Raw genomic sequence first — 71,732 nt, 5'->3', positions numbered from 1 at the left:
GTCTAAAGCATCAGGGGAATCTTGCCTTAATTGCCACCAGAGATGTTCATAAAGCTTTTGATAGCTTATGGCATGATGGCCTTATATACAAACTCATTGACCTACCAGACCATAACTGGACTTTTCTCAGAGTAATATATAATTTCTTAACTCAAAGAAAAATCATTCCCACCTTTCATGGCAGGTCGGCAGAGCCTTTTATACCGACAGCTGGTGTCCCACAAGGTTCTTGTCTCAGTCCACTTCTGTTCAACATTTATGTGAATGACCTTCCTCAACCAGAGTTTAATGATACAATTGTGACACAGTTTGCAGATGATGTTATTCATGTCGTCTCATCAACTCCGGTAACAGGAAAATACAAGTATGAGAGAGTCATAGAAAAAATGAATACTGAACTTCGTCGAACATCTAATTGGGAAAAGAAATGGAGAATTACGACTAATCCTGACAAGGTCCTTGTTAGCACGATAGGATGTTTTGCATCAACAATTGAAGATAAAGGGGGTATCTCCATCAGAGGTACACCTGTAGCCATTAGAAACCCTAACAAGATCTTGGGATATGACATAGACAGGCTGCTCCACTCAACATCTCATGTAACTAAAAAGATCAACATAGCCAAAACCGGTCTTAGCAGTCTTTCGATTCAATCAAGCCCCTCAACATGTCAAAAAACATCTGTATAAAATGATAATAAGACCAATACTCGAATACCCTTGTGTCCCAATGTCATTAACAAAAAAGACCAATATGCTACGGTTACAAAGGGTCCAGAATAGAGCTCTTCGCTTCGTTACCGATACTAGGAGGAGAGACAGAGTTAAAATGGCAGATTTACACATACAACAAGATATTACTGCCATAAATGTACGCCTCGACACTCTAAATAAGAAACAACTCTATTCAATGCAAGAACTATACATGCCAGATAGAGAACATCCTATACAAGGGGTAAATACCACGGATTATATAATCAATACTCCTCCTCACAGGACTCAAAGAATGACTCTCCCACAGAGGGTCCGTCGTTTTATCCATAAAGATGATTACCATCGACCCATGACATTGAGCAACCTCCCTGATGAAGAAGATTGGGTAGCACCAGAACCCTTCTATGTATACTAAGAAAATCATCGCCCCCAATTAGGGAGACATCTTATATAACAATCTAATGAAAAAATTATGCTATTTACCATGGCTGGACACCACCTGTAAGAAGCCATTGTCGCGTAATTCCATAAACTGGCCAGAAAATTATTGCCTTCATTGTCGCATAAATATCCGTTGTGCAATCGCAAAAAAAAAAAAAAAACAAAAAAAAAAAAAAAAAAAAAAAATGCAACTTGTATAATTACTACAGCCAGCAGTAACAGCCTGGTTGATCAGGCGCTGATCCACCAGGAGGCCTGGTCACAGACCGGGCCGCGGGGGCGTTGACCCCCGGAACTCTCTCCAGGTAAACTCCAGGTAAACTACCAATTCAGAGTCATGTACTTATATATGTTATAACTATGTGACTCTGATGGGTTAGTATTATACCTCTTAAAGAATATCTTATCATTTCACATACACTTTTTAAATTACACCAAAGTGGTTGGGCCACTTACCTTTTATATCCTACCTCTCTCCCCCCTCCCACCCTTTTCCAATATTTCCATCCTTACCCATCCTTCTTCCTTACCCATCTTACCAAAGCTCTGGTCATCATCATCAGAAGAAGGTACAGGTGCACATAAATACAATTATCATAAATAGAGAGGTGCATATCTATCAGTATATTTACACTGACACTTTACTTTAATACTTATTTTAGGAATTAATCCTTCGCAAACCAAGGGATTTCTATAAGTATGCCAAAAATGTGAACTATTTCTATATTTTTTTAACTATAGATAAAAAGATTTATTATTATAGTAGCGCTGTATGAACCTACAAGAGTAGGTTCAGTGTTTCTTTTTTTATTATAATAATAAAATTATTATTATAGTAACTGTGGAAAATTACATTTAGCTGAATGTATCATTATATACATAACAGTAAATGAACAAAGATAATTATTATTTATCAGTTAGACAAGTAGGAATTTGGGACATCTAGGTCGCAAAAAATGTCCTCCTTCGATACCTACCACTGTCATATCCACAAGTTGCTCTGGACCTATTAATTATAAATGAAAAATACATCACCAGGAATGCTGGTAAATATATAAATTTGTGGACTGTATATTAAATTAATAAAGAATGATTATATATAAACACATTTACATAACAGAAGGAGAATATCTTAAAAACTCACCAATTTGACTGGAGATTAAGGTGTATCATACTCAGAAAACCCCCTGTCTACATTCATGATAATAATACTGGCTAGAACTATAAACATAATATAGACATGACTTAGCTGGGGTTCCTGGAGCTGTCTTGTCCAGTTGCCTGATATCTCAAGTTATGCAGGAATGCACATCCACCAATTTCGTCTCCTATTTGAGAGGTGTCAACACAATTTTAACCTCTAGAGCATGAAAAATTCTTCCCATTACACCAACGTTTGTATCCAATTCAAAAAACCAAAATGGCGACTGTCCCTTCACCCCAGGCTCAGTTTCCCATTTTCTATGACATAAATGTTATTAAATACAGTATGGCCATCTATATACATATAAATACTGAATTTCTGGAAAATATATACAGTATTTTCCACACTGCGGCCGGGCGGAGTTCGTTGCTAAACGACTCAAATTGCTCATTTGGCAATGGTGGAGGACCTGGGTACATATAGGATCTGGCATCCACACGGCGACATATTACACAAGATTTAATCACCCTTTCTACACACTGCCGTCCTTGTGGAATCCAGAAAGTTTCCCTAATACAATTTAAGGTATCTTGTACCTTACCATGCATTACATTTTTATGGGCATTTAGAACAATTAAATTTGTTAGATGATGAGTTTTGGGCAGTAAGATAGGGTGTTTAGCATAATCATCCAATTCAGCATTTTGTAACCTACCTCTGCACCTAATTACATTGTTCTCTAAATACAACCCCAATTTCTCTATTATAGAACCTTTCACAATTTTTCTTTCCATCATCACTTTAATCTCATTTCCACAGATTTCCTCCTGTACCCTCTTTATCCAATATTCAAGAGGATGTGAAAACTTATATGATATATTCATCTTGTTTAGAAATTTAAACACCAACTTAGTTACATTTATTAGTTTGGGTAAAGAAGAATACCTTGTTATATCAATGGCTAAGGCAGGACAAACTATTGGAGCAGTGGTCACAGTAATTTCAACAGGAGCAATATACGCCTTTTGTACAGGCGAATTAGCTTTATTTACCAACCAACTCGGTCCTTTAAACCATGATACAGCATTTACAAATTTAGCATAAGGTAAACCTCGAGACAAGAAATCAGCTGGATTCTCCTCACCAGGTATATGATTAAATGTTAACATATGCTGACCCAAACTATTATACTTCTCTTGCATCTGACTAATTTCAGCGACTCTGTTTTGTATGTACACAATTTTACTGTTTCCATTACGAATCCATTGTAAGGATACCTCATTATCAGACCAAATTACAGTGTCGCTAATATTTATCTGATGCAACTTATTTCTTATATAATTAGCTAACTTGACACCTACATAAATGGCTGTTAATTCCAACTGAGGCAAGGTACATGATTTAATTGGAGACACTTTAGCCTTAGACATAACAAGAGAAATAACACTATTACATTGAAGGTAAGCAACTGCTCCGTATGCCAATTTTGAAGCATCACAAAAAATGTGGAGTACATTTTTCCCATTTGGATTGGCCACCTGGCGTGGGAACTCCAACATTGGAATTTTCTCATAATCACCAATTAATTCATCCCACCTGTTAATGAATTCCTCAATTAGAATTTCATCCCAAACACATTTAAGTTTCCATGCTTCCTGAATTAATAATTTCCCTCTTATAGTAAGGGGTGACACTAAACCTAGTGGATCAAAACATTTGGAAACTTCAGCAAGCAAAACTCTCTTAGTTAATTTATTGGGCATACTGTAATCATTAGGTTTTAACATTAACAAATCTCTCTCAGTATCCCAAGTTAAACCCAATACATTACTACATTTTGGTACTTCATCTCCAGGGAAATCTTTACTTATTTTGTCCTTTAATTTGGACGAATTGCTATTCCATTCCCTCAGAGGCATATTTGCACTTTGCATTATTTTATTAGCCTCTCCATAAGTCATTAACAGTTCCTCTTCAGTTGACGTCACACCCAGGAAATTGTCCACATAAAATTGTTTGCTCATTACTTTACTCAATGGACTTCCCATAAGTTTAAGGTGTGCATTTATCGTCGCTTGAAGTAGGAACGGACTGGATGAAGCACCAAACAATACGCTCCTAAAGCGAAAGGTTTTCAGAGTGATAAGTGGGCCACTAGGAGTCTCAGGTCATAAGAAGCGGGTACAATCCCGGTCAGCCTCTTGTAAACCCACTCTTAGGAAAGCTTTACTTATATCAGCCGTAAAGGCATAATTCTTTACTCTGAAATTTAATAAGATATCTCCTAATTTTTCCGTCAATGACGGACCTGTCATCAAACAGTCATTTAAACTAGGTACATTTTTGTTACTCCTGGCACTACAATTAAACACAATCCTCAAAGGAGTGGTCTTAGAATCCTTCTTCACTCCGTGATGTGGCAAATAGTGACCATAAATTTTGGTTTGCTCAGGAGGTACGTCTTCTATAAATTTATTAATTAACTGCTCATCAATTATATCATTATAGGCAGTTAACAATTCTGGTGTCTTACTCAGTTCGCAGAGCTGAGCCTTTAACTGTCCATATGCCATTCTGTAATTAGTGGGCAATTCTGGATGGTTCAGTCTCCACGGAAGTCGTACCCAGTATTGTCCAGATTCAAATTTTACATCTCTCAGGTATTGCTCCTGAGTAAAAGAATCGTCTGGACTTTCTTCATTTACATTTATTCCAGTGCTGTCTAATTCCCACAATTTATGCACTGGCTCAACACCATCCTCTATGGAAGAATTATACTGGGGTACGATTTCATGAGTAAGACACACAGTTATGGTATTTGTAGTTTCCTCTAGTCATGAATTATTATTACGAGGAATCCTACCATACATTACATGGCCTCCTGCAGTCTTCAAAAGGGTGACACCACATTTCTTTACCATACCCTTTACAAAGGAGGCATAATAGTCACTACCTATCAAAATATTTATTGGGCCCGCAGAATCATCACTTACACCAGAAGGTGCTAAATTTACATTATGCGAGTCTTTCTGTAGCTTTACTAAGCCCTACTGTAGATATTTTCTCTGGAAGTCTATCTACAATTACTGCATTAACACGTTTTTTCTCATTGCCCAACCTGACAGTTACATAAACAGTGTCATACAATTCAGCCCTTTTATCCGAGAGAAAACCAGATAATTTTAAAGTTGTGGGATCTCCCATCTGTACTTTCATACCATCAAGACATTTACGTTTTATGAAAGTACGCTGGGATCCCTGGTCCAATAATGCATTTACATTTTTTTATTTATGCCTTTTATCATCAATTTTTACCTGCAACACAGGTAAGGCTACTTCAGCAAAACCATCATTATTAACATTAGCAGCAATTTTTACATTAGCTACTGTTGTGTCAGGATTGTCAACATGACACCCGAATCTGCATGACAGTGTCTTCCATTGCAGACACTGCAAGGCTCCAGGCGGACATCAACCAAATCTTTCAGTGGGCTGCAGAAAACAATATGAAGTTCAACGATGAGAAATTTCAATTACTCAGATATGGTAAACATGAGGAAATTAAATCTTCATCAGAGTACAAAACAAATTCTGGCCACAAAATAGAGCGAAACACCAACGTCAAAGACCTGGGAGTGATCATGTCGGAGGATCTCACCTTCAAAGACCATAACATTGTATCAATCGCATCTGCTAGAAAAATGACAGGATGGATAATGAGAACCTTCAAAACTAGGGAGGCTAAGCCCATGATGACACTCTTCAGGTCACTTGTTCTATCTAGGCTGGAATATTGCTGCACACTAACAGCACCTTTCAAGGCAGGTGAAATTGCCGACCTAGAAAATGTACAGAGAACTTTCACGGCACGCATAACGGAGATAAAACACCTCAATTACTGGGAGCGCTTGAGGTTCCTAAACCTGTATTCCCTGGAACGCAGGCGGGAGAGATACATGATTATATACACCTGGAAAATCCTAGAGGGACTAGTACCGAACTTGCACACGAAAATCACTCACTACGAAAGCAAAAGACTTGGCAGACGATGCACCATCCCCCCAATGAAAAGCAGGGGTGTCACTAGCACGTTAAGAGACCATACAATAAGTGTCAGGGGCCCGAGACTGTTCAACTGCCTCCCAGCACACATAAGGGGGATTACCAACAGACCCCTGGCAGTCTTCAAGCTGGCACTGGACAAGCACCTAAAGTCAGTTCCTGATCAGCCGGGCTGTGGCTCGTACGTTGGTTTGCGTGCAGCCAGCAGCAACAGCCTGGTTGATCAGGCTCTGATCCACCAGGAGGCCTGGTCACAGACCGGGCCGCGGGGGCATTGACCCCCGAAACTCTCTCCAGGTAAACTCCAGGTAATATGTGCCGTGAAGGTTTTCTGTATATTCTCAAGGTCTGTAGTTTTGTCTGCCTCGAAAGGGGCCGTTTGTGTACAGCAATATTCTAGACCAGAGGGAACAAGCGATTTCAGGAGAATCATCATGGGCTTGGCGTCTCTAGTTTTGAAGGTTCTCATTATCCATCCTATAATTTTCCTAGCAGATGTGGTTGATACATTGTTGTGATCTTTTAAAGTGAGATTCTCTGACATTATCATTCCCAGGTCCTTCACATTAGTTTTTTGCTCTGTTGTGTGATTGAAATTTGAAGATTGAGACACTTATGCAGCATATGAGAATCTTTATTCAGGAAACTTTTCGCCACACAGTGGCTTCATCAGTCCAATACTGATGAAGCCACTGTGTGGCGAAACGTTTCCTGAATAAAGATTCCCATATGCTGCATAAGTGTCTCAATCTTCAACTTGTCGGTTTTTCAAACCATTCATCACATGATTAAAATTTGTTTTATACTCCGGTTCAGTTTTATTTCCTCGAGTTTTCTTCATTAAACTTTACATGTTTTCTGTGGCCCATTTAAAGATTTGGTTGATGTCTGCTTAAAGGTTTGCGGTGTCTTCGATGGATGACACTGTCATGCAAATTCGGGTAGCATCAGCAAAGGAGGACAAGGTGCTGTGGCTTACATCTGTTGAGAAATGGTATTACCAGCTAAGTTTAAAGAGTTTGTACTTAACTTAGAAAGACAGCTCATCGCCTGCACAGCCGCCCCTGCAGACGAGGTCTTGAGAAGCTGTCAAAGTCATCTCTCAACGGGCTGTAAATGAGTTATAATTTGTAAGATTATAAATTACCCCTAGGGGGTGTTATGTCAGCATATTTCATTCACTGATTGCTGACAAACTTACTTGTGTGGACTCAAAAGTCCGCCCCTTACTGCCGACTATAGGTTGATTACAAACTCCTTGCGACTCAAGAACTGCGCAGTCCCCCGTACTACAAGAAATTCGTAACCTACCTTGCTCTTGTAGCGTGAGCTATGGTGTTCTTCACACCTTTGACAGATATCGGTGACTTGATAGAAGCTGAAGTGTCCTTGGATGTCCACGTCTTCCATAGTCTAGGAATACGCACACTGGTACACTATGTTCCACAAGATTTGTCTTTATTGTTCACAATCTTATCACTAAAGAAGCTGATCACACTTCTCTTAAGTGTTTATTGTGTTTTATGAGACACTTTGTTCACACTAACGCACAGATCGTTCTTTGTTGGTTATCCTGGCGTCAGTGTCACTCTCAGTAGAGTCAAAAGTAATCTGAAGACGCCACAGCACCCCACGCCGTTACTCCCCTATCACAAAGGAAAAGCTGACCTAGTACTTTTGCTTCCTTGCCACTTCCTCGATGAAGCAAAGCAGAATGTTTAAATCTTGCTGTCTTAAGAATAGACAACAATGTCCACTATCTTTACTATGGTAATAAAGTGGGAGCAGGATTTTCCTTAATTGTCCTGCTAAGGTAAGAGATGAACTGTCTTTTATTGAGCTACACTTTGCAACACAGGACCGCACGGAGCGTCGAGCCACGTCACATACTGGTACTGCATCTGGGGTCAATTACTCGCTGTAGCAGTAAACAAGATATTTGCCCCTTCTGAGAGGGCTGGGCCCCTCAGGGCTGAAAGGGGCTGAAGGGGGCTGATACCCCCCTCCTGGAGAAAATTTCTCCACAACATCTATGTTTTGTCAGGTATGAGGACGAGGAAAATGATGGCTGCGGGTACTGTACCTTATTAGAAGATAAGATAAGATTTCGTTCGGATTTTTAACTCCGGAGGGTTAGCCATCCAGGATAACCTAAGAAAGTCGCTGCGTCATCGAGGACTGTCTTAACTTATTTCCATTGGGGTCCTCAATCTTGTCCCCCAGGATGCGACCCACACCAGTCGACTAACACCAGGTACCTATTTGGTGCTAGGTAAACAGGAAACGCGTCGAAATGTTTCTACCCCGCCGGGAATCGAACTATGGAAAATTTTTTAGGGTGCTTACCTGTATGTACCTCAACATTATATACATACCAGTAATCTCATTGGGAGACAATCATATTGTTTACCGTAGTCACCCCGTGTAGACATGTGAGAAAACTTAACCACCCCTGGTCGCACCAAGTGGTCCCCTCGACCTCACAATCTTATCCATATCTATCCGAGACCAGTATGGATTGGGTAGCACCCACAAGTACGGTGCTACTAATTAATTGTGGACTGTATAGATTATATTAGTTTAACTGAATGAAGGGGGGGGGGGGGGTAGGACACACATGGATACATCCGTCAAGGAAAACATTTGTACATAATCCCACTACTTACCAGATGTTCTCTGGTGGTCACTTGATGTAGCTGGATCACTCGTAACCTATCTAATTATAACATACCACTACTGGCCAGTCTAAGGTTGCTATAACTAGAAGGGTTACTTAACTGTGGGTGATTGATATTCCTCATTTCTTGATTCACCATCTCATTTTCGATGTCCTGCTACACCGACACGATTCTCATTCCAGCAGGACGAGGTATCCGCTGGTTTGTCCTGCTTTAGACGTCGTGACTCAAGGAGTTTCCCTTTCCTCGTCTCGTTAACAACGAGGTCTAGCGTGTTCACTCGGAGCAAACGACTTATTTCACTTCACATATTCTCTTAACTTAGCGTTATTATCATTAATTACATTACAATTCACAAGCCGATTTAACGTCTCATAACTATTATACAAATTAGAGGTCACTCCATTAAGATCTGAGACCGATGAGTGATGATTAATCCAAGGGTAATTTTCCCCAGGACACAGTCCATTGTGGCGCGTCAGTCACCCGCTCCTTCTCTTATCACACTTTTACCACTCTATTACTGTGGTCCCGTAAATCCCGTTCCCTCACTCTCCACCAGGAACAATTACGACACTTCTTATTATGAAATGAGGCCTATATTAATCCTTAGGCCACCGTGAACGTCAATTTCGTGGTTCCATGTTTTCTCAGCTTCCTCACCACCATTCAAAACAATACGCGCCCTCCCCCCCGCACATCCGCGCATGCGCAAAGGGAACTCTTGGTTCTACTCTTATTTTCAAATACATTTTTGACCCATATAGACACATTAAACACCTATTAGGCACTATAGTTTCGGAAAATCAAAAAATTTTCCACACTGCGGCCGGGCGGAGGTCGTTGCTAGACGACTTACATAATGTGGAGTACAATTTTTCCCATCTTCACTGGCCACCCATATTTATTGAACTCTCAAAATGGACTAATTGGTGTTCCATTCTCTCAGGGGCATAAGCCTATGCTCCCTGGATTAAGTTATTGGGCATACTGGAATTTTGAGACTTTACCAATAACAAGTCTCTCAGTATCCCAAGTCAGCCCCAGCACATTACTGCATATAGGCACCAACTCCATGGCCATCCATATTTATTGAACCCTCAAAATGGACTAATTGGTGTTCCATTCTCTCAGGGGCATAAGCCTATGCTCCCTGGATTAAGTTATTGGGCATACTGGAATTTTGAGACTTTACCAATAACAAGTCTCTCAGTATCCCAAGTCAGCCCCAGCACATTACTGCATATAGGCACCAACTCCATGGCCATCCATATTTATTGAACCCTCAAAATGGACTAATTAGTGTTCCATTCTCTCAGGGGCATAAGCCTATGCTCCCTGGATTAATTTATTGGGCATACTGGAATTTTGAGACTTTAACAATAACAAGTCTCTCAGTATCCCAAGTCAGCCCCAGCACATTACTGCATATAGGCACCAACTCCATGGCCATCCATATTTATTGAACCCTCAAAATGGACTAATTAGTGTTCCATTCTCTCAGGGGCATAAGCCTATGCTCCCTGGATTAATTTATTGGGCATACTGGAATTTTGAGACTTTAACAATAACAAGTCTCTCAGTATCCCAAGTCAGCCCCAGCACATTACTGCATATAGGCACCAACTCCATGGCCATCTATATTTATTGATCCCTCAAAATGGACTAATTAGTGTTCCATTCTCTCAGGGGCATAAGCCTATGCTCCCTGGATTAATTTATTGGGCATACTGGAATTTTGAGACTTTAACAATAACAAGTCTCTCAGTATCCCAAGTCAGTCCCAGCACATTTCTTCATTATTTCATTAACCCCTTCACATATCCTCATTAGTTCCTCTTCAGTTGACGTCACACCCGGAAATTGTCCACATAAGATTATTTACCCAATTACTTCGCTCAGTGGACCGCCTGTGCATTTAAGGTGTGCATTTATCGTCGCCTGAAGTAAGAACAATTTATTATTTAACTGCTTATTAATTATATCATTATAAGCAGTCAACAATTTTGGTGTCTTGCTCAGTTCGCAGAGCTGGGCCCTTTAACTGTCCATACGCCATCCTATAATTAGTAGGTAATTCTGGACGGTCAAGCTTCCACGGAAGTCGCACCCAGTAATGTCCAGATTCACATTTAACATCCTTCAGGTATTGTTCCTGAGTAAAGGAATCATTTGGACTTTCCTCATTTACATTAATCCCTATGCTGTCCAGCTCCCACAAATTAGACTGGTTCAACATCATTCTCGATAGAAGAATACTTGTACTGGGTTGACCTTTCATGAGTAAGACACCGTGACCGTATTCACTACTTCCTCTAGTCATTATTACTAGGCGGTAGTCTGCCATATATTACATGGCCCGTACCAGTGTTGAGGAGAGTGACGCCGTATGGTTTTGGATTTATGCCCTTTATCCTGAATTTTTACATCCAACACCGTCAAGGCTACCTCAGCTAGGCCATCATTATTGCCATTAGCTGCAACCTTTACATCAGTCACTGTAGTGTCAGGGTTATTAACATTATCATTATTGTCACCATTATTATAAGAATCACATACAACCCTGCACATAACTGTATGGTGCTTTCCCTTGTTGCATTGATAGCAACTGTTCAATTTGGTATGACAATCCTTTACATTATGATTGTCTAGACATCTGATAAATCTGTCAAGTTCTTTCATTCTTTCCACTTTAATATCCCATGAATTACAGGCATTACAATTTTTAGTGAAATGAGTACCCTGGCAGAAGAGGCAGTCTCTCTTTTCCTTGCCTGACCTCTTATTAACTGGGTTACACTTACTGAGGTACTTATTCCTCTTACCTTGATGTGAGGAACCACTATTACTGATTCCTGACTTGATATGTGCCTATTTAACTCTTAACTATGATTATTACCACTGGGATTATTTTTCCCTTTTGAGGCTTGACAGATACTTCAGAGTCATTATGTGTTATATCCTTAGAACTGTTTGGCTGACTGGTCTGCAATTGAACAATTAATTCCTGCCGACCTAGTCTGATTTCCTCCAGACCGTACTATGGAGGTTTTGGCAAACACACCCTTTGCATTAATAGGTTGATCAACTGCCTGGCTTACACCCTTTAATTTATTCAAAGCCTTACTTTTACAAGACAGTTTTTCTTCCAATTCGTAATGTTGATTAATTAAAACATTCATTTCCATTCCATCTGCACAATTCTCTAGCAGATCTCTTTCACAGTCTTTAAACCACAATTTGTACCAATCAAATCTACTCTCTAAAGCATCTAAATATAACTTTAATTCATTAGGGTTCACGGTTCTTTGATTCACTAAATCAAATGCCTTCGTCACATGGCTTTTAATAGCCTGTAATGATGCTTTCATTACTCTAAAATTCACGGACTTGTCAGCCACATTAACTCCATTAGATCCAGTCATGGTTAGAGAATTATTAATCACTGATTATACAACTTAAGTAGGCGCCTTATAAGAGTAATTCTTGCACTTTACTCTTGTATAAATCCTAGCCACACATGTGCTAGCAATTAATTGGGCTAATTGTCATCCATCACACGATCGATTAAACTTGTGCACCCTACACCCACTTCCTTCAATCAGTCACTTAATTATTAAGTAATTAATTCAATTAATTTTTTCACTGATTGCATCCGTTTTCGAAGGACCAACGGGCAGATATGGAAAATTTTCTAGGGTGCTTACCTGTATGTACCTCAACATTATATACATACCAGTAATCTCATTGGGAGACAATCATATTGTTTACCGTAGTCACCCCGTGTAGACATGTGAGAAAACTTAACCACCCCTGGTCGCACCAAGTGGTCCCCTCGACCTCACAATCTTATCCATATCTATCCGAGACCAGTATGGATTGGGTAGCACCCACAAGTACGGTGCTACTAATTAATTGTGGACTGTATAGATTATATTAGTTTAACTGAATGAAGGGGGGGGGGGGGTAGGACACACATGGATACATCCGTCAAGGAAAACATTTGTACATAATCCCACTACTTACCAGATGTTCTCTGGTGGTCACTTGATGTAGCTGGATCACTCGTAACCTATCTAATTATAACATACCACTACTGGCCAGTCTAAGGTTGCTATAACTAGAAGGGTTACTTAACTGTGGGTGATTGATATTCCTCATTTCTTGATTCACCATCTCATTTTCGATGTCCTGCTACACCGACACGATTCTCATTCCAGCAGGACGAGGTATCCGCTGGTTTGTCCTGCTTTAGACGTCGTGACTCAAGGAGTTTCCCTTTCCTCGTCTCGTTAACAACGAGGTCTAGCGTGTTCACTCGGAGCAAACGACTTATTTCACTTCACATATTCTCTTAACTTAGCGTTATTATCATTAATTACATTACAATTCACAAGCCGATTTAACGTCTCATAACTATTATACAAATTAGAGGTCACTCCATTAAGATCTGAGACCGATGAGTGATGATTAATCCAAGGGTAATTTTCCCCAGGACACAGTCCATTGTGGCGCGTCAGTCACCCGCTCCTTCTCTTATCACACTTTTACCACTCTATTACTGTGGTCCCGTAAATCCCGTTCCCTCACTCTCCACCAGGAACAATTACGACACTTCTTATTATGAAATGAGGCCTATATTAATCCTTAGGCCACCGTGAACGTCAATTTCGTGGTTCCATGTTTTCTCAGCTTCCTCACCACCATTCAAACCAATACGCGCCCTTCCCTCCCGCACATCCGCGCATGCGCAAAGGGAACTCTTGGTTCTACTCTTATTTTCAAATACATTTTTGACCCATATAGACACATTAAACACCTATTAGGCACTATAGTTTCGGAAAATCAAAAAATTTTCCACACAGGAGCCTTGCGCATACGGAATATACACAACAGACATGTCTGTACTTCTATTGTGTTGTGATCTGGGTGTGTCTTTGATAATGTTATATTTCGTACCAGGTCATCATTATTAGTGAAGATGAGGTTAAGTGTATTTTCCAGTCTTGTTGGCGTCACATTTCAAAATTGACTCAGCTGAAACTTGCATAGTTAAGATATTTTCAACTAAAATATTATCTAGAAAAAATTTCCTAACTGATTATTATTATTATATTCATGAGTAAGCGAAATTCATGGCAGTTATACAGCGCCTGGGGAATTCGAGGTAATCAGCTTTGATCCAGGGAAGGGAAGGGTAGCCTCAGTGCCTTGGATCAAAGATGATTACCTCTCGTTCCCCAGGCGTTGTATGACTGCTATGAATTTCGCTTACTCGTGAATATAATAATAATAATAATAATAATAATAATAATAATAATAATAATAATAATAATAATAATAATAATAATAATAATAATAATAATAATAATAATAACTCAGAAGCCTTCAACAGCATTATGCATCTACCGAAGGATTCCGATTGCTGTGTCCTCTGATAATACGTCCCTGACGACATCTTAAATGTGTCAAACAGCTGCTGGGTGCTGGGGTGTGATTGGCTCTAGTGGAAAGCCTTTGTGACAATATTATACTTGAGTTTCATATTATAACTCAAAGATAAATAAAGCTGTTAACATTCCACAATGTATACTTTAACAACATGGGGAAAGATCAGCAAGTTATATAACAGATTGCAGAAGTCCACAATACGACGAACTTCATTATGTAAGTACTCAACAAGCTCCAGTACAGAGTACAGAGCATCATAGTTTGAGAATCCTGGTGGGCTGGGCTTTGAAAAGAGCCAAGGTACGATAAGAACTCTTAGCCTGTGAAAATGACTTGTCTAAAAAAAAATCCTGCACGATGTAAAACTCCTCGGCGACAGTGACCCCAGCACTTGCAGGGTGGTACACCACACCACCATAACATTCCCAGCGCTACGTAACGTAGGGCCTTGTGGGTGCGTGAGGTGGGACTCTCCCAGGGTATTTTTGGCGACGGTGTGAGTGAGGGGCACCGTCTCTACATTCAGTGCCAAGGCGACTCTGCGCAGTGCCAGCCTGGACTTACCTGTGATGGGAGCCACATTCTCACCCCTACCCCAAGCGTCCTACTCAGGTGTTTATCCTGCCGTACCCAGCCACTGGGACCAGGTGAGTGTGGTACTGACCTCCGCAGGTATGATAAGTGACTCTTGTTGTACCAGGTAGTCTGCAAGTGCCATCTGCAGGTGTTGCTGCAACTACATGTTCTCAACCCATTAACACAATAATGCTGTGAATGATCCTAGACCTTCCTAGCGTCAACAACCAGGATCAGTCTGAGGTACCGCCAGAGAAGGTGACTTTAGCGTTTCCATATTAGGAGCGCTGGGAAGATGGGGCGAGGAGGGTGTTGTTGGGTGGTGTCGCCACGGCCACAACCACCCTCCGCCCTCTCAAACTTTTCATTATTTTTAACGCAACAATTGCAGGGAGTCAAGAGGTGGAATGTACACAAGCTATATACATTATACACATACAGAGTATATCACTTTGTTATTTATAATACGATACCAGAAATATTGAAGTTGTATTCCCATGTTGCATCAACTAGATAAGCCAACTTTGAGATTATGCTTTTTATAAAAGGACTTTATTGAGTAACATGGAAATACATCACTTATCAGCTGCGGTTGGATGGCTTATTGTATTTTTTAAACTTATAGAAAGGATTAAAATGTGTTCTGATAGAGACCCATTAATTAAATACCAACGCTATCTCTATTATTTTCGTGCTATCACTGCTAGGATGAACTAGCGGGATAAGCCAGGACGGTACATTGGACCTGCGCTTGTTGGTATCGGCATTCAAATGAAAAAAAGCCCCTGGGGATCGACGACCCAAATGATTTCTTCATGAATGAGCCTCAAAACTCCATAAATGTATGCCAGATTTCCGACATTACCCTAACTCTGATAAATTTTGAAAAAGCCATTGACAACATGCCCATGCACTCAGCCCCGGGCCCAGACTCGTGGAACTCTGTTTTCATTAAGAACTGCAAGAAACCCCTCTCGCGTGCCCTAAGTACACTATGGAGGAGGAGCTTGGACATGGGTGAAATTCCACAGTTTACCTGGAGTTTACCTAGAGAGAGTTCCGGGGGTCAACGCCCCCGCGGCCCGGTCTGTGACCAGGCCTCCTGGTGGATCAGAGCCTGATCAACCAGGCTGTTACTGCTGGCTGCACGCAAACCAACGTACGAGCCACAGCCCGGCTGGTCAGGTACCAACTTTAGGTGCTTGTCCAGTGCCAGCTTGAAGACTGCCAGGGGTCTGTTGGTAATCCCCCTTATGTATGCTGGGAGGCAGTTGAACAGTCTCGGTCCCCTGACACTTATTGTATGGTCTCTTAACGTGCTAGTGACACCCCTGCTTTTCATTGGGGGATGTTGCATCGTCTGCCAAGTCTTTTGCTTTCGTAGTGAGTGATTTTCGTGTGCAAGTTCGGTACTAGTCCCTCTAGGATTTTCCAGGTGTATATAATCATGTATCTCTCCCGCCTGCGTTCCAGGGAATACAGGTTTAGGAACCTCAAGCGCTCCCACTCCATAAAGGTGGCAGCAAAGCATTAGCCAAGAACTGTAGACCAATAGCTCTGACGTCCCACATCATAAAAATCTTTGAAAGAGTGCTAAGAAGCAGGATTGCAAATCACCTGGACTCCCAAAATCTGCACAATCCAGGGCAACATGGGTTCAGGGCAGGTCGCTCCTGCCTCTCACAACTACTGGATCACTATGATATGGCCTTGGATGCACTGGAAGAAAATCAGAATGCAGATGTAATATACACAGACTTTGCAAAAGCATTTGACAAATGCGATCATGGCGTAATAGTCCACAAAATACGTGCTAAAGGAATAACTGGGAAAGTGGGGAGATGGATCTTCAACTTCCTAACAAATCGAACACAAAGAGTAGTGGTCAACAGAGTTAAATCGGAGGCTGCCATAGTGAAGAGCTCTGTTCCACAAGGCACAGTACTCGCCCCCATCTTATTCCTCATCCTCATAACAGACATAGACAGAGATATACATGACAGCACCGTATCATCCTTTTCGGATGATACTAGGATCTGCATGAGGCTGTCATCTGCTGAGGACGCGGTTAACCTCCAAGAAGATATAAACAAAGTTTTCCAGTGGGCAACGGTAAACAATATGATGTTCAATGAGGACAAATTCCAACTACTCCGTTATGGAAAACTGGAGGAGATAATAACTAGAACAGAGTATACTACAGACTCTGGCCATACAATAGAGTGGAAAAATAACGTAAGGGACCTGGGAGTAGTAATGTCTGAGGATCTCATTTTCAAGGATCACAACAGTGCCACGTTCGCACGTGCAAAGAAAATGATAGGATGGATAATGAGAACGTTCAAAACGAGAGATGCCAAGCCAATGATGATCCTTTTCAAATCACTTGTTCTCTCTAGGCTGGAATACTGCTGTACATTAACATCTCCATTCAAAGCAGGTGAAATCGCAGATCTAGAGAGAGTACAGAGATCCTTTACTGCACGTATAAGTTCTGTCAAGCACCTTAACTACTGGGAACGCTTGGAAGCACTTGACTTGTACTCTTTGGAACGCAGGAGGGAGAGATATATCATAATCTACACTTGGAAAATCCTGGAAGGAATGGTCCCAAATCTGCACACAGAAATCACTCCCTACGAAAGTAAAAGACTGGGCAGGCGATGCAAAATGCCCCCAATAAAAAGTAGGGGCGCCATTGGTACACTAAAGGAAAACACCATAAGTGTCCGGGGCCCAAGACTGTTCAACAGCCTCCCATCAAGCATTAGGGGAATTACCAATAAACCCCTGGCTGCCTTGAAGAGAGAGCTGGACAGATACCTAAAGTCAGTGCCGGATCAGCCGGGTTGTGGCTCGTACGTTGGACTGCGTGCGGCCAGCAGTAACAGCCTAGTTGATCAGGCCCTGATCCATCGGGAGGCCTGGTCATGGACCGGGCCGCGGGGGCGTTGATCCTCGGAATAACCTCCAGGTAACCAGGTGGGGAATGGGAGGCAACCAGGTTCCATCTAAGGAAGAGGAGGACAAGCCCAATTCCATTGATCAAGAGCCTCTCACCAGCACCAAGAAACGTCCCCTGTAAAGGGGACGTTTCTGCTGACTTTCACCTGATAGTTCATTCAACAAATTGATAGTTCGCTCAGCAAATTGTCCAGAACCTCTAAAACCTATATGCCTAAAAGCTATAGGCCTATCTCTCCTAAGAGACAGGTAGTTAGCCTTTTCGAGAAACTATAAAAACTTGACGACAATGCATAATTCTCACTGCTTTTGAATAAAATAGCTACTATTGTTTCTGAATTAAGAAAATACTAATATATAATTATATCAGGTTGAGGGAATGTCTAAGACACTTATATTATTTTTTCATATTTTTTTTAATTTAATTTTGCGAATTTTTAATAAAGGCGCTTGACAAAATTCTATTCCCGAAAGACTCATTCTGTTTTGAATAAAAAAATAATAAAATAATATTGAAAACTAGTTTACCTGGAGAGAGTTTGGGGGTCAACGCCCCCGCGGCCCGGTCTGTGACCAGGCCTCCTGATGGATCAGAGCCTGATCCACCAGGCTTTTGCTGCACGCAAACCAACGTACGAGCCACAGCCCGGCTGATCAGGAACTGACTTTAGGTGCTTGTCCAGTGCCAGCTTGAAGACTGCCAGGGGTCTGTTGGTAATCCCCCTTATGTGTGCTGGGAGGCAGTTGAACAGTCTAGGGCCCCTGTCACTTATTGTATGGTCTCTTAACGTGCTAGTGACACCCCTGCTTTTCATTGGGGGGTGGGAAAGTGCATCGTCTGCCAAGTCTTTTGCTTTCGTAGTGAGTAATTTTCGTTTGTAAGTTCGGTACTAGTCCCTCTAGGATTTTCCAGGTGTACATAATCATGTATCTCCCTCCTGCGTTCCAGGGTATACAGGTTTAGGAACCTCAAGCGCTCCCAGTAATTGAGGTTTTTATCTCCGTTATGCGCGCCGTGAAAGTTCTCTATACATTTTCTAGTGTACATTTTCTAGGTCGGCAATTTCACCTGCCTTGAAAGGTGCTGTATTGCCCTGGTTTGTGTAATTGATGGGTTTCTAGATGGGTGGCGATCTTGCTTCTTAGTGACAATGAATTTTGTATAAAAACTAAAACATTGAAAACCGTGATAAGTTGCGTATTTTTTTACCCAAGCTAATTATTTTCACTACCAGTTCTAGTTCAGTTAGAATAATAGCCTTTACATTACATACATACATACGCTAAACACTTCGCAAACTATCGAATTAATTACAAACATTATCTCTCAGTCCAGCAGGATTCAAACCTGCACGCTGTGCATCATAGTTCACAATAATTTCTCTGGGGTCTGGCTGTGTGGCGAAAATACTGTGTACTTGGATGCTGAGTGTGCAGGCTCGAAACCTGTTCCAGACTGTGAGATAATGTTTATATATACATATATAAATGCTTAAAATCATTCGTTTGTGAAGTGGTCAAGCTGAAACAGGGAAGCGGTCAAGCTGGAACAGGGAAGTGATCAAGCTGGAACAGGGAAGTGATCAAGCTGGAACAGTGAAGTGATCAAGCTGGAACAAAAATAACAAAATGGCACGTGACTGGAACAATACATAAATAACCCGCACATAGGAGAGAGACGCTTATGATGACGTTCTGGTTCGACTTAGACCATTTACAAAATCTGCAAATGGTCACTTAGTAAATGGTCCAAGTCGGACCGAAACGTCGTCGTAAACTTCTCTCTCTCTCTCTCCTATGTGCGGGTTATTTGTGTACCGGAACCGGTCTGTGACCAGGCCTCATGGTGGATCAGAGCCTGATCAACCAGGCTGTTACTGTTGGCCTCACGCAATGTAGGGTAGTGTTAAACGTTTAGTTAAAATTTATGAGAAATTTTGAGTTTTTGATTTTGACTGAAGGCTCCCAGCTCCGGCTGACACCACTGAAGTCTTCCAGCTCTGGCTGACACCACTGAAGTCTTCCAGCTCCGGCTGACACCACTGAAGTCTTCCAGCTCTGGCTGACACCACTGAAGTCTTCCAGCTCCGGCTGACACCACTGAAGTCTTCCAGCTCCGGCTGACACCACTGAAGCCTTCCAGCTCAGGTTGATAGTACTAAAGTCTCCCAGCTCAGGCTAACACTACTAAAGCACAGATTGCCTCGAAGGCCAAGATGTTACAACGCCAGGATTAGATTGCAATAAACAAATGTTTACTAGCAAAGGCATTACGAACATAGGTATCTAAATGGAGTAAGGGATTGTTAGTGGGTCGGCCCTTACGAAAGCCAAATTGACGAGTAGAAAGGCAATAATGCTCCTCCAAATAACCACACCAGACGTTTATTTACCAGACGTTCTAACAACTTGCAAACTGAACTTGTAAGAACAATGGGTCGATGGTGAGAGGCATCATGGCCCAATGTACCTGGCTTATGAAAGGACAGAACAATGGCAGTTTTCCATAAACGAGGAAGAACCCCTTGCTACCAAACAAGATTAAGCAGACGTGGGATGTAAATGTTGATGCATACAAATATGAATGCCATCAGGTCCAGCTGCCGATGGTCGGTAACCGGAAAGTGTTGACTCAAGTTCGTTACTTTTAATTCTTCTTATCCTGCTCCATATTATTTATTATTATTGTTATTACAGTCATGGAGGGAACGCTAAACCCGTAGGGGTTACACAGCTTCTGCTCCAAAAACACAGCTATGTTAAAAATAATATCACATGATTATGGATGTTTGCATGCCTAATAATAAGATAGGTTTATGTGTTGTAAGTGTACGTGTGCTTTTACACATGAATTGATATGCAAAACAACCACTGTGAAAGAGTAGTGAAATTCCAAGCGCTTTCGTGACTACTCACATTGTCAAGGAACTATGAAAGTAATACATCAAAGGAAGGCAATTAAAGGGCTTAGACCACACCTCACAGTCAACTCCCACAACAAAGAAACACCTGACGCGCGACAATACCCGACTCATAAGAAAAGAGGAACACTGCAGTAGGTCCGCTGGTCCAACTAGACAGGTCCTCACGACATCCCACTAACAAAATATTCTACCCAAGAAATAAGATTTATTATTTGTCCAATGTATTATTAAACTCTTCCCAAATTTTACTAATTATAAATGAATCTAATTTATATAAACCAAAGGAAATATTCATATTATTTTCAAAATGCTTTTTATGAAACAAAATTCAATTATATTTCTGTCAACAATGGAGTTGTGCAAGAAAGGTATAAAATACCGACAATATGAAAGTTAAGTCACATGTGCAACATCTGGATATCTTTATTGTAGACGTTTCGCCATCCAGTGGCTTTATCAATACAGATTCTAGGACATAATTGGAAGACAGCAGAACTATATACAAAAGATGAGGTAATCAGTCCCTCGGCCTTGGAGTTAGTGTTCACAGCATCGTGGTGGAGGAGAATCTGGAGCAAAGGCAAGAAGACTGGCGGTTATATAGGCGTCAGTGGATAAGGACGTGTAGCAGACGAGGACATAGTCACTCGAAGGCGGGATTTCCCAGTGGAAGTAGGTCCTTCCCAAAGAGATGGGTTAGTTGTAGCAGCCGTGAAGAATTTCTTGTTTTAATCTAAGTTCGAGACTTTTACCAGTTTGACCGTAATAAACTTTATCGCAAATTTTACAAGGAATCTTATAGACACATCCGTCAGCATTTTGGGGGGAATTCTTTATCAAAAGTTTTTTTTTACTGTATCAAAATTTTTAAATACAACTTTAATATTAAAAGTCTGAAGAAGAGAAGGCAAATCATCCAGGTTTTCATGATAAGGGAGAACCAACATATTTTTAGTTGAATAAGGCTGGTTGTCCCTTTTTGGGTTGTAAAATGTATTTCTAGCAATTTTAAATGATTTATCAATTACATTTCTCGGGTATTTCAAATCATTGGCTATTTCATAAATTTTGGATATTTCTTCATCTATGAACTCTGGACCACAAATACGTAAAGCTCTCAAAAACATTGATGAGAAAACAGACATTTTAACTCTATCTTGATGTGAAGAATAATAGTGGACATAGGAACAGTTATTTGTAGGTTTTCTGTAAATTTTAAATTTGAATTCATTATTACTCTTAATAATTAAAACATCTAGAAAAGGCAATGAGTTATTTTCCTCAAACTCAACAGTAAAGTTCATAGAATGGGCTAAGCTATTTAATTTTCCAAGGAAATGGTGTATATCTACATTCTGTTGAGTTTGAGGAAAATAACTCATTGCTTTTTCTAGATGTTTTAATTATTAAGAGTAATAATGAATTCAAATTTAAAATTTACAGAAAACCTACAAATACTGTTCCTATGTCCACTATTATTCTTCACATCATGTCTGTTTTCTCATCAGAGAGCATAAGAATGTAGGATACAATGATCTGCATGTAAGATAAATCATTTAAAATTGCTAGAAATACTACTGGACATAAGAACATAAGAACATAAGAATACGAGGCCTAGGCCCATACGAGGCAGGCCCTTATCAAAACGACATCTACCTAAAGCTACTCAAGAAACAACTCCCGCACCCCCCAACACCAATCAAACCCAGCCCCTCCCGCTCATATATTTGTCCAGTCTCTTCTTAAAGCTACCCAAGGTCCTAGCCTCTATCACCCCACTGGGAAGACTGTTCCACGCATCTACAACTCTGTTAGAAAACCAGTACTTACCTATGTCCTTTCTAAATCTAAATTTATCCAACTTAAATCCATTATTCCTGGTTCTTACCTGGTTCGACACCCTCAGTACTTTATTAATGTCTCCCTTGTTTATGCCCGTCATCCACTTATACACTTCAATGATATCTCCCCTCATTCTACGCCTCTCCAGTGAGTGGAGATTTAAGGCTTTAAGTCTATCTTCATACGGGAGGTTCCTTACACAGTAAATCATTTTAGTCATTCTTCTCTGTATGTTCTCTAATGAGTCTATGTCCATCCTGTAGTAAGGGGACCAAAACTGAGCAGCATAATCTAAATGAGGCCTCACTAGTGATGTATAGAGCTGTAAAATAACTTTTGGACTTCTGTTACTTATACTTCTTGAGATAAATCCAAGTAATCTGTTGGCCTTGTTGCGCACACTGAGGCACTGCTGTCTTGGCTTTAGATTTCTGCTTACCATGACTCCCAAGTCTTTTTCACATTCTGTATGACCAAGCTCTACTTCACCTAGATTATAGCTTCGAGGGTTATTTTCATTACCAAGGGCAAGTACCTTACACTTATCCACATTAAACTTCATCTGCCATTTCTCAGACCAAGACATTAATTTGTTCAAATCGTCCTGGAGTTCATTGATATCCTCCTCAGAGTGAATTATACGGCCTATCTTTGTATCATCAGCAAACTTACTCATGTCACTAGTAATCCCTTCATCAAGGTCATTAATGTAAATTATGAACAAGAGAGGGCCTAAAACTGATCCTTGTGGAACGCCACTAGTGACTAATCCCCATTCAGATTTCACTCCATTAATGGTAACTCTCTGCTTTCTATTGGTAAGCCATGCCTCAATCCATGCTAGAACTTTACCTCCTATACCATGAGCTGCCACTTTTCTTAAGAGTCTCTTGTGAGGTACTCTGTCGAAGGCTTTACTAAAATCCAAATAAACAATATCATATTCCTTATCACTGTCAACTGCCTCAAATGTTCTATTGAAGAACGTCAGTAAGTTTGTCAGGCAGGAACGACCTCTCGTGAATCCATGCTGAGATTCATTTATCAAGTTATGCTCTTCAAGGTGACTTCTGATAATGTCAGCTATAATTGATTCTAATAACTTGCCCACTATAGATGTCAGGCTTATTGGACGGTAATTTGAAGGAGTGGACTTATCCCCTGATTTGAATATAGGAACCACATTAGCCATCTTCCACATCTCTGGCACAACACTGGTAAGGATGGACGCATTGAATACACTCGTTAATGGCTGACTAAGCTCCATCTTGCATTCCTTAAGTACCCTTGAAAACAACTCATCGGGTCCCGGGGACTTATTTTGTTTCAGTTTGTCTATCTGTTTAATAATCATGTCCCTCGTGACAGTAATATTAGTTAACTTAAATTCATCAGGAACTAAATAATTGTTAATTACTGGAATCTCATTTACATCTTCCTGTGTAAAAACTGACAAAAAATAGTCATTAAATAAGGAACACATTTCCAGTTCATTATCCGTCAGCTGTCCATTCCCAGATTTCAGAGGTCCTACTTTTTCCTTCACCTTCGTCCTATACACTTGAAAGAACCCCTTTGGATTAGTCTTTGATTCATTAGCAACTCTAATTTCATAGTCACGTTTAGCCTTTCTAATCGCCTTTTTTACTTCTCTTTTAAGCTGAACATATTGGTCAGTAAGGTTAACCTCTCCTCTTCTGATGCGCCTATAAATTCCCCTTTTCTCCCCTAATAGATGCTTTAGCCTTCTGTTAACCCATTTGGGATCGTTATTATTAGACCTAATTTCTCTCTTGGGAATGTATATACTCTGGGCACTGTGTACATTATTGAGAAAACAATCATAAAAGCAGATCCCTTCATATTCATAAGTATGATTATCGTCAATAAAATCATTAGCTAGATAACCCCAATCAAGATTAGACAGATGTTCCCTAAGTCCATTATAATCGGCAGAACGAAAATCGGGGATTTTTACTGTATTATCATTATTCTTGCATTCCCAATTAATGCTAAAGGTGATGGATTTGTGATCACTTGCGCCAAGCTCTTCAGTGATCTCCAGATTATTCACGAGTGTTTCCTTATTTGACAAGACTAGGTCTAGCAAATTATTACCCCTGGTAGGTTCAGTTACACTCTGTTTCAGAAAACAGCCCAGAACTGTTTCCATGAAGTCACTGGACTCTAGATTACCTGTCAAAGAATTCCAGTCAATTTGGCTAAAGTTAAAGTCCCCTACTATGACTACGTTACTGTGTCCAGAAGCCCTAACAATTTCGTCCCAAAGAAGTCTCCCTCTATCGTGATCCAAGCCTGGAGGTCGGTATATTACACCTAGAATTAGTTTTTCTTGACCCTCCACGAACTCTACCCAAACAGACTCTGTTACTGCTCCATCTATTTTTATACCTGTTTTTATGCAACAATTAATATTTTCTCGAACATACAATGCAACTCCTCCCCCCTTCCCATTACATCTATCCACATTGAATAACTTAAATCCCTGAATATTACACTCAGCAGTCATATCCCGACTCTTTAAATCATACCACGTTTCAGTTAATGCAATGATATCAAAGTTCCCAGCACATGCTACCAAACGTAGTTCATTAATTTTATTTCTTGCACTTCGACTGTTAGCATAAAATACCATCATATGTTTTTTCTTCTGCACATTTTTCCTATTCATCTTTGTTTTTACACAATTTCTGAAATTATCATTACCCAGAGTTACTCCATGACAGTTACTATTAAGATTCTTAATATCAGAGCATAAGTCAATATATCCATATTCATTATTAATCATTTCAAAACCCATACCTCTAACTAATCCTAGTTTAAAGTCCTAACAACCCCCTCAACTGAGTTAGCAAGAAAACCCACACCTGCCCTGGATAAATGAACCCCATCCCTGGCATACATGTCATTTCGGCCATAGAAGTTGTCCCAGTTGTCAATGAATGGTACTGCATTATCCTTACAGTGTTTATCCAGCCAACAATTAATACCAATTGCTCTGGACAACCATTCATTACCAACACCTCTTCTTGGCAAAATGCCACATATAACAGGGTGCCCCCCCTTCTTCCTAATCATGTCTATAGCTGTCCTGAACTTTCTAACTAAATCCTCACTTCTACGCTTGCCTACATCATTGCCTCCAGCACTGAGGCAAATAATAGGATTGATCCCATTACCGTTCATGATGTTGTCAAGCCGGCTAACAATGTCCTCCATCCCAGCCCCAGGAAAGCATACCCTTTGTCTCCTACTCCTGTCCTTCAAGCAGAATGCTCTATCCATGTATCTAACCTGGCTATCCCCAACAACAACAATATTCTTACCTTCCTTGTTGTCGTTCGTCGTGACGATCCCAGTAGTAGACTCACATTCGTCGGGTAGCACCGAGAATGCGTTGGAGGTTTCCACGGGAGTTTCCACAGCAATCTCTTTCTTCTTCATCGTTTCTGGCTTTCCATTCGTCTTCTTGATCGTCAACTTCGTCGTCCCCTGCTGTCCAACCACTGACCACGATCCCTTCTTGACCTGAGGACTCGAAACGGGAGGACTACTACGAATCCTCTTGTTTTCCTCGGTCAGTCGCCGTATCTCCATCTTCGCTGCCCTCAATTCTTCCTTAAGTTGCTGGTAAAGTTGCTCGATGGAGGGCATCTTGGTTCAGTCCATGGGAGCAAACAAGACACTTCTTCACAGAGTTAAGTACAGGTCAGCACTCAAAGTACAGGTCACCACTCAAGAGCACACAAACAGGCCTTATTCAACTAAAAATATGTTGGTTCTCCCTTACCATGAAAACCTGGATGATTTGCCTTCTCTTCTTAAGACTTTTAATATTAAAGTTGTATTTAAAAATTTTGATACAGTAAAAAAAAAACTTTTGATAAAGAATTTCCCCCAAAATGCTGATGGATGTGTCTATAAGATTCCTTGTAAAATTTGCGATAAAGTTTATTACGGTCAAACTGGTAAAAATCTCGAACTAAGATTAAAACAACATAAATATAGCATTAGAACTGGACAAGACTCCAATGCTCTATTTATTCATGTGAGAGATTTTAACCATCCAATTGATTTTCAAAAAGTTGAGAAAGTTGTATCAAGCAAGTCCATGGTTGACAGAAATATAATTGAATCTTGTTTCATAAAAAGCAGTTTTGAAAATAATATGAATATTTCCTTTGGTTTATATAAATTAGATTCATTTATAATTAATAAAATTTGGGAAGAGTTTGATAATACATTGGACAAATAATAAACCTTATTTCTTGGGTAGAATATTTTGTTAGTGGGATGTCGTGAGGACCTGTCTAGTTGGACCAGCGGACCTACTGCAGTGTTCCTCTTTTCTTATGAGTCGGGTATTGTCGCGCGTCAGGTGTTTCTTTGTTGTGGGGGTTGACTGTGAGGTGTGGTCTGAGCCCTTTAATTGCCTTCCTTTGATGTATTACTTTCATAGTTCCTTGACAATGTGAGTAGTCACGAAAGCGCTTGGAATTTCACTACTCTGTCACAGTGGTTGTTTTGCATATTTTAAAATCACCTGTTTACTGTGATCTTATTGCATGAATTGATATGTGTACTTACAGTGCTAGTCAAGGAATTATGCCGCCCCTCCCCCACACACATACCAAAAAACAAACACATACCATGAAAGATTGTAGATGAATGGTTCAGAGAACCGACACGTTGATAAATTAGACACATGTGTAACTCTTGGGTATGTGATGAATGGTTTGAAAAACCGACAAGTTGAAGATTGAGACACTTATGCAACATATGGGAATCTTTATTCAGGAAACGTTTCGCCACACAGTGGCTTCATCAGTCCGATACAAAGTAGAAAGGCGTAAGGAGTCGATGTGTTCAGTCCATCAATCTACAAGATTAATGGACTGAACACATCGACTCCAGGCTGAGGGACTGATTACCTCAAACTCCTCCTCTCCTTACGCCTTTCTACTTTGAATCGGACTGATGAAGCCACTGTGTGGCGAAACGTTTCCTGAATAAAGATTCCCATATATTGCATAAGTGTCTCAATCTTCAACTCTTGGGTATCTTTATTGAGGAAACGTTTCGCCACACAGTGGCTTCATCAGTCCATACAAAGGAGAATCTTGTATGGACTGATGAAGCCACTGTGTGGCGAAACGTTTCCTCAATAAAGATACCCAAGAGTTGCACATGTGTCTAATTTATCACCATGAAAGATTATAATATATATATTTGCACACACTGAGGTTTTAATACTTGGTGCTGCGTCCTTTACGCTTATCACGTCCCTCAGCCGTGTAGGAAGACACAAATTCTTGAGGATTTAGGGAGGTATATTATTCCATGATTCATGTAGAGCAGCCTCCAGCCGCAGGATGGAACTGATATCCTTGCCCAGTAAACTTCATTTCACTATTGACCAGAGGCTCTCAATAAGGTTTAGGTCTGGGGAATTACTTGGCCAGTCATTAAAGAACCTTACTTCACAGTCCTTAAGCCACTGAACTACAGATTTGGCGGTATGACATGGTGCACTATACTGCATAAAAACCGTAGCCCCACACTTGTCAAATGCCTCAGGTAAATTGTCACACAATAACTCCAGGTAATTATACTGGTTCATATACTGGTTTTTGGGAAGCACAGTGAGTTCACCAACACTGAGCACTGAAACACCACCAAATACCCCTGAGTGTTTGGTGGTCCCACAGGTGTAGAGTGGGTCTAGCGGGTCACTACCTCTGGGCTGGTACACATCCCCCCTCCACAGTTACAGGTGATGGTGAAGGTTGCTTCATCACTCCAAAGTACATCAGGCCACTGTTGAGGATTCCGGTGAAGATATTTCTTTGCATAATCCAGCCTACGTTTCTTCTATGGCTTGGAGAGGATCGATTTCATAACCTGGCAGTGACTACTGTAGCCCAGTTCTGATACACGTCTGTTAACAGTTCTTACAGACACCTCTGAGAGAAGATGTGGGTTCTTTTCCTTCAGTTATCTAGCAGTTATCTTAGGTGTACTCTCTAACTGCTTCTTTAACACAGTTAAGGTACAAACAGATGTCTTCTTCGAGGGGCCAGGCCGAGGTTTGGCAGACGGTAACTCAACACTGCCACCAGCCTTGAAACGCTGTACCCAGTTCCTCACTGAACGCTCACACACACACCAACATTCTCCACTATTTCTTTCGTCTGGTGCCCAGCTTTGTGAAGACCTATGATTTGAGCTATAGTTTCAGGTGTTAAAGACTTCCTTTTACCCATAATCAAACATGTATAACCCCAAAACCAAAGGGAACACCGGACAAAAGATGGGGCGAATGAGAGACAAAAGTGCAACACTTCCTCTCACCACGGAAGCCACGTGAGTACTGAGGAGTCAATGTGGAGTGCGCGGCAGGCTGTGACATCGTGCTAACGGCTGCTACCCGGCATAATGTACTGACGAAAAAAGACCCCCTTGTATGGTAGGCCTTTGATTTTCGCCGTGACTAGCACTGTATATTTGTTCATACTGTATGAGAGCACATTTTGAGTTCAAAATTAACGTGTATATAAACAGAGGCTGAATGATCGTGTTTTCCCAGCAGGATGGGGTACCTGGCGTGTCCAGTGTGTGAACGGGAGTCACTGATCAATGTTGGCGACCTACAGCAACGTGTGGCCACTGCCCTCACCAGGCCTCTGGCCTGCCCTATCTGCAGCGCCTCCGTCAATGGCTTACAGGCTTTCCACCATCACTTGGCGGCCCACCTGCCCTCCCAGCACAATCACTGTTCTGACCCTGGCACGCCCACGTCTGCCCTCAGCACTCCCGGTTACCCGCCTATCAGCTCCCCCGAGGTCATTCCTACCCTCGAGCATTTAGAGATAAATGATGGCAGAGTTTCCCCGCACAGCCCAACCGCCGTGGCCAGGACGCTGCCGGAGACTCGGGAGTCAACTAGTGTGAGTTCAACGAGTGGTGGAAGAGTTCAATCTGTGGCCAGCCCTGCCTCTGCCTCTGACCACACCTCTGTCCAACCTCACAACTGCGACCTATGTGGCCTTGTCTTCTCATCTGAACACTTCTTAAAAATTCACAAAGACATAATTCACGCTAAAAGTAATTTTTTTGATGTCACTTGTAAGCTATGTAAAAAAAAGTTCAAGGACTTCGAAGCCTACCGTAACCATGTTCGGGAAGACCACAGTGACCGTCGTTACATGTGCGACCAGTGCCCCAAGACCTTCAAGATGAAGGGCAGTCTGCTGGTACATACTCGCATGTTTCACGACCCGTCCTCGCCAGCCACCTGCCATATCTGCAAGAAGACCTTTACCACGAAGGCCAGGAAGGAACTGCACGAGAAGCGGTACCATGGCACAGGCACTGACCGTCTACAGCCGGGCAAGACGTCCTCACCTTCCCCCTCCTCCAGACAGAGGGTCAAAAGCTCTAGTCTGGGGGACGCCAAAAACTGGTTGGAGACACTGATGAACGAGAACAAATCTACTGGTGAAGACTGTAGTACATCATGTGAAGTCCCTGGCCAGCAGTACCAACTGTCACAGTCGCTGCATCACCATTCACACTCACCGTTGCAGTACTCACCTCCACAAACAATCAAGCAATCTTCTGAACAAAGTGTCACCGTAGAGCACCTAGCAGCGAACCAGTTTATGAATCATCATTCTCAAAGCCAAAACGCTGAACAGCAACAGGTAAAGGAACACGTGCAGCAGCAACAACAAAGACCTTTTCAACAATCACAACTGGATATTCACCGGCAAAATAAGTTACAAACCAAAGAATTACAGGACCAACCTTCCTGGGGACATGACACTCAAACCTACATCAACCTTCATTCTAAGGCAACACCTCAGCCACAGAAGTCGCCCTCAGATGTGTACTTTCCTCCATATAAAAATAATATTGTCTTTCCATGTCATATGCTGCAGCAAAACTTTAGCGCTGGTCGTCCACGCATAGAATACACCGACTTTAAAGAGGAGAAGAAAGCGGGAGTTTCTCAGCATCAAGCACTAACGGAGGCAGCTGCAGGTCGCATAGTGGGAAGTGGGCACTCACAAAACAGCCCCGTGGCTGTGGTATCTCCCCAGCCCCACAAAGCGGAGTCCCCACCTAGCAGTGTTCATGCTCAGGACGATGGCCACACATACACAGAAACAAGAAGAAACAGTTTTCCCCTCGTGAATTTCAACAAGTTGGGGTTCCCACAGGGCGATCCAGCACGCCTACATCCAACCACTTACATCAGCGAACTCTCTCTGGCAGGTCCCGAGGGTACTCCTCTGTCGGGTGGACAGACAATAGACATTCCCGGCCTGGGAGAAAAAATTCACAGCACGCTGGCCATGTCTCAGCACCTGGTCTACCAACAATGCCACAGCATAGTGCCAAGTCTCAGTTCCAACATGACACTCCTTGGTACCGACACTAAGACGGGGCTACGTGTGCCGCCCTTGATTATACCCACCAATCTGTACCCGGTGGAAAAACTGAAGGAGTCTCCAGACAGTCCTGTCCAGATGATAGATGTGCAGAAGGAGGCGGCAACGTGTGAAGTGTGCCCAACGATGGAGGGTGAGGTACCAGAGGGGGTAACAGACCCCCGGAGGGAACAGCAAGGTGAATCAATCCTCCAACACAGGTCTCCAGGATCTGCTGCTGCCACTAACTTCACCAAGAAGGTCAGTGTCTGCAAATGTAGTGTTATGTTTCTTCACTGACAGCCACAGCAATGTGTAGCATTAAGTCTGCTTCTGAATACTACACTCGGAGTAGACTATAGCCAACTGGATATCCTGTGTAGTTCTCGAACTTCCATTAGGGTGTCACTGGCAAATACCCAGAGTAAATTGTGGATAGTTGAATCCTATGTTTACAAAGTGTTTGTCCAAGTTATTCTTGAAAGATAGGGAGAGAGAGAGAGAGAGAGAGAGAGAGAGCTGATCATTGTCTTCCACAGGAGAACGGGGGCGGAAAGACTGACAACAAGCAGTGGGAGTGCGAGGTGTGCAGGAAGTCCTTCACTACTAAATACTTCCTCAAGAAGCACAAACGTCTCCACACAGGTTAGTAGGCGTCACTTTCGGACTATTAAGCCATTTTATCAGCCAATATTGCTACTATTTTCTATTCCTAACCTTGGTATCACTTTCAGCTGATGGAAGCATTTTCCCTGGTCTGTAACCTTCTGTAGCACTCCATCACTCGACTTTCGTATCAGCATTACTTAACTATTTCGCCATTACCTTTCACTTCAGTATTTGCATAACTACAAGATGACTGACCTCAATAACAACTTTAATGCCTAACTTTGCATCAGCTTCTAGCACTCTCTCAATGCCAGTTATCCTTTGTTTTGGCAAAAAGAAAGAGGAAGAGGACTATCAAACACTGTGTCCATACATGCGTAGATTTCACTCTTTCATTGTCTTTTCCAGATTTGTCACATTTCATTTCTCTTGCAGGCGAGACACCATACGCATGCGCTGAGTGTGGGAAAACCTTCACCTTCCAACAGAGCTACCACAAGCACATCCTTTACCATTCAGACGACAAGCCGCACCAGTGCTCGTACTGCGGGCGGGCCTTCAAAGAGATGTCAACGCTCCACAACCACGTCAGGATCCACACCGGGGAGAAGCCCTTCGTCTGTGAGACATGTGGTAAGTCCACTCCCTCTATTCCCTGCGAAACCAAACAGAAAATGACACCGGAAAGTAGTAGGGATGAGGACATACCTAACTTTCTGCTCACCAACTCTAAATTGACACTCTGCAAGGCTATTTGTGTGTTGCTATTCCAGTGTAATCTTGTTGGATGGTGACACGTCAGTAAACTTGCTCTAATAATCCAATAAACAATCAGACTATTTGATTTCACTGGATATTCTTCTCACGTTTTAAGTTAGCTTTTTTGTTGCTATATTTTGCAAAATCAGTGCTACTAAATTAATCTACATTTGGGTGACTGAAGCTGGGGTATTGCTTACTGTCTGCAGCTTTGGGTGAATATATTCTTATTGCAGAATAATACCATAATATACTCTTAGCGAATTCTTCTACTAAGAAAGATGAGAAAGAGAGCAGAGAATAGTTAGGTGTTCAGGACTACTACTGTCTAGTCTCGCCACTAAGCCCTGACCAGCCTGCCGGAGGGGCAGGTGTTGGTGGGGCAGGTGTAACTGAGGTGTGTGTTGGCAGGTAAGGCGTTCCGGCAGCGCGTGTCATACCTGGTCCACCAGAGGATCCACACCGGTGTGATGCCCTACACCTGTGACATCTGCGGCAGGTCTTTCAGGTACAAGGTAGGTTCTTCCTCCACCCGAGCTACCTACAGAGGCGAGAGATGCAGTAAGTGGTGCAATCTGGATTAAGGAGCACCGGAGGTCACTCCCCCCTTTAAGGTCCTGTGAAGCATAGATTTCATTGATGTCTGATCGATCTCATCTGAAGTCTCTTAGCTAATGATGCTTACATATTTTTTAGTTTTGCTTAATTTTTTATTATTTTATAATAACTTTTCAGTTCTTATAATTGTCAATAAACTTACGAAACTAATGATTAAATGCTTAGGACACTTGAATTAAATAGCATTTAAATTAACACTTTAACCGAGTACTGAGGAACCACAAAATTTTAAGAACATTAAACCAAATAAACTGTATTTCTACCAATCAGTTACTACTGATATTTGTTCGGTTAATATGTTCAAATAATTTATTCGTAATTTTTGATGATATTGATACATATGTTAATAAAACAAAGGGTCTTACGATATTACAGAAAATTAACATGTATCCTGCAGGTGAGTCTACGTTCACACAAATGTGAGACGACTATAGCGTCCACGTCAGGGGGAAACGGTATCGCCTCACGCAAAGATGGAGAAACCCGCTCTGACGCCAGCAAGAACACCTACTCTAGTTCAAGCAACAGTCCTTCGCCCACACCCACCACTGAAGCCCCAACCCCAGACCTTATCCACACGTCTACAACCATCACACGAACTGTGGTAATCACTATTATAAGCCAATTATAATTTTTAAATTTTCTTGGGTTTGAGAAAAACCTGCCTAGGGCAGCATGAGAAACCTACATTACTTTTGTGAAGGACCTGCTTTGGGTTTAAAAAGAACGTGCCTTTGCTGTAAGGACCTGCTTTGGATTTGAGAAGGACTTCCCTAGAGTTTGAAAAAGGATGTGCACACGGTTTCAAAAGGACCTGCCTTGGTTGTAAATGGCGTGGTTATACAAGCAAACTATGGAAAAAGACACGCTTCCATTTCAGGGCATTTATTAAAGGAAACGTTTCGCCGTCAGTGGCTTCATCAATTAATCCGGGGCGAATGTTTCCTTTAATAAATATTCTGAACTGTATATAGGTATCCTTTTCCGCACAGACCTCTTTGAGTTCGACAAAGACCTACTTTAGGTTTGACAAAGGCCTTTCTTGGGCTTGACAGAGACGTGCCTTGTTTTTGAGAAAGACCTGTCTAGCATGGACCCGTTTTTATGTTATGTCAAGGATCATACAGGATCTTAGTAAATGTTGTGAGGTGACATTAATAATTCTCTTTTAACACTATTGGAAGTGCTACATACCAGCAGGTTATATTACATACCATATATCTCATTAATAATTATAATAATATCATACTGTACATATGCAACAATTAGGTACCTTTAATTCTGAAATGTTTCGCTTGCACAGTATGCTTCATCACTCATATACAAAGGTGACTAAAAATGGAGACAGCAGAAGAGGCGATAAGATTTCTTCGGATTTTTAACCCGGAGGATTATCCACACAGGATAGCCGAGTGAAGTCAGTGTGAACATTAAAATGGTATAAAATACCGACAGGTTGTTAGGTAAGACACATATGCAACATTTAGGTATCTTTATTTCGAAACGTTTCGCCTACACAGTAGGCTTCTTCAGTCGAGTACAGAAAAGTTGATAGAAGCAGAAGATACTTGAAGACGATGTAATCAGTCCATCACCCTTGAAGTTTTGAGGTGGTCAGTCCCTCACTCTGGAGAAGAGCATTGTTCCATAGTCAGTGGTGATTTGTACTGAACTCAGTGGTGACCTGTACTTAACCCAGTGGTGACCTGTACTTAACTCAGTGGAGACCTGTACTTAACTCAGTGGTGACCTGTACTTAACTCAGTGGTGACCTGTACTTAACTCAGTGGTGACCTGTACTTAACTCTGTGAAGAAGTGTCTTGTGTGCTCCCCGTGGACTGAACCAAGATGCCCTCCATCGAGCAACTTTACCAGCAGCTTAAGGAAGAATTGAGGGTAGCAAAGATGGAGATACGGCGATTGACCGAGGAAAACAAGAGGATTCGTAGTAGTCCTCCTGTTTCGAGTCCTCAGGTCAAGAAGGGATCGTGGTCAGTGGCTGGACAGCAGGGAACGAAGTTGACGATCAAGAAGACGAATGGAAAGCCAGAAACGATGAAGAAGAAAGAGACTGGTGTGGAAACTCTTGTGGAAACCTCCAACTCATTCTCGGTGCTACCCGACGAATGTGAGTCAACTACTGGGATCGTCACGACGAAAGACAACAAGGAAGGTAAGAATATTGTTGTTGTTGGGGATAGCCAGGTAAGATACATGGATAGGGCATTCTGCTTGAAGGACAGGAGTAGGAGAGAGAGGGTTTGCTTTCCTGGGGCTGGGATGGAGGACATTGTTAGCCGGCTTGACAACATCATGAACGGTAATGGGATCAATCATATTATTTGCCTCAGTGCTGGAGGCAATGATGTAGGCAAGTGTAGAAGTGAGGATTTAATTAGAAAGTTCAGGACAGCTATAGACATAATTAGGAAGAAGGGGGGGTGCCCTGTTATATGTGGCATTTTGCCAAGAAGAGGTCGCTCCTGTCTGTCTCAACTATTGGACCACTACGACAAGGTCCTAAATGCACTAGAAGACAAAAAGAATGCAGATGTAATATATACAGACTTTGCAAAAGCCTTCGACAAGTGTGACCATGGCGTAATAGCGCACAAAATGCGTGCTAAAGGAATAACAGGAAAAGTCGGTCGATGGATCTATAATTTCCTCACTAACAGAACACAGAGAGTAGTCGTCAACAGAGTAAAGTCCGAGGCAGCTACGGTGAAAAGCTCTGTTCCACAAGGCACAGTACTCGCTCCCATCTTGTTCCTCATCCTTATATCCGACATAGACAAGGATGTCAGCCACAGCACCGTGTCTTCCTTTGCAGATGACACCCGAATCTGCATGACAGTGTCTTCCATTGCAGACACTGCAAAGCTCCAGGCAGACATCAACCAAATCTTTCAGTGGGCTGCAGAAAACAATATGAAGTTCAACGATGAGAAATTTCAATTACTCAGATATGGTAAACATGAGGAAATTAAATCTTCATCAGAGTACAAAACAAATTCTGGCCACAAAATAGAGCGAAACACCAACGTCAAAGACCTGGGAGTGATCATGTCGGAGGATCTCACCTTCAAGGACCATAACATTGTATCAATCGCATCTGCTAGAAAAATGACAGGATGGATAATGAGAACCTTCAAAACTAGGGAGGCCAAGCCCATGATGACACTCTTCAGGTCACTTGTTCTATCTAGGCTGGAATATTGCTGCACACTAACAGCACCTTTCAAGGCAGGTGAAATTGCCGACCTAGAAAATGTACAGAGAACTTTCACGGCGCGCATAACGGAGATAAAACACCTCAATTATTGGGAGCGCTTGAGGTTCCTAAACCTGTATTCCCTGGAACGCAGGAGGGAGAGATACATGATTATATACACCTGGAAAATCCTAGAGGGACTAGTACCGAACTTGCACACGAAAATCACCCACTACGAAAGCAAAAGACTTGGCAGACGATGCACCATCCCCCCAATGAAAAGCAGGGGTGTCACTAGCACGTTAAGAGACCATACAATAAGTGTCAGGGGCCCGAGACTGTTCAACTGCCTCCCAGCACACATAAGGGGGATTACCAACAGACCCCTGGCAGTCTTCAAGCTGGCACTGGACAAGCACCTAAAGTCAGTTCCGGATCAGCCGGGCTGTGGCTCGTATGTTGGTTTGCGTGCAGCCAGCAGCAACAGCCTGGTTGATCAGGCTCTGATCCACCAGGAGGCCTGGTCTCAGACCGGGCCGCGGGGGCGTTGACCCCCGGAACTCTCTCCAGGTAAACTCCAGGATAAACACTGTAAGGATAATGCAGTACCATTCATTGACAACTGGGACAACTTCTATGGCCGAAATGACATGTATGCCAGGGATGGGGTTCACTTATCCAGGGCAGGTGTGGGTTTTCTTGCTAACTCAGTTGAGGGGGTTGTTAGGACTTTAAACTAGGATTAGTTTGAGGTATGGGTTTATAAATGATAAATAATGAGTATGGATATATTGACTTATGCTCTAATATTAAGAATCTTAGTAGTAACTGTCATGGAGTAACTCTGGGTAATGATAATTTCAGAAATTGTGTAAAAACGAAGATCAATAGGAAAAATGTGCAGAAGAAAAAAACATATGATGGTATTTTATGCTAACAGTCGAAGTGCAAGAAATAAAATTAATGAACTATGTTTGGTAGCATGTGCTGGGAACTTTGATATCATTGCATTAACTGAAACGTGGTATGATTTAAAGAGTCGGGATATGACTGCTGAGTGTAATATTCAGGGATTTAAGTTGTTCAATGTGGATAGATGTAATGGGAAGGGGGAGGAGTTGCATTATATGTTCGAGAAAATATTAATTTTTGCATAAAAACAGGTATAAAAATAGATGGAGCAGTAACAGAATCTGTTTGGGTAGAGTTTGTAGAGGGTCAAGAAAAACTAATTTTAGTGTAATATACCGACCTCCAGGCTTGGATCACGATAGAGGGAGACTTCTTTGGGACGAGATTGTTAGGGCTTCTAGACACAATGACATAGTCATAGTAGGGGACTTTAACTTTAGTCAAATTGACTGGAATTCTTTGACAGGTAATCTAGAGTCCAGTGACTTTATGGAAACAGTTCAGGACTGTTTTCTGAAGCAGAGCGTAACAGAGCCTACCAGGGGTAATAATTTGCTAGACCTAGTCTTGTCGTGAATAATCTGGAGATCACTGAAGAGCTTGGCGCAAGTGATCACAAATCCATCACTTTTAGCATTAACTGGGAATGCAAGAATAATGACAATACAGTAAAAATCCCTGATTTCCGTTCTGCCGACTATAATGGACTTAGGGAACATCTGTCTAATCTTGATTGGGGTTTCTAGCTAATGATTTTATTGGCGATGATCATACTTATGATTATGAAGGGATCTGTTTTTATGATTTTTTTCTTAATAATGTACACCGTGCCCAGAGTATATACATTCCCCGGAGAGATATTAGGTCTAATAATAACGATCCCAAATGGGTTAACAGTAGGTTAAAGCATCTATTAGGGGAGAAAAGGGGAATTCATAGGCGCATCAGAAGAGGAGAGGTTAACCTTACTGACCAATATGTTTAGCTTAAAAGAGAAGTAAAAAAGGGGATTAGAAAGGCTAAACGTGACTATGAATTAGAGTTGCTAGTGAATCAAAGACTAATCCAAAGGGGTTCTTTCAAGTGTATAGGACGAAGGTGAAGGAAAAAGTAGGACCTCTGAAAATTGGGAATGGACAGCTGACGGATAACGAACTGGAAATGTGTTCCTTATTTAATGACTATTTTTTGTCAGTTTTTACACAGGAAGATGTAAATGAGATTCCAGTAATTAACAATTATTTAGTTCCTAATGAATTTAAATTAACTAATATTACTGTCACGAGGGACATGGTTATTAAACAGATAGACAAACTGAAGCAAAATAAGTCCCTGGGACCCAATGAGCTGTTTTCCAGGGTACTTAAGGAATGCAAGATGGAGCTTAGTCAGCCATTAACGAGTGTATTCAATGCGTCCATCCTTACCGGTGTTGTGCCAGAGTTGTGGAAGATGGCTAATGTGGTTCCTATATTCAAATCAGGGGATAAGTCCGTTCCTTCAAATTACCGTCCAATAAGCCTGACATCTATAGTGGACAAGTTATTAGAATCAATTATAGCTGACATTATTAGAAGTCACCTTGAAGAGCATAACTTGATAAATGAATCTCAGCATGGATTCACGAGAGGTCGTTCCTGCCTGACAAACTTGCTGACATTCTTCAATAGAACATTTGAGGCAGTTGACAATGATAAGGAATATGATATTGTTTATTTGGATTTTAGTAAAGCCTTCGATAGAGTACCTCACAGGAGACTCTTGAAAAAAGTGGCAGCTCATGGTATAGGAGGTAGAGTTCCAGCATGGATAGAGGCATGGCTTACCAATAGAAAGCAGAGAGTTACCATTAATGGAGTGAAATCTGAATGGGGATTAGTCACTAGTGGCGTTCCACAAGGATCAGTTTTAGGCCCTCTCTTCTCTGGTCAGAGAAATAGCAAGCATCGAACTTAAGCTAAAAGAATCCTTTAGGAGTCAGGAATCGCGGGAAGAACTAAAAGCCATAAATGAAATCGAAAGAAACCCAAAGTATTTCTTCTCCTATGCCAAATCAAAATCGAGAACAACGTCCAGTATTGGGCCCCTACTTAAACAAGATGGGTCCTACACAGATGACAGCAAGGAAATGAGTGAGCTACTCAAGTCCCAATATGACTCAGTTTTTAGCAAGCCGCTAACCAGACTGAGAGTCGAAGATCAAAATGAATTTTTTTATGAGACAGCCACAAAATTTGATTAACACAAGCCTATCCGATGTTATCCTGACGCCAAATGACTTCAAACAGGCGATAAATGACATGCCCATGCACTCTGCCCCAGGGCCAGACTCATGGAACTCTGTGTTCATCAAGAACTGCAAGAAGCCCCTATCACGAGCCTTTTCCATCCTATGGAGAGGGAGCATGGACACGGGGGTCGTCCCACAGTTACTAAAAACAACAGACATAGCCCCACTCCACAAAGGGGGCAGTAAAGCAACAGCAAAGAACTACAGACCAATAGCACTAACATCCCATATCATAAAAATCTTTGAAAGGGTCCTAAGAAGCAAGATCACCACCCATCTAGAAACCCATCAGTTACACAACCCAGGGCAACATGGGTTTAGAACAGGTCGCTCCTGTCTGTCTCAACTATTGGATCACTACGACAAGGTCCTAAATGCACTAGAAGACAAAAAGAATGCAGATGTAATATATACAGACTTTGCAAAAGCCTTCGACAAGTGTGACCATGGCGTAATAGTGCACAAAATGCGTGCTAAAGGAATAACAGGAAAAGTCGGTCGATGGATCTATAATTTCCTCACTAACAGAACACAGAGAGTAGTCGTCAACAGAGTAAAGTCCGAGGCAGCTACGGTGAAAAGCTCTGTTCCACAAGGCACAGTACTCGCTCCCATCTTGTTCCTCATCCTCATATCCGACATAGACAAGGATGTCAGCCACAGCACCGTGTCTTCCTTTGCAGATGACACCCGAATCTGCATGACAGTGTCTTCCATTGCAGATACTGCAAGGCTCCAGGCGGACATCAACCAAATCTTTCAGTGGGCTGCAGAAAACAATATGAAGTTCAACGATGAGAAATTTCAATTACTCAGATATGGTAAACATGAGGAAATTAAATCTTCATCAGAGTACAAAACAAATTCTGGCCACAAAATAGAGCGAAAAACCAACGTCAAAGACCTGGGAGTGATCATGTCGGAGGATCTCACCTTCAAGGACCATAACATTGTATCAATCGCATCTGCTAGAAAAATGACAGGATGGATAATGAGAACCTTCAAAACTAGGGAGGCCAAGCCCATGATGACACTCTTCAGGTCACTTGTTCTATCTAGGCTGGAATATTGCTGCACACTAACAGCACCTTTCAAGGCAGGTGAAATTGCCGACCTAGAAAATGTACAGAGAACTTTCACGGCGCGCATAACGGAGATAAAACACCTCAATTACTGGGAGCGCTTGAGGTTCCTAAACCTGTATTCCCTGGAATGCAGGAGGGAGAGATATATGATTATATACACCTGGAAAATCCTAGAGGGACTAGTACCGAACTTGCACACGAAAATCACTCACTACGAAAGCAAAAGACTTGGCAGACGATGCACCATCCCCCCAATGAAAAGCAGGGGTGTCACTACATAAGAACATAAGAACATAAGAAAGGAGGAACACTGCAGCAGGCCTGTTGGCCCATACTAGGCAGGTCCTTTACAATTCATCCCACTAACAAACATTTGACCTACCCAATTTTCAATGCTACCCAAGAAATAAGCTCTGATGTGCAAGTCCCACTCAAATCCAACCCATCCCACTCATGTATTTATCCAACCTAAATTTGAAACTACCCAAAGTCCTAGCCTCAATAACCCAACTAGGTAGACTGTTCCACTCATCTACTACCCTATTTCCAAACCAATACTTTCCTATGTCCTTTCTAAATCTAAACTTATCTAATTTAAATCCATTACTGCGGGTTCTCTCTTGGAGAGATATCCTCAAGACCTTGTTAATATCCCCTTTATTAATACCTATCTTCCACTTATACACTTCGATCAGGTCTCCCCTCATTCTTCGTCTAACAAGTGAATGTAACTTAAGAGTCTTCAATCTTTCTTCATAAGGAAGATTTCTAATGCTATGTATTAATTTAGTCATCCTACGCTGAATGTTTTCTAACGAATTTATGTCCATTCTGTAATATGGCGACCAGAATTGAGCTGCATAATCTAGGTGAGGCCTTACTAATGATGTATAAAGCTGCAGTATGACCTCTGGACTTCTGTTGCTTACACTTCTTGATATAAATCCCAGTAATCTATTTGCCTTATTACGTACGCTTAGGCATTGCTGTCTTGGTTTAAGGTTGCTGAGTGGTGATGTGTACTTAGCTCAGTGGTGACGTGTACTTAGCTCAGTGGTGACGTGTACTTAGCTCAGTGGTGACGTGTACTTAGCTCAGTGGTGACGTGTACTTAGCTCAGTGGTGACGTGTACTTAGTTTAGTGGTGATGTGTACTTAGCTCTGTGAAGACCTGTTTGTGTGCTCTTGAGTGGTGACCTGTACTTTGAGTGCTGACCTATACTTAACTCTGTGAAGAAGTGTCTTGTTTGCTCCCGTGGACTGAACCAAGATGCCCTCCATCGAGCAACTTTACCAGCAACTTAAGGAAGAATTGAGGGCAGCGAAGATGGAGATACGGCGACTGACCGAGGAAAACAAGAGGATTCGTAGTAGTCCTCCTGTTTCGAGTCCTCAGGTCAAGAAAGGATCGTGGTCAGTGGTTGGACAGCAGGGGACGACGAAGTTGACGATCAAGAAGACGAATAGAAAGCCAGAAACGATGAAGAAGAAAGAGACTGCTGTGGAAACTCCCGTGGAAACCTCCAACGCATTCTCGGTGCTACCCGACGAATGTGAGTCTACTACTGGGATCGTCAGGACGAACGACAACAAGGAAGGTAAGAATATTGTTGTTGTTGGGGATAGCCAGGTTAGACACATGGATAGGGCATTCTGCTTGAAGGACAGGAGTAGGAGACAAAGGGTATGCTTTCCTGGGGCTGGGATGGAGGACATTGTTAGCCGGCTTGACAACATCATGAACGGTAATGGGATCAATCCTATTATTTGCCTCAGTGCTGGAGGCAATGATGTAGGCAAGCGTAGAAGTGAGGATTTAGTTAGAAAGTTCAGGACAGCTATAGACATGATTAGGAAGAAGGGGGGGCGCCCTGTTATATGTGGCATTTTGCCAAGAAGAGGTGTTGGTAATGAATGGTTGTCCAGAGCAATTGGTATTAATTGTTGGCTGGATAAACACTGTAAGGATAATGCAGTACCATTCATTGACAACTGGGACAACTTCTATGGCCGAAATGACATGTATGCCAGGGATGGGGTTCACTTATCCAGGGCAGGTGTGGGTTTTCTTGCTAACTCAGTTGAGGGGGTTGTTAGGACTTTAAACTAGGATTAGTTAGAGGTATGGGTTTAGAAATGATTAATAATGAGTATGGATATATTGACTTATGCTCTGATATTAAGAATCTTAATTAATGGTAACTGTCATGGAGTAACTCTGGGTAATGATAATTTCAGAAATTGTGTAAAAACAAAGATGAATAGGAAAAATGTGCAGAAGAAAAAACATATGATGGTATTTTATGCTAACAGTCGAAGTGCAAGAAATAAAATTAATGAACTACGTTTGGTAGCATGTGCTGGGAACTTTGATATCATTGCATTAACTGAAACGTGGTATGATTTAAAGAGTCGGGATATGACTGCTGAGTGTAATATTCAGGGATTTAAGTTGTTCAATGTGGATAGATGTAATGGGAAGGGGGGAGGAGTTGCATTGTATGTTCGAGAAAATATTAATTTTTGCATAAAAACAGGTATAAAAATAGATGGAGCAGTAACAGAGTCTGTTTGGGTAGAGTTCGTGGAGGGTCAAGAAAAACTAATTCTAGGTGTAATATACCGACCTCCAGGCTTGGATCACGATAGAGGGAGACTTCTTTGGGACGAAATTGTTAGGGCTTCTGGACACAGTAACGTAGTCATAGTAGGGGACTTTAACTTTAGCCAAATTGACTGGAATTCTTTGACAGGTAATCTAGAGTCCAGTGACTTCATGGAAACAGTTCAGGACTGTTTTCTGAAACAGAGTGTAACTGAGCCTACCAGGGGTAATAATTTGCTAGACCTAGTCTTGTCAAATAAGGAAACACTCGTGAATAATCTGGAGATCACTGAAGAGCTTGGCGCAAGTGATCACAAATCCATCACCTTTAGCATTAATTGGGAATGCAAGAATAATGATAATACAGTAAAAATCCCTGATTTTCGTTCTGCCGATTATAATGGACTTAGGGAACATCTGTCTAATCTTGATTGGGGTTATCTAGCTAATGATTTTATTGGTGATAATCATACTTATGAATATGAAGGGATCTGCTTTTATGATTGTTTTCTTAATAATGTACACAGTGCCCAGAGTATATACATTCCCAAGAGAGAAATTAGATCTAATAATAACGATCCCAAATGGGTTAACAGGAGGCTAAAGCATCTATTAGGGGAGAAAAGGGGAATTTATAGGCGCATCAGAAGAGGAGAGGTTAACCTTACTGACCAATATGTTCAGCTTAAAAGAGAAGTAAAAAAGGCGATTAGAAAGGCTAAACGTGACTATGAAATTAGAGTTGCTAATGAATCAAAGACTAATCCAAAGGGGTTCTTTCAAGTGTATAGGACGAAGGTGAAGGAAAAAGTAGGACCTCTGAAATCTGGGAATGGACAGCTGACGGATAATGAACTGGAAATGTGTTCCTTATTTAATGACTATTTTTTGTCAGTTTTTACACAGGAAGATGTAAATGAGATTCCAGTAATTAACAATTATTTGGTTCCTGATGAATTTAAGTTAACTAATATTACTGTCACGAGGGACATGGTTATTAAACAGATAGACAAACTGAAACAAAATAAGTCCCCGGGACCCGATGAGTTGTTTTCAAGGGTACTTAAGGAATGCAAGATGGAGCTTAGTCAGCCATTAACGAGTGTATTCAATGCGTCCATCCTTACCAGTGTTGTGCCAGAGTTGTGGAAGATGGCTAATGTGGTTCCTATATTCAAATCAGGGGATAAGTCCACTCCTTCAAATTACCGTCCAATAAGCCTGACATCTATAGTGGGCAAGTTATTAGAATCAATTATAGCTGACATTATCAGAAGTCACCTTGAAGAGCATAACTTGATAAATGAATCTCAGCATGGATTCACGAGAGGTCGTTCCTGCCTGACAAACTTACTGACGTTCTTCAATAGAACATTTGAGGCAGTTGACAGTAATAAGGAATATGATATTGTTTATTTGGATTTTAGTAAAGCCTTCGACAGAGTACCTCACAAGAGACTCTTAAGAAAAGTGGCAGCTCATGGTATATTAGGTAAAGTTCTAGCATGGATTGAGGCATGGCTTACCAATAGAAAGCAGAGAGTTACCATTAATGGAGTGAAATCTGAATGGGGATTAGTCACTAGTGGCGTTCCACAAGGATCAGTTTTAGGCCCTCTCTTGTTCATAATTTACATTAATGACCTTGATGAAGGGATTACTAGTGACATGAGTAAGTTTGCTGATGATACAAAGATAGGCCGTATAATTCACTCTGAGGAGGATATCAATGAACTCCAGGACGATTTGAACAAATTAATGTCTTGGTCTGAGAAATGGCAGATGAAGTTTAATGTGGATAAGTGTAAGGTACTTGCCCTTGGTAATGAAAATAACCCTCGAAGCTATAATCTAGGTGAAGTAGAGCTTGGTCATACAGAATGTGAAAAAGACTTGGGAGTCATGGTAAGCAGAAATCTAAAGCCAAGACAGCAGTGCCTCAGTGTGCGCAACAAGGCCAACAGATTACTTGGATTTATCTCAAGAAGTATAAGTAACAGAAGTCCAAAAGTTATTTTACAGCTCTATACATCACTAGTGAGGCCTCATTTAGATTATGCTGCTCAGTTTTGGTCCCCTTACTACAGGATGGACATAGACTCATTAGAGAACATACAGAGAAGAATGACTAAAATGATTTACTGTGTAAGGAACCTCCCGTATGAAGATAGACTTAAAGCCTTAAATCTCCACTCTCTGGAGAGCCGTAGAATGAGGGGAGATATCATTGAAGTGTATAAGTGGATGACAGGCATAAACAAGGGAGACATTAATAAAGTACTGAGGGTGTCGAACCAGGTAAGAACCAGGAATAATGGATTTAAGTTGGATAAATTTAGATTTAGAAAGGACATAGGTAAGTACTGGTTTTCTAACAGAGTTGTAGATGCGTGGAACAGTCTTCCCAGTGGGGTGATAGAGGCTAGGACCTTGGGTAGCTTTAAGAAGAGACTGGACAAATATATGAGTGGGAGGGGCTGGGTTTGATTGGTGTTGGGGGGTGCTGGAGTTGTTTCTTGAGTAGCTCTAGGTAGTTGTCGTTTTGATAAGGACCTGCCTCGTATGGGCCAGTAGGCCTTCTGCAGTGTTCCTACATTCTTATGTTCTTATGTTCTTATAACCCCCAAGTCCTTTTCGCAATCTGTATGGTTAAGTTCTACATTATTTAACTTATAAGTGCTAGGGTTATGGACACTCCCGAGCTTCAGAACCTTGCATTTATCTACATTGAACTGCATCTGCCACTTTTCTGACCAAGAGTAGAGTTTGTCTAAATCCTCCTGAAGTTCCCTAATATCTACGTTTGAATCAATTATCCTACCTATCTTCGTGTCATCGGCGAATTTGCTCATATCACTAGTAATTCCTTCATCAAGATCATTGATATATATTATAAACAACAACGGGCCCAAGACTGATCCCTGTGGAACGCCACTTGTTACTGATCCCCACTCGGATTTAACCCCATTTATGGACACTCTTTGCTTCCTGTCTGTGAGCCATGATTCGATCCACGAGAGCACCCTTCCCCCAATGCCATGAGCTGCTACTTTCTTCAACAGTCTTTGGTGCGGAACTCTATCAAATGCCTTACTAAAATCTAAGTAAATAATATCAAATTCTTTATCGTGGTCAACAGCCTCAAAAGCTTTACTGAAGAAAGTTAATAAATTAGTTAGACAAGACCGGCCTCTTGTGAATCCATGCTGAGTATCATTAATCAAGCTATGCTTATCGAGATGGCTTCTTATAATCTCAGCTATAATTGACTCTAGTAATTTGCCTACAATTGAGGTCAGGCTTATTGGGCGGTAATTTGACGGTAACGACTTGTCCCCTGTTTTAAAAATAGGAATTACATTAGCCATCTTCCACATATCAGACACTGCACCTGTTTGAAGAGATAAATTAAAAATATTAGTTAATGGTTCACAGACTTCCATTTTGCATTCCTTTAGAACCCTTGAAAAAACCTCATCAGGACCCGGTGACTTATTTTGCTTCAGTCTGTCTATCTGCTTCACAACCATTTCACTAGTGACTGTGATGTTACATAATTTATCTTCTTCTGATCCACTATAAAAATTAATTACCGGAATATTATTAGTGTCTTCCTGTGTAAAAACCGAGAGAAAATAATTATTTAAAATCGAGCACATTTCATTCTCTTTGTCAGTAAGATGCCCATAGTTATTTTTAAGGGGACCTATCTTATCTCTGACTTTTGTTCTATAGACCTGGAAAAAACTTTTTGGGTTAGTTTTAGAATCCCTAGCAACTTTAATTTCGTAGTCCCTTTTAGCTTTTCTTATCCCCTTTTTAATGTCCCTCTTAATGTCAATATACTGATTCATAAGATGACCCTCGCCTCTTTTGATACGCCTATAAATTCCTTTCTTATGCCCTAGTAGATATTTCAGCCTATTATTCATCCATTTTGGGTCATTTCTATTTGATCTAATTTCCTTATAAGGGATAAACGTTGTTTGAGCAGCATGTATTGTGTTCAGAAAACTGTCATATTGATAGCTCTCTTCGCTACCCCAGTCAACAGATGATAAGTGTTCTCTAAGCCCATCGTAATCTGCTAAGCGAAAATCTGGGACTGTTACTGAGTTATCCCTACTATCATACTTCCATTCAATTCTACATGTAATTGATTTGTGGTCGCTAGCACCCAGTTCCTCTGAAACTTCTAAATTATTAACAAGGGATTCATTGTTTGCCAGAAATAAGTCAAGCAGGTTATTACCCCTTGTAGGTTCTGTCACAAACTGCTTCAAAAAACAATCCTGAACTACTTCTAAGAAATCGTATGATTCTAAATTCCCAGTCAAGAAATTCCAATCAATATGACTAAAGTTAAAGTCTCCTAGAATTACTACATTATCGTGCCTTGTGGCCCTAACAATTTCCTCCCATAGTAGTCTCCCCTGGTCCCTATCTAAATTTGGGGGACGGTATATCACACCTAAAATTAATTTTTCATGTCCCTCTGAAAATTCTATCCAAACAGACTCTGTATGTGTTACTTCAGACTTAATACCCGTTTTTATGCAACAGTTCAATCGATCTCGGACATACAATGCCACCCCACCCCCCTTCCCGATACTTCTATCTACTTGGAACAATTTAAAACCCTGAATGTGACATTCTGCAGGCATGTCCCGACTTTTTGAATTAAACCACGTCTCAGTAATGGCAAATACATCTATGTTACCTGCACTAGCAACTAGTCTCAACTCGTCCATCTTATTCCTAGCACTGCGACTATTTGTGTAATAAATATTTAATGACCCTCCTATCTCTTTACCCTTTCTGCTCCTTTCTGTTATTCCACTAAACCTATTACTGTCATTGTCAATTAGTGCCACTGGCTTTCCAATATCCTCCTCATTTTGCCTATTACTAGTTCTCCTAGTACTCATGTTACTACCCTGCGACTTCACAGTTTTCCCGCCAAAACCCATACCACTAACTATTCCTAGTTTAAAGACCTAACAGCTCCCTCCACTGCGTTGGCCAGTGCTCCCACCCCACACCTAGACAAGTGAACCCCATCCCTGGCATACATGTCATTTCTGCCATAGAAGAGGTCCCAGTTGTCAATGAATGTTACCGCATTTTCCTTGCAGTATTTGTCCAGCCAGCAATTGACACCCATTGCTCTGGACAACCATTCATTTCCAACTCCTCTCCTTGGCAAAATGCCACATATGACAGGTTTCCCACCCTTCTTCCTAATTATCTCTATTGCTGACCTATACCTGCTAATCAGGTCCTCACTCCTACGTCTGCCAACATCGTTGCCTCCAGCACTGAGACAGATAATAGGATTGTTCCCATTACCTCTCATGATGTCATCCAGACGGCTAACAATATCCTTCATCCCAGCCCCAGGAAAACATACTCTCTGCCTCCTACTCCTATCCTTCAAACAGAATGCCCTATCCATGTACCTAATCTGGCTATCCCCAACAACAACAATGTTTTTACCTTCCTTGGCGTCGTCCGTAGTGATGCTCCGAGTAGTCGACTCACATTCGCCAGGTAGCATTACACCACTTGTAGAATTCGTCATGACGTTCTCGATGATCTTCATTGGGGTTTCTAGGGATGTCTCACTCACGTCTGCCAATGCTTCCTTGGTGCTCGTTGTGGCATTCCCAGTAGAACACTCACATTCGTCAGGTAGCACCGAGAATGAGTTGGAAGTTTCCACGGCAGTCTTCTGGTTTCTCGTTGTTTCTGCCTCTCCAACCATTTTCTTAATCTTCAGCTTGGTTCCATGTTGCCCGGCCACTGACCAAGCTCCCCTCTTAACCTGGGGACTCACAACAGGTGGATTACTACGAATCCTCTTGTTCTCCTCCGTTAATCGCCGTATCTCCAGTTTAGCAACTCTGAGTTCTTCTCTCAGCTGCTGGTAAAGCTGCTCAAGAGAGGGCATCCTGGTTAAGATTCACAGAGAGCACACAAACAGGTCTTCACAGAGCTAAGTACACGTCACCACTAGCACGTTAAGAGACCATACAATAAGTGTCAGGGGCCCGAGACTGTTCAACTGCCTCCCAGCACACATAAGGGGGATTACCAACAGACCCCTGGCAGTCTTCAAGCTGGCACTGGACAAGCACCTAAAGTGAGCTCCTGATCAGCCGGGCTGTGGCTCGTACGTTGGTTTGCGTGCAGCCAGCAGCAACAGCCTGGTTGATCAGGCTCTGATCCACCAGGAGGCCTGGTCACAGACCGGGCCGCGGGGGCGTTGACCCCCGGAACTCTCTCCAGGTAAACTCCAGGTAATTTACATTAATGACCTTGATGAAGGGATTACTAGTGACATGAGTAAGTTTGCTGATGATACAAAGATAGGCCGTATAATTCACTCTGAGGAGGATATCAATGAACTCCAGGACGATCTGGACAAATTAATGTCTTCGTCTGAAAAATGGCAGATGAAGTTCAATGTGGATAAGTGTAAGGTACTTGCCCTTGGTAATGAAAATAACCCTCGAAGTTATAATCTAGGTGAAGTAGAGCTTGATCATACAGAATGTGAAAAAGACTTGGGAGTCATGGTAAGCAGAAATCTAAAGCCAAGACAGCAGTGAGGAAATGGTATGGTGATACCGACAAGATGTGGAAAAAGACACTTATGTACAGTTCAGGGGAAAGCAAACTTTCTTTTAAAGTCTACCGGAAGCCTACCTACAAGAATGATCTTCTACATTTCTTCTCTCACCATGACACAAGAACTAAAAGAGGGGTAGTTATTGGCTTCTTTCTGAGAGCCTACAGAATTTCCAGTCCGCAGTTCCTCGAAGAAGAATGTACATACATCACCAACTCTTTTAGTTCACTACACTTTCCCCTACACTTCATACGTGACTGCAGGAAACGGGCAACACGTATCCTCAGCAAGACCAACACCTATCAAATTGAAGAAAAGCCTCCAAGTTACATCGTTTTACCGGTCAGCAACGTTGCCACAAATGTTTCAAAAATGTTTGACAGAAAACTGGCTAAAATATCTACCAGCTGTTCAACTACTATTAGGAACCTGATACAAAAACCCAAGCATGATTCTGGCACAAGTGCAGGAATCTACACTATACCATGTGGGGGGTGTGACAAAGTATATGTAGGGGAAACAGCCAGAACTCTGGACATTAGGATAGCAGAACACAAAAATGCTTGCAGAAATGATGACCGCAAAAACGCATGTGTTCAACATAGAGACGATGTTGGACACCTCATGAAATTCAATGAAGCTAAACTAGTTATTAAAGAAGACGACTTAAGACGGAGAAAATGCATTGAAGCTGCACTAATTTCTGTCAGTAACACTATAAAGCAAAAGTCCGGTAGTTACAGTATTTCAAAATTATTAAGCAAGAGGATATTACCCATCCTGGGAACTGGTGTTACTTGATGCCAGCAGGTCCCTCTCTAACCTCACCTCCTTAGTTCCATTACTACTACTACTACTACTACTACTACCACCTCTACCCACGCTTCACCTCACCTGACTCCCACCACTATATATATGTGTGTTTTCTTAGTTTTCTCTGTATTAGGACTGAAGAAGCCACTCGTGGCGAAACGTTTCCTTTAATAAATGTCCTGAACTGTACATAAGTGTCTTTTTCCACAAGACAGCAGTGCCTTAGTGTGCGCAACAAGGCCAACAGATTACTTGGATTTATCTCAAGATGTGTAAGTAACAGAAGTCCAAAAGTTATTTTACAGCTCTATACATCACTAGTGAGGCCTCATTTAGATTATGCTGCTCAGTTTTGGTCTCCTACATAAGAACATAAGAACATAAGAAAGGAGGAACACTGCAGGAGGCCTGTTGGCCCATACTAGGCAGGTCCTTTACAATTCATCCCACTAACAAAACATTTGCCCAACCCAATTTTCAATGCCACCCAAGAAATAAGCTCTGATGTGAAAGTCCCACTCAAATCCAACCCCTCCCACTCATGTACTTATCCAACCTAAATTTGAAACTACCCAAAGTCCCAGCCTCAATAACCCAACTAGGTAGACTGTTCCACTCATCTACTACCCTATTTCCAAACCAATACTTTCCTATGTCCTTTCTAAATCTAAACTTATCTAATTTAAATCCATTACTGCGGGTTCTCTCTTGAAGAGACATCCTCAAGACCTTATTAATATCCCCTTTATTAATACCTATCTTCCACTTATACACTTCGATCAGGTCTCCCCTCATTCTTCGTCTAACAAGTGAATGTAACTTAAGAGTCTTCAATCTTTCTTCATAAGGAAGATTTCTAATGCTATGTATTAATTTAGTCATCCTATGCTGAATGTTTGCTAACGAATTTATGTCCATTCTGTAATATGGAGACCAGAACTGAGCTGCATAATCTAGGTGAGGCCTTACTAATGATGTATAAAGCTGCAGTATGACCTCTGGACTTCTGTTGCTTACACTTCTTGATATAAATCCCAGTAATCTATTTGCCTTATTACGTACGCTTAGGCATTGCTGTCTTGGTTTAAGGTTGCTGCTCACCATAACCCCCAAGTCCTTTTTGCAATCTGTATGGCTAAGTTCTACATCATTTAACTTATAAGTACTAGGGTTATGGGCACTCCCAAGCTTACTACAGGATGGATATAAACTCATTAGAGAACATACAGAGGAGAATGACTAAAATGATTTACTGTGTAAGGAACCTCCCATATGAAGATAGACTTAAAGCATTAAATCTCCACTCTCTGGAGAGGCATAGAATGAGGGGAGATATTTGTAGATGAATGGTTCAGAGAACCGACATGTTGATAAATTAGACACATGTGCAACTCTTGGGTATCTTTATTGAGGAAACGTTTCGCCACACAGTGGCTTCATCAGTCCATACAAAGGAGAATCTTGAAGAACAGGAGGAGAATGAGGTAATCAGTCCCTCAACCTTGAGTTGATGTGGTCAGTTCATCAATCTTGAATAGAATACGGCATACGTGCTGAGAAGGAGCTTATAAACCGTTGGCAGGAGAGGTTCAGAAGTCATAGGACGTGTAACATTTGTTCAATGTTGAAGTAGGTCGTGCCCAAGAATTAGGCAAGCGAAGAATTCCCAAGTATTAAGATCCCAAGAAGTTGCAGTGTCTGACAGGTTTGTAGATGAATGGTTCAGAGAACCGACATGTTGATAAATTAGACACATGTGCAACTCTTGGGTGTCTTTATTGAGGAAACGTTTCGCCACACAGTGGCTTCATCAGTCCATACAAAGGAGAATCTTGAAGAACAGGAGGAGAATGAGGTAATCAGTCCCTCAACCTTGAGTTGATGTGGTCAGTCCATCAATCTTGAATATTCTATTCAAGATTGATGGACTGACCACATCAATTTATCAACATGTCGGTTCTCTGAACCATTCATCTACAAACCTGTCAGACACTGCAACTTCTTGGGATCTTAATACTTGGGAATTCTTCGCTTGCCTAATTCTTGGGCACGACCTACTTCAACATTGAACAAATGTTACACGACCTATGACTTCTGAACCTCTCCTGCCAACGGTTTATAAGCTCCTTCTCAGCACGTATGCCGTATTCTATTCAAGATTGATGAACTGACCACATCAACTCAAGGTTGAGGGACTGATTACCTCATTCTCCTCCTGTTCTTCAAGATTCTCCTTTGTATGGACTGATGAAGCCACTGTGTGGCGAAACGTTTCCTCAATAAAGATACCCAAGAGTTGCACATGTGTCTAATTTATCAGGGGAGATATTATTGAAGTGTATAAGTGGATGACGGGCATAAACAAGGGAGATATTAATAAAGTACTGAGGATGTCGAACCAGGTAAGAACCAGAAATAATGGATTTAAGTTGGATAAATTTAGATTTAGAAAGGACATAGGTAAGTACTGGTTTTCTAACAGAGTTGTAGATGTGTGGAACAGTCTTCCCAGTGGGGTGGTAGAGGCTAGGACCTTGGGTAGCTTTAAGAAGAGGCTGGACAAATATATGAGTGGGAGGGGCTGGGTTTGATTGGTGCCATTGGGTACGGGAGTTATTTCTTGGGTAGCTTTAGGTAGAGGTCGTTTTGATAAGGACCTGCCTCGCATGGGCCAGTAGGCCTTCTGCAGTGTTTGTTCATTCTTATGTTCTTATGTTCTTAACAATATGGAGTTGAAGTGACAGGATGGAGCCTTATATAACGCCAGGAGGTGAGATGTAGGCCACTAGTAGAGGTAAGAATGTTGTCGTTGGAAGGTCAGGTCCCTCTCAAATCCGGCCTGAGGGACTGACCACCTCAAAACTTCAAGGGTGATGGACTGATTACATCGTCTTCAAGTATCTTCTGCTTCTATCAACTTTTCTGTACTCGACTGACTGTGTAGGCGAAACGTTTCGAAATAAAGATACCTAAATGTTGCATATGTGAAGTCAGTGTGTTGGAAATAAATGGTATAAAATACCGACACGATGGAAATATAAACACATATGCAGTATAATGTGATCCTTTATTGACTACGTTTCGCCCACACAGTGGGCTTTTTCAAGTCACAAACAGATCTGTTTGTGACTTGAAAAAGCCCACTGTGTGGGCGAAACGTAGTTAATAAAGGATCACATTATACTGCATATGTGTTTATATTTCCAAGTCAGTGTGTTATCGGGGACTATTGGTCTTATTTTCATTGGATCCTTTAATCTTCAGCATGAGACCAACAACAGTCGACTAACACCCCGAGTACCTACGTATTACTAGGTGAACAGGTGCAGCAGATGTAAGGAAACATGCCCAACGTTTCAATGTTGTTGGGATCGATCCCCGGTCCCTCAGTCCCCGGTTCCTCAGTGTTGAATACATTTTTGAATACTTCCAAGACTAAAGGGTTAACCACCTGTCAGGCCAGGAGTACGTCTCCCAGTCCGACAAGGGCCTGTTTCAGTGAATGTAACAAAGGACCCCCTTGAGTCAACACAATAATCATTTCATAATATTAATGGTAATAACAGACAAGTGAGAATAGAAAACAATAGACAAAACTTAAGTGAAACCTTGCAGCGAGTAATTTATGATGTTGATAATATAAATAATATATCTTATGTGAAAATTTGTGTGGACTGCCTCCAAGTGCATCGCCTACCCTGGCAAACTCTGTTGACACCGAGCTCTGAGGTGGGTACCTCAGCCTCACAAGTGGCTTATAGGACAGATTTTCACAAATGATTGGTGTTGCAAGAAACTTGCCTGCATGCACGTATAAAGGACTAACTTACTTGGTGTTGCAGCATATATCCTGATCTTCAACTTCCCTAAGCTTAGCCTTAGCCCCTTTGGACTTCCCCTCAGAAACCACGTGCAACCGTGAGCCTTAATTCCTGCAATATTCAATCGTTATTAGTGACCTGCCTGCACCTCAGAAATTCCTATATCCAAGAGGGTGTGTATCCCCTAGTACAACTATGCAGACACGGACACTAGCTTCTACATAGGCGAGAGACACTGGTACTTACTGGGGATGCACTCCCAGCTGCAACATAGGCCCACAGATCAACTCACTTACAATCTCCCCAGACACTGGCCAGAAATCTACGAGATAAAGTGGAGGTCTTGTCTTACTGTATGGGCCTGACGGAGGAGGTCATCTACGGTACATTGAGGTGCCTCTACCAGATTTCCCCAGGTCTCAAATGTAAAGACATGTGGGGGGCGCCGTCTGCTGATCACGGCACGTCTTGTCCAGTTGGTGTCTGTCTTAAGAAGAACGAGCTGGTCTCTCTTCCAGACCCTCGTCTCTTCGTTCAAACTAGGGCTGCCAGTTCTCCCTAGCTAACTTATCCTAGTGTTTGCCTACATTATCGGCCTATTACTACCTATGTTAAGGTCTTAGGTCTACAGTATTATTATCTACAGTTGCCTTAGTAAACCTAATATTAGTATACTAACAGTAAAACTACCTACTCCTTCCCTGAAGGGTAAATCTATAAATAAATAAGTGCCTACCATCAATCGCCAACCCGGGGAGAGAAATGTGTTTATTTGGGAGGGTTTAAGGGCCACCCAGCTCAGCCATTCCATTATGGCCATGCTGGATCTGTCCTGTGGAACTTTAGGTACCAAATAAGTTTCCACATCCTCCCGCCGGTGAAGGTAGGCGCTAAGTCTAGATCAAGTCTGCCTCCCGCAGGCCCTCCCAGTGGGCCCTGGACTTGAGCGCCATTTGACGGGTCGTCCGGCCGCTCAGCTCGGTCAGCCTCTGGTCTAAATTCTCATGTCCCGGTCCCACCGTGTGGACCTCAAGAGGTAAAAGCCTGTTGATGGGTCTTATAGTCTCGACACCATTCATTCTCACCTTCACCATTCTCAACCGCCCAGCCTTGTCTGGGTGGGTCGACACTACCAGGCCAAGAGGCCAGTATGCCCTGGGCACCTCGGATTCTACTAGCACCAGGTCCCCTTCACTTAGCATCATCTTATTTGCCTCGGGGTCGGCACCATAGAAATGTTCCCGCAGGGTTGTCAAGTAATCCCTGCACCACACCTGGTTCCATTTGTCCAGGATGTTCACCAGTCTGTTGTGACTCCTGTGCAGTTCTTCATTGATGGGGGGACCATCTGGCCCATAATAATCCAGCTCCTTGGAAGACTGACTCAAAATTGCAGGGAAGGGCTCAATCCTCCTTCCAAACAGCATGTGATTGGGGTTGAGAGCTTCCTGCTCGTCAATCCCATTTTGCACGTAGGTCAGAGGCCTGTTATTGACTCTTGCCTCTATCTCAGCTAACACTGTCCTCAGTTCATCAAAGCTCACTCTCCTGCCGTGCAAGACCTTCCGAATGCACCCTTTGACTGTGCCCACCATACGTTCATAGAATCCCCCTTGCCAAGGCGCCCTGGGAGCTATGAACCTCCACTCGCACTCTATTCTCTTCAGGTGTTCTCATACTTCTCCGTTGTCCCTAAGATTCCTGAAAACTTTATCGGGCACCCTAAAGCTTGTGCCATTGTCCGAGATAATCAATCGCGGGCACGAGAATCTGGCTGTAAACCTCCTGAACAACTTCACGAAAGTCTCTGTTGACATATCTTCTGCCAACTCCAAATGCACAGCTCGAGTAGTGGCACAAGTAAACAGGCAGACATATACTTTCTGAGGGCCCACCCTATCGTCTCCTGGGTTCTTCAATGTGATAGCCCCAGTATAGTCTATTCCCACAGTCTCAAAGGGCCTGTCACTATGTACCCGCTCCTGAGGCAGCGGTGGTGGACCTGGGTATGGCAGGGTCCTCCCATCGTACCACCAGCAGACCGTGCAACTCTTTAGCACCCTTTTGACGGCAGCTCGACCCTTCAGTACCCAGTAATTCTGACGCAGGCAGGTGAGGGTATCTCCAAACCCCACATGTAATGTCCTCTGATGGGCATCTTGTATCAATAGCTCTGACGCCCATCCCTCCTTTCCCAGCAGCACGCGATGTTTGGCCCCATAGCTGAGCTCAGAGTTTTGTATTTGTCCCCTGCATCTTATTAGCCCCGCATGATCTAGGAACAATCCCAAAGAGTGAAGCAATTTACTGTTCCCTGAGTCGTCGTTGGACACATGTCCCGATGCCATAACCTGCTGCCTGGTCGCCAGTACTTACAGCACTCCTGGAACCCTCTCCCTTTGGTACTGCCTTATCCAATATTCTCTGGGACCCACGAGAGGTAACTGTCGACCTTGGCTTACCTTGTCATGCAGCTTCCTCACAAATCGAAATACCATTTCCGTGACTCCTATAAGTTTCCTCCAAGAGGAGTAGCGCCTGGGGTCAAATAGTTCAGTGTTGGGTTCCCCCGCAAAGTGTACTATGCTGGTGGTTGTCTCCCCGAATTTCTGCTCCGGCCAGCAATCCCTTGCCGGTAACCAGTCTGGGCCTTTGAACCAAATCTCGCTTTTACTCAGCTTTTTGTGTGTCACCCCTCGGCTTATCAGGTCGGCTGGGTTTTGATCTGTAGGCACGTACAGAATTGTTGACGTTGACTGTAGTTCCCGTATCTCCTTTACCCGATTCCTGACATAGGGGAGCTTAGACCTGTCGTTCTGGACCCACTGTAAGGCCACCTCCGAGTCTGTCCATACATAGATGTGTGTCACCCTCAGATTACTCAACACCTCCTCTACGTACTTACCCAGTCTTGCTCCCAGAAACATCGCCGTGAGCTCTAGCTTTGGGATCGAGCAATCCTTCAGGGGTGTCACCCGCGCACGACTGGTGGCCAGACTGACCTGGTCCCCGGCCACCAAATACGCTACTGCCCCATAGGCCCTGGAGGAGGCATCACAGAAGACATGCAAGTTATAGTCCCACCCGGTGCACCCGATTGACCTGGGGAATGTGAACTCGTACAATTCCGCTAGATCTTTGTTAACCAGATCCCACTCCTGGCAGACTGTTTCTGGCAGTGGGTCGTCCCAACCTAGGTTCAGCTCTCAGGTCTGTTGCACTAGCATCCTCCCTCGAATGGTGATGGGTGTCAACAAACCCAAAGGATCGAAGGCAGTCTGCACTTTGCTCAGCAAAGACCTCCTGGTCAGCTTCCCTTCCCCATCAGGTTTCCTCTTTAGCCTAAGTCTGTCTTCCTTGATTTCCCACTCCAGTCCCAACACCGATGTTACCTCAGGTACTGAGTAGCCAGCATAGTCACGTTCCACCGTGCCCCGCAACGTTGGATTGTTTGTCACCCATTCTCTCAATGGCATGTTAGCCGAGAGCATCTCCTGATTAGACTCTCGGTAAATGTCCATCAACAGCCTTTCATCTGAGGTGGTACCTTGCATGTTGTCCACATAAAATAGGGTCTTCAGTAATTCTTTAAGCGGGCTGTTACAGTTCACTAGGTGGTAGTCTATGGTGGCCTGTAATAGGAATGGCGAACTAGTGGCACCAAACAACACTGCCCTGAATCTGTAGGTATCATATCCTCACTCGGGCACCTCCCTGTCAGTCAACCACAAGAACCTTGTGTAGTCCCTGTCTTGTGGCTGCAACCCAATATGTAGGAAGGCTTTGCTAATGTCTGCCGCATAGGCGTACTGTTCTGTCCTGAATCTCAACAACACATCTGCTAATTTCTGCGTCAGGGAGGGCCCTGTGAGTAAACAGTCGTTCAACGATGGCTCTCGGGGACTTGCCTGTGAGCTGCAGTTGAAGACTACTCTGATGGGAGTGGTTACTGACTCCTTGGTGACTGCCATGTGTGGAAGATAATGGGTGTTTTCCCCAGGGCTGGCATTGGGCACTTTCTCAATGAACCCAAGAGCCAACTGTTCCTTAATAATATCATCATATTTCCCCACCAGACCCTTCTTGGTCAGGCTGTTCACCAATGAATTCAACTGACCCCGTGCCTTCTTGAAATTAGTGGGCAGTGTTGGGTGTCCCAGTTTCCATGGGAGTCGCACCCAGTACTGTCCGTCCCTGAACTGCACATGGTTCAAGTAATCTCGATACGTCTCTTCGTGTTTGGGGGGCGGCTGGTCACCCTTAATCCCTACTACATCCAGGTCCCATAGTTTATGGACCGGCTCACTGTTGGATATGCCAACTTGCGTCTCTGACAGACCTTCGTGCACCCCAATCTGCATCACCAGTACAGCCTCAGTCGCTGTAATACCGGAGCCCTCCTTTCCCGGGGTCGCAGGGAAATGAGCTGGTACCCTGCCTCCTACGATGTACCCCACTGGAGTCCTGTACAGGCCAACACCCTCCTTGATAACCCTTCTCGTAGACACGAACTCGTCTATGTAATCTCCTACCAAGATTCCCACATTACTAACATTGTCTGTAGCAATGTCTGGTTCCGCTAGCTTCACACCTAACTCCCTCAAATGTTTGACTGCTGCAGCCAGTCCCTTAGTGGTAATGATATTGGGCAGCTTCTTCACTATCAAGGCTGAAATTTCCCGTTGATGCCCGGCTAACCTGACCGTCACATTGACTACTGGATAAGACCTGCGTGGGACTTCCCCACCAAACCCTTCCACCTTCATGTCAACATTACCACCTGTCTTCAGCTTCAACCTAATTGCTAGACTCTCTGTTATAAAGGATCTCTGTGCCCCACTGTCAAAGAACAAACGGGTCGTTTCAGACTTCTTCCCATTTGTAACCACCGCCATTGTGGTGGGCAAGGCCACCGAACCTTGAAACTGCTCCCCAGAACAAATTCCTGGTGCCACACTCACCACACTCATCACTGCTTCCGACTCGTCCTTGCTCTCTGCCCTTTCTTGCGGTTTGCTCTCCTTAGCTTGTGCTGATCTGGTGTCATTAGGACACAGTGCACTGTGGTGCCTACCCTTCCGGCAGCCCCGACACTCATTGAGTTGGGCGCTACAGTCCCTGGCAAAATGTTCTCCACAACACTTGAAACAAAGTCTCAACTCCCTTAGTCGCTGAACCCTTTTGTTACAGGTGATGAAGCTCGGACACCCTGAACTAGCGTGTTATTCTTCACAAAACACGCACCGTCTCATACTGGCCGCTTTAGTGGCTTCTCCCTTGGCCCTGTGGGTGGAGGACTCGCCCTGGGCATAATACGTGCCGACCCTAGTAGAAGGTGGTTTACGTCTATTTCTCGAATGTCTGGGGAAGTTGACCGACTTCTCCTTGGTAGGTAATTTCTCCCCCTGACCTACGCTCAGGTGAGATATGAGATCCCCTATCCCTTCAATAATTTGTTTTATCGTGAACCTATTCGTCCGATATTTTAAGTGCAACTCATGCACTGTAGTGCTAGCCAGTTTCCTCTGAATCACCTGGCTAAGGACCCATTCTGAATCATCCTCATCATGCAAATCTCTGAAACTATTTGTCAAGCTCATAATTTCAATACGGAACTTCTCTAGGCTTTGACGGTCATGTCGGCAAGCCTCTAGATCCAACAACCGATAAAGTAGAAGAGATGTTGCCAAACATGTCTTCTAATTGGTCTTTGGCATGTTGGTAATTAGTGTCAGTAATCTGGTAGTGCCAGACCAAGTCTAAGGCTTTACCCTTGAGCTGCAACCGCAAATACTGCAACTTGACAGCATCTGATAAATCGTTCCTGTCATCTATCTGGGCTTTAAACTGATCCCAGAAAGCAATGTACTCAGTTAGGGTTCCGTCAAATGTCGGTAAATTCAACTGGGGCAATCTGGGCAACATATTGACAGGTGTGTGGCTGTTTGGGGTACCTGCGGTGTTCGACACCACACTTGGATTACTAGCCTTTAATGTGCTTAACTTATCTTTGTACGTATTCATCTCCTGTTGACAATCTACATCATCCTTAGTGAATTCGTCCAGAGCCTGCTGAAGACTAACCTGGGATTCATTATCCTCAATAGCCTGTAGCTCATATGCTGGGAATGTTTGCTCATAGGCTTCCCATTTTTCCCCCAAACTCTTCAAGCAGTCTTGCAAATCATCGCAGTCTACGTTACTGCGTTGGCAAGTAGCCTTGCACCTGTTACGCGTTCTGTTTAGATGCCCTTTGTATGCCGCCACTGATCGTTTTAATTTTGTTAACACTGAACCAGACTCTCCTGAACTCCCATCTGCCATTGTCAATGAGGAGTGTGACACTAATTGTACTTTACCCAGTCCACCCCACAGCACGTCATGGTGTTAGGTAAGAATGAACGAGTCTCAAGGCCTCTCAACAAGCTTAACAATTCCCTTTGTTATATTGACTCTACTCTGACCAAAAAATGTACACTGTTAGCTCTCAAATCCCAATCAAAATGGGTATCGATGTGAAAGCTTATCCTAGCACTTTCCTGTACAATGCCAGCAAATAATTACAGAACTTAACCTAGTCTCAGGTACAATTCACAAATCCCACATTAACATGAATCAAAGACAATGAAAATCACACAATAAAAAGTGCAGTATACAAATTAAAATCACTTGATTCGCACAAGTAAATTCAACAATTCATCTTGTGAATCAGTAAATAAATAATGTGTAAACAGCTTGACCTAGCTTACTCAGTCTAGTGTGGATGGTTGGATAAGGTAAATCCTAACCTAACTAGTGTGCTATAGCTTAATTTAACCTAGCTTTAGAAATCCCTGTAAATAATAACTATGTTAAATCTGTCCTAGCTACTATAACTGTTGTAAATATTGCACAAGCCTAGCCTAACTGTGGCTACCTTGCAAATCCACTGTAAGTAATTAACACACAAGTCTCCTACTCTGGATTACTTGTAATCACTGTAAATAATTAAATTCACAAGCTTCTCTAGCCTACCTGGCCTGCCTGTAAATTACTGCAAATAACAACTTCTGTGTATAGTCAGCTTGGCCTAGTCTCTGTGTAACTTTGGGCCTAGGTGTGCTAACTTAACCTAACTCTGTTAAACTGGTTCCTAACTGTGGCCTAGCTATGATAGCTTAACTTAGCTATTCCACATCACGGTTTTCGAAGGACCACTTTTTGTGAAAATTTGTGTGGACTGCTTCAAAGTGAGTCGCCTACCCTGGCAAACTCTGTTGACACCGAGCTCTGAGGTGGGTACCTCAGCCTCACAAGTGGCTTATAGGACAGATTTTCACAAATGATTGGTGTTGCAAGAAACTCGCCTGCATGCACGTATAATGGACTAACTTACTTGGTGTTGCAGCATATATCCTGATCTTCAACTTCCCTAAGCTTAGCCTTAGCCCCTTTGGACTTTCCCTCAGAACCCACATGCAACCAGGAGCCTTAATTCCTGCAATATTCAATCGTTATTAGTGACCTGCCTGCACCTCAGAAACTCCTATATCCAAGAGGGTGTGTATCCCCTAGTACAACTATGCAGACATGGACACTAGCTTCTACATAGACGAGAGACACTGGTACTTACTGGGCATGCACTCCCAGCTGCAACATAGGCCCACAGATCAACTCACTCACAATCTCCCCAGACACTGGCCAGAAATCTACGAGATAAAGTGGAGGTCTTGTCTTACTGTATGGGCCTGACGGAGGAGGTCATCTATGGTACATCGAGGTGCCTCTACCAGATTTCCCCAGGTCTCAAATGTAAAGACACATGGGGGGCGCCGTCTGCTGATCACGGCATGTCTTGTCCAGTTGGTGTCTGTCTTAAGAAGAACGAGCTGGTCTCTCTTCCAGACCCTCGTCTCTTCGTTCAAACTAGGGCTGCCAGTTCTCCCTAGCTAACTTATCCTAGTGTTTGCCTACATTATCGGCCTATTACTACCTATGTTAAGGTCTTAGGTCTACAGTATTGTTATCTACAGTTGCCTTAGTAAACCTAATATTAATATACTAACAGTAAAACTACCTACTCCTTCCCTGAAGGGTAAATCTATAAATAAATAAGTGCCTACCATCAATCGCCAACCCGGGGAGAGAAATGTGTTTATTTGGGAGGGTTTAAGGGCCACCCAGCTCAGCCATTCCATTACAGCCATGCTGGATCTGTCCTGTGGAACTTTAGGTACCAAATGAGTTTCCACATCTTATACATTCATAAATATCATTACTAAACATAAATATAGGTATACAACAGTATAGGGTCTATGATGGTACCAACTGTAGTAGATCAAAATGGTATACAATACCGACAGGTTGGTAGGTAAGACACATAGGCAACAGTTAGGCAACTTTATTCCGAAACGTTTCACCTACACCGCAGGCTTCTTCAGTCGAATACAGGAAGTAGGCAGGAACAGTAGAGATGTGAAGACGATGTAATCAGTCCATCACCCATCAGTTCACCCATCATCATCCATCAGTTCCATAGTCAGGAACTGACTATGGAACTATGGAACTGAACTTCTCCAGGCTGAGGGACTGACAACCTCAAATTCTACGACTTCGAGGGTGATGGACTGATTACATCGTCTTCACATCTCTACTGTTCCTGCCTACTTTCTGTATTCGACTGAAGAAGCCTACTCAGTAGGCGAAACGTTTCGGAATAAAGTTGCCTAACTGTTGCCTATGTGTCTTTCCTACCAACTGTAGTAGACTTCAACCGAGAAACCTTCAAAACTAGGGAGGCCAAGCCCATGATGACACTCTTCAGGTCACTTGTTCTATCTAGGCTGGAATATTGCTGCACACTATCAACACCTTTCAAGGCAGGTGAAATTGCTGACCTAGAAAATGTACAGAGAACTTTCACGGCGCGCATAACGGAGATAAAACACCTCAATTACTGGGAGCGCTTGAGGTTCCTAAACCTGTATTCCCTGGAACGCAGGCGGGAGAGATACATGATTATATACACCTGGAAAATCCTAGAGGGACTAGTACCGAACTTGCACACGAAAATCACTCACTACGAAAGCAAAAGACTTGGCAGACGATGCAACATCCCCCCAATGAAAAGCAGGGGTGTCACTAGCACGTTAAGAGACCATACAATAAGTGTCAGGGGCCCGAGACTGTTCAACTGCCTCCCAGCATACATAAGGGGGATTACCAACAGACCCCTGGCAGTCTTCAAGCTGGCACTGGACAAGCACCTAAAGTCAGTTCCTGACCAGCCGGGCTGTGGCTCGTACGTTGGTTTGCATGCAGCCAGCAGCAACAGCAACAGCCTGGTTGATCAGGCTCTGATCCACCAGGAGGCCTGGTCACAGACCGGGCCGCGGGGCGTTGACCCCCGGAACTCTCTCCAGGTAAACTCCAGGTAATTAAAACAGGTTATGGTAATTAGACAAGTAATGGTAATTAAATGATGTCAAAAATGTTCAGAGTAAATTGTACTGATAGTAAAAATAGTAATTAATTACTAATTTTAGTAATTAATATCAGTTAACAGTATTTAAAAAAAAAAATATGAGGTAGTAATATGGGCAGAGAAAGTATCAATTCAGTTAATATTTAAGCAAACAATAGTAAATAAGAAAATTACATAAGGTGACTTATGTTTTGTGAGGAAGATCCAATAGCTGTGTCAGACACCAAAATAACATGGCCCAGCTAATGCCAGAAGTCCCACTCAAGGACTAACGTGCACAATCTGTACAGAATGCAGTATGTCAGTAAATATGCTCTGGGTACTTTTGCTACAAGAACTAGCTAACCTAAGCAGAGGCCAGTATGTCAGGGGCCAGTCTACCTCTGGCTCTGGAACTGGCTTAAGCGTACAGTAACCGAGATCAGTATGTCAGGAGCCAAACGAATTTCAACATTCCCACACAAAAACCATTTCCAAGGCCAAAATGTAAATATCATGGTAGGAACATCGCAGGTGATCTAACATTACAGACTGATAATATGACTGTATATATATATATATATATATATATATATATATATATATATATATATATATATATATATATATATATATATATATATATATATATATATATATATATATATATATATATATATATATATATATATATATATATATATATATATATATATATATATATATATATATATATATATATATATATATATATATATATATATATATATATATATATATACACAGTCCCACTGGGACAAACCAATCATGGAAAAAATCGCTAACACAATGCTCTCCAACGCCTCAGGAAAGGACAAAGCTCGTCTCCTGGCAGTGAAGGCACCACACACAAGAGATTTCCTGTTAGCTGTTCCCAAACACAAAATGAATACAATGGTACAATGTATTAAAGATCATGAATATTTTTTTCATTTATGTTAATATAAAAATTAATAATTTTGTACCAAAAGAATCTTAGACTTTGCAAAAGCCTTCGACAAATGCGATCATGTTGTAATTGCACCTAAATTGCATTATTGTAAACAGAGTGAAGTCAGAGGCTGCTACAGTACTTGTTCCCATCCTTTTCCTCATCCTCATATCTGACACAGATACAGATGTAAGCTATAGCACCTTGTCCTCCTTTGCTGATGATACCCGAATTTGCATGGCAGTGTCATCCATCGAAGACACTGCAAATCTCCAAGTGGACATCAATCAAATCTTTAAATGGGCCGCAGAAAACTATAACGTTCAATGAAGACAAATTTCAGTTACTCCGCCATGGAAAACTCGAGGAAATAAAAACTTGATTGGAGTATAAAACAAATTCCAACCACACACTAGAGCGAAAAACTAATGTGAAGGACCTGGGAGTAATAATGTCAGAGGATCTCACTTTCAAAGATCACAGCAGTGTCTCTACTACATCTGCTAGGAAAATCATAGGATGGATAATGAGAACCTTCAAAACTAGAGATGCAAAGCACACTATGATTCTCTTCAAATTGCTTGTTCCCTTTATCCTGGAATATTGCTGTACACTAACGGCCCCTTTCAAGGCAGTCAAAATTGCAAACCTTGAGAATATACAGAGAACTTTCACGGCACCTAAAAGTAAGATAAAACACCTAAATTAATGGGAACGGTTGAAGTCCCTTAATTTTCACTCCTAGGAATCCAGGCGAGAAAGATACATGATAATATACACTTGAAAAATCCTAGAACGACTAGTCCCAGATCTGCACACGGAAATCACTTCATATTAAATTGCATTAAGTTTTATAACCTACATGAACTGTATCACTGTAGGCAACAAGAACATTTCACCCCTCCATGGAAGATGTGTTCATATAATATCACATACCTACAAGTCCCTCCCAAGAAGCTCATTGCTAGTAATCCCTTCCTTAAATCTCTTGTTAGAGCAACTGCTCAAGAAGAAATTTCTCACCTAGCCGGTAGTAATAAGTTATCACAAGTTATATACACTGATGGATCTAAACAGGAGTCTTCTGGCAGGGCTGCATCTGCTCTTGTTGCCACCTCCCTAGTTAAGAACGATAATAAATTTGTTGAGTTAGGCATAAGAATTAACAACTGGGCGTCTACACTGCAAACTGAATTGTTTGCAATCCTAATGGCGCTAAAGCTAACCTATGACACTGAGCTTGACTCTGTCATCATTACTGATTCTATGTCATCATTGAAGGCTCTTGACTCATATAATGACTCCAACAACATGCTCATTGGGGAAGCCAGGTATAGATACTCAAAAATTAGGGACAAAGGAATTAATGTACAATTGCTATGGATCCCATCACACATTGGATTACTCCTTCATGATAAAGTTGATATGTTAGCCAAGAAGAGTATCCAGAAGGAGAATGTAGAATATAACTTTGGTATAACTGTGTCTAGCATTAGGAATAATATTAGGAGAGAAGTAAATAATGAAAATGATTGTTATAGGAATGCAGTTAGAAGCCTGAGTAGATCTATAACCCACTATGATAACATGAACGTAGATAAGTATGTTTATGGAGCAACTTGCAATGTGAACAGACTGACTGATGTTGTAGTGGCCAGGCTTAGGCTTGGTTACAAGTACTTCTGGCAGTTTGGGAGACACACAGATGATGATCAAACTAAATGTAAATTATGTGATCAGGCATATGGTCACTCTCTTGAACACTATGTGCTTAATTGTCCACTTATTGTGGAATACAGAGACAGACAGTATAATAACCTATGTGACATGTCAAGATATCTTATTAATGAAAATAAGATACCAGATATACTAAGCAAATTTCCTAAATTTGCTTGTAACAGATAAATGAACTATAGATATGTAGATATAAATCCATATGTATTCCTGTTAACCCTTTTGGGGCCTAGTTCCTAGGCCTTTTGTGTATCCATATGCTCTCGCGCTACCGTCCACAGGATGGATATGGGGTGCACAATAAACTAGCCACTTCGGTGGCAAAATCTAATCTATGAAAGCAATAGACTAGGCAGGAGATACAACATCCCCTCAATGAAAAGTAAGGGTGCCACAAGTACGCCACGAGACAACACGTAAGTGTGATAGGCCCAAGAATGTTCAACTGCCTTTCAGCATACAAAAGGGGGATTACCAATAGACCACTGGCTACCTTGAAGAAGCTGGACAGGCACCTAAAGTCAATACCTGACCAGCCGTGCTGTGGTTCGTATGTCGGTTGACGTGCGGCCACCAGTAACAGTTTAGCTAATCAGGACCTGATACACCGCGAAGCCTGGTCACGGACCGAGTCGTGGGGGCGTTGACCCTCGAAACCTCCAGGTACTGCGAGTCAATAAGGTTCGATATAAGAAAAGGAAGATAAGTAAAATTCCTTTGGTCATGAGCGCTTCACTAGCATCGAGGCATCGTCTTTGAGGAGAGAAACAATTAAAGAATTTACAAGAGTAATGAAGAAAAAGCTTTATTATTATTATTATTATTATTATTATTATTATTATTATTATTATTATTATTATTATTATTAGCATATTCATCATATGTACTTAAAAAAGGTATTACAATGCTGTTCATATCCCCAGGTTGGAATTCCGTCCCCCAGCTTCGGAGTGATGGGTGGGACGTGTGTGGGGCGCGGCGGGTCCCCCATGCTTCTTGAGGGACCCATGGGAGGCAGGTCGGGACAGAGTGACCCCTCTAGCGTGCCCCCTACCCACCATCCCAACATGTCCACCAGAATGAAGACACCACTAGAGACCATCGACCTGGCAGCAATATCGTGTGACAGCGTGCTCTCTCATCCAGACGGCAAGCGATCTCCTTGCAAGACTAAGTCTACTAGTAACAAGACCAACAGTAGTGTGGCTCAGGGTGGACAGGACCCACTCTCTATGGCCTTCCTACACGCCCTAGTGGACCCCCAGCATGGTCGCCTACAGGGGGAGTGCCGCCCCCACACTGCCCTCTCTCAGGACACACTGCCCTTCCCTAGCCTCTCCCCCGCCATGGACGCTGATATGGATCACGACAGTTTCCTTACTAATCTATTGATGTGATGAACGTATATTTTTATTTCTATATAGTTATTAACAGGGTACAAATTATTTTATTTCCTTTCACTTCTAGTATATAAAAACTATATATATATATATATATATATATATATATATATATATATATATATATATATATATATATATATATATATATATATATATATATATATATATATATATATATATATATATATATATATATATATATATATATATATATATATATATATATATATATATAAATATAATGGGGTCCACCTCTGGTGTAAATTGTGGGACCCATAGCCTCGGAAAAGTGGATAAAAAGGCTTTAAGGATGAATATTTGGATTTCTTACTGAAGCCGTTTGAATATTCCACTTTCCCTATCACCCCAACTTTTCATATTTTTTTTTTTACCAGTAGGAATATTTTATTACATAATATGGTACAAAAGATTTAAGAGATACATTGTTGATATAAAGGTGGCGTATACGGTACATGTTGTTACGTGTGTATCACCGATTATAGGGCGAAAATCTCATCCAGCTCCTCAGAGCTGGGGCGTGTGCCCAAAATACAGCAGGCATTACCCCAAGATAAGAGACGGCCGATAAACTAAATGGGCGCGCGCACGCACGCGCTCACACACACACACACACACACACACACACACACACACACACACACACACACACACACACACACACACACACACACACACACACACACACACACACACACACACACACACACACACACACACACACACACACACACACACAGGAGTATAAATGCCAACCAGCACGGATTCACGGAAGGCAAATCCTGTGTCACAAACCTTCTGGAGTTTTATGATAAAATAACAGAAGTAAGACAAGAGAGAGAGGGGTGGGTTGATTGCATCTTCTTGGACTGCAAGAAGGCCTTTGACACAGTTCCTCACAAGAGATTAGTGCAGAAGCTAGAGCATCAGGCGCATATAACAGGAAGGGCACTGCAATGGATCAGAGAATACCTGACAGGGAGGCAACAACGAGTCATGGTACGTAATGATGTATCACAGTGGGCACCTGTGACGAGCGGGGTCCCACAGGGGTCGGTCCTAGGACCAGTGCTATTTTTGGTATATGTGAACGACATGACGGAAGGGTTAGACTCAGAAGTGTCCCTGTTTGCAGATGATGTGAAGTTAATGAGGAGAATTAAATCTGATGAGGACCAAGCAGGACTTCAAAGAGACCTGGACAGACTGGACACCTGGTCCAGCAAATGGCTTCTCGAATTTAATCCTGCCAAATGCAAAGTCATGAAGATATGGGAAGGGCACAGAAGACCACAGACAGAGTATAGGCTAGGTGGCCAAAGACTGCAAACCTCACTCAAGGAGAAAGATCTTGAGGTGAGTATAACACCGAGCATGTCTCCGGAAGCACACATAAATCAGATAACTGCTGCAGCATATGGGCGCCTGGCAAACCTGAGAACAGCATTCCGATACCTTAGTAAGGAATCATTCAAGACACTGTACACCGTGTATGTCAGGCCCATACTGGAGTATGCAGCACCTGTTTGGAACCCGCACTTGATAAAGCACGTCAAGAAACTAGAGAAATTACAAAGGTTTGCAACAAGGTTAGTTCCAGAGCTAAGGGGAATGTCCTATGAAGAAAGATTAAGGGAAATCGGCCTGACGACACTGGAGGACAGGAGGGTCAGGGGAGACATGATAACGACATATAAAATACTGCATGGAATAGACAAGGTGGACAAGGACAGGATGTTCCAGGGAGGGGACACAGAAACAAGAGGCCACAATTGGAAGTTGAAGACACAAATGAGTCAGAGAGATAGTAGGAAGTATTTCTTCAGTCATAGAGTTGTAAGGCAGTGGAATAGCCTAGAAAATGACGTAGTGGAGGCAGGAACCATACACAGTTTTAAGACGAGGTTTGATAAAGCTCATGGAGCGGGGAGAGAGAGGGCCTAGTAGCAACCGGTGAAGAGGCGGGGCCAGGAGCTAGGACTCGACCCCTGCAACCACAAATAGGTGAGTACAAATAGGTGAGTACACACACACACACACAGCACCTAGAAAGGAACGAGCTATCAACGACAGCCAGCATGGGAGGGACGGAAAAGGCTGTCACAGACCTATTGGAGTTCTATGACAGGGTGACAGCAGTAAGACAAGAGAGAGATGCATGGGTAGGCTGCATTTTCTTGAACTGTAAGAAGGCGTTTAACACATTTCCACACAAAAGATTAGTGCAAAAACTGGAGGACCAGGCAGGGATAACAGGGAAGGCACTGCAATGGATCAGGGAATACCTGTCAGGAAAACAACAGCGAGTCATAGTGCGTGGCGAGGTGTCAGAGTGGGCACCTGTAACGAGTGGGGTTCCACCGGTGCTGTTTCTGGTATTTGTGAACGACATGACGGAAGGAATAGACTCCGAAGTGTCCCTGTTTGCAGATGATGTGAAGTTGATGAGAAGAATTCAATCGATTCAATCGAACGAGGACCAGGCAGAACTACCAAGGGATCTGGACAGGCTGAAGCCGTGGTCCAGAAACTGGCTCCTGAAGTTCATCCCCACCAAATGCAAAGTCATGAAGATTGGGGAATGGGAAAGAAGACGGCAGACGGAGTACAGTCTAGGGGGCTACAAACCTTACTCAAGGAAAAGGATCTTGGGGTGAGTATAACACCAGGCACATCTCCTGAAGCGCACATCAACCAAATACTGCTACAGCATATGGGCGCCTAGCAAACTTAAGAACAGCATTCTGACATCTTAATAAGGAATCGTTCAGGACCCTGTACACTGTGTACATTAAGCCTATATTGGAGTACGCAGCACCAGTTTGAAACCCAATCATGTAAAGAAGCTAGAGAAAGTGCAAAGGTTTGCAACAAGACTAGTCCCGGAGCTATGGGGTATGTCCTACGAGGAGAGGTTAAGGGAAATCCACCTGACGACACTGGAAGACAGAAGAGATACGGTTTACCTGGAGTTTACCTGGAGAGAGTTCCGGGGGTCAACGCCCCTGCGGCCCGGTCTGTGACCAGGCCTCCTGGTGGATCAGAGCCTGATCAACCAGGCTGTTACTGCTGGCTGCACGCAAACCAACGTACGAGCCACAGCCCGGCTGGTCAGGTATCGACATTAGGTGCTTGTCCAGTGCCAGCTTGAAGACTGCCAGGGGTCTATTGGTAATCCCCCTTATGTATGCTGGGAGGCAGTTGAACAGTCTCGGGCCCCTGACACTTATTGTATGATCTCTTAATGTGCTAGTGACACCCTTGCTTTTCATTGGGGAGATGTTGCATCGTCTGCCAAGTCTTTTGCTTTCGTTGTGAGTGATTTTCGTGTGCAAGATCGGTACTAATCCCTCAAGGATTTTCCAGGTGTATATAATTATGTATCTCTCCTGCCTGCGTTCCAGGAAATACAGGTTCAGGAACTTCAAGCGCTCCCAGTAATTGAGGTGTTTTATCTCCGTTATGCGCGCCGTGAAGGTTCTCTGTACATTTTCTAGGTCAGCAATTTCACCTGCCTTGAAAGGTGCTGTTAGTGTGCAGCAATATTCCAGCCTAGATA

At 42.4% G+C, this 71,732-nt stretch overlaps 1 protein-coding gene across 3 annotated transcripts; it reads left to right on the top strand.

Annotated features, from left to right (window-relative positions):
* Window positions 1–14,985: 14,985 nt before the first annotated feature.
* LOC128695829 (zinc finger protein 721-like) lies at window positions 14,986–68,194 on the top strand. Of its 3 annotated transcripts, none has more exons than XM_070092834.1 (7): window positions 14,986–15,136; window positions 29,403–31,509; window positions 31,788–31,893; window positions 32,293–32,490; window positions 33,028–33,131; window positions 33,632–33,835; window positions 67,676–68,194. In XM_070092834.1, the coding sequence occupies exons 2-7, from the start codon at window positions 29,407–29,409 to the stop codon at window positions 68,147–68,149; spliced, it is 3,189 nt and encodes a 1,062-aa protein (XP_069948935.1). In that variant the 5' UTR covers window positions 14,986–15,136; window positions 29,403–29,406; the 3' UTR covers window positions 68,150–68,194. The 3 variants fall into 3 exon arrangements, with proteins under 3 accessions (XP_069948935.1, XP_069948934.1, XP_053642687.2); XM_070092833.1 differs by having other exon boundaries at window positions 33,632–33,838; XM_053786712.2 differs by having other exon boundaries at window positions 15,001–15,136; window positions 29,406–31,509; window positions 33,632–33,838.
* Window positions 68,195–71,732: the final 3,538 nt, after the last annotated feature.

The sequence above is a fragment of the Cherax quadricarinatus genome, chromosome 41 (genome assembly GCF_038502225.1).
Source record: "Cherax quadricarinatus isolate ZL_2023a chromosome 41, ASM3850222v1, whole genome shotgun sequence".
NCBI lineage: Eukaryota > Metazoa > Arthropoda > Malacostraca > Decapoda > Parastacidae > Cherax > Cherax quadricarinatus.
Note: the sequence above shows the minus strand (reverse complement) of the source record. Positions and strands in the feature narration are given on the sequence as shown.

Excerpts from the sequence above, each read along its gene's own strand:
- LOC128695829 (XM_070092833.1), top strand. The coding sequence starts at position 29,407 with ATGGGGTACCTGGCGTGTCCAGTGTGTGAACGGGAGTCACTGATCAAT. Across the intron at positions 32,491-33,027 it reads CTTCGTCTGTGAGACATGTG|GTAAGGCGTTCCGGCAGCGC; the intron begins GTAAGTCCACTC and ends GTGTGTTGGCAG. Across the intron at positions 33,839-67,675 it reads CAACCATCACACGAACTGTG|GTTGGAATTCCGTCCCCCAG; the intron begins GTAATCACTATT and ends TCATATCCCCAG.